The sequence below is a fragment of the Xiphias gladius genome, chromosome 3 (assembly GCF_016859285.1).
Source record: "Xiphias gladius isolate SHS-SW01 ecotype Sanya breed wild chromosome 3, ASM1685928v1, whole genome shotgun sequence".
NCBI classification, from domain to species: Eukaryota; Metazoa; Chordata; class Actinopteri; order Istiophoriformes; family Xiphiidae; genus Xiphias; species Xiphias gladius.
Window position 1 is genome coordinate 17,746,061 of NC_053402.1, and position 72,089 is coordinate 17,818,149.

General features: G+C 40.3%; 2 protein-coding genes across 2 annotated transcripts in view; one reads left to right on the forward strand and one right to left on the reverse strand.

Moving 5' to 3' along the window:
• Nucleotides 1-18,746: 18,746 nt before the first annotated feature.
• Nucleotides 18,747-55,993, reverse strand: baiap3 (BAI1 associated protein 3). The gene is made up of 34 exons (XM_040123333.1): nt 55,825-55,993; nt 43,555-43,697; nt 35,466-35,553; nt 34,450-34,533; nt 34,148-34,255; nt 33,547-33,606; nt 32,256-32,322; nt 31,106-31,319; nt 30,790-30,834; nt 30,134-30,211; nt 29,500-29,605; nt 29,246-29,353; nt 29,066-29,158; nt 28,107-28,210; nt 27,898-28,015; nt 27,599-27,723; nt 25,589-25,679; nt 25,087-25,143; nt 24,865-24,962; nt 24,679-24,730; nt 24,405-24,556; nt 24,126-24,249; nt 23,732-23,872; nt 23,444-23,539; nt 22,952-23,167; nt 21,779-21,847; nt 21,592-21,671; nt 20,688-20,796; nt 20,143-20,214; nt 19,936-20,019; nt 19,547-19,667; nt 19,335-19,458; nt 19,043-19,248; nt 18,747-18,850 (listed from the first exon to the last, which is right to left on the reverse strand). Exons 2-34 carry the CDS (start codon nt 43,686-43,688, stop codon nt 18,747-18,749), a joined length of 3,528 nt encoding a protein of 1,175 aa, XP_039979267.1. The 5' UTR covers nt 43,689-43,697; nt 55,825-55,993.
• Nucleotides 55,994-62,468: 6,475 nt separating this feature from the next.
• The window catches only part of usp31 (ubiquitin specific peptidase 31), a 13,062-nt gene continuing 3,441 nt past the window's right edge, over nt 62,469-72,089 (forward strand). Inside the window, exons 1-15 of the mRNA XM_040155474.1 lie at nt 62,469-63,689; nt 64,286-64,420; nt 64,759-64,853; nt 64,946-65,038; nt 65,673-65,808; nt 66,199-66,346; nt 66,448-66,628; nt 66,854-66,965; nt 67,252-67,346; nt 68,362-68,439; nt 69,875-70,004; nt 70,402-70,521; nt 70,835-71,060; nt 71,161-71,319; nt 71,761-71,913. Of these exons, the coding sequence (XP_040011408.1) occupies nt 63,165-63,689; nt 64,286-64,420; nt 64,759-64,853; nt 64,946-65,038; nt 65,673-65,808; nt 66,199-66,346; nt 66,448-66,628; nt 66,854-66,965; nt 67,252-67,346; nt 68,362-68,439; nt 69,875-70,004; nt 70,402-70,521; nt 70,835-71,060; nt 71,161-71,319; nt 71,761-71,913 (2,386 nt within the window). The 5' untranslated portion in view covers nt 62,469-63,164. The remainder of the gene's footprint in view (nt 63,690-64,285; nt 64,421-64,758; nt 64,854-64,945; nt 65,039-65,672; nt 65,809-66,198; nt 66,347-66,447; nt 66,629-66,853; nt 66,966-67,251; nt 67,347-68,361; nt 68,440-69,874; nt 70,005-70,401; nt 70,522-70,834; nt 71,061-71,160; nt 71,320-71,760; nt 71,914-72,089) is intronic.

The window sequence follows — 72,089 nt, forward strand, 5'->3', positions numbered from 1 at the left end:
ACTGTGGGCCTTTCAGCTACCCCTCTCTGGGCCCCCTTCCTCTCCGCAGCCGTCCTACTCTCTATTGTTCTTGTGCTTGGTGCTTTGTTTGAGGCCTTCTCTTATCAGCTGTGCGGGCTCCAACTCTCCTATTTATAAACATCTAAAATGTCTCCCTCTCTGCCTTTCTCGGAATATCAAATATCGAATGTGACATTAAACAGAACTAAGTGGCTGACAAGTCTACCGGCCATGTCTGTCTTATTCCATCACATAGCACCATCCTCTCTCTACTCCCTGAACACTCCCCACTCTTTGCCCGCTAGCAGCCCGGTTTATTGGCCTTTTTTAATGCATTGTGGGAGGTTTGTGTGGAGGTAGAGTTGAGGTGGCCGCCCTTGTCTGGAAGGCTTGTTTTATGGGAGGTCTACATTCACCGCACAGGATTTTCTAGAGACACGCAGACTTTAGATGACGAAAGAGTGTTGGACATGCCCGCCTCCCTCTCCCACACACAGCACACAGAGCAGGAATCAAGACATTGTTGGAGCATAATCCATTGTCCTTATGTCCTCATGTGCACATTATTTATATATTTAAGGTGGTAGTGGGATGAGTTGTGTGAGCATAGTGAGGCCATGTAAAGGTGGGACTCTATATGAGGGACCTTGAGTAGGATCAGAGACCCAAAAAGGTGTCACTACACAGTTTTTCTTACATCAGCCACATATCTTTCACACTCAAAGAACACATGACTGTTGTGCAAACAGAGAGCATGCCCCTGCTCTGTCCAGTAACACAAAGACAGACTGACAGCTAGAAAACCCTCACCACAAAGTTCTGCTGGGATTGTCTTGGTGACATCTTGAACTCGAGTCACTCTGCAGCAGCTGTGCAGGAGAACCAGACTTCAGGCTTAACCAGCCTGTATAATCGAGCCTGAATAAAAACATGCGCCTCCCTGTGCTTTCAGTCAGATAAGAGTAAGTCCAGGGAGCAGGCATTGACTTCCCTCAGCATTCCTCTGCCGCTGCACACAAGGCAGCTTTTATTTGTCCTTCATATCTGTGGCCAGTGAAAGTGCAGGATGCATGTTGTTTATTAGATGTAGAAGCCTTTAGTAACTTGTACCCAACTGGATCACACAGAAATGTCATGCCATCAGAGCCTACATTTACTGTACATAATAGGCCACCCAGCTAGCTTAAATGGCATGGAGATAGCAGAGTCAGTCACTGCCTCTGCATATTGAAGGAAAATACCCAAAGTTTTATTTTTTTCTGCTATGGTCATATAGTACATTTTTTCTGCTTTTTTAATGCTCTCCACTGGGATACGCAGGAAGAAAAGTTATCATCATATTTAAAACGCTCTGGCAGCATTCCTGAATTTCTACACCCAGATACATTAATTCAAAGCAAGTAAAAACACTGACGGAGAAAAAGATTTACATTGTTGTATAAGTAGATATAAAGTCATCACTGGTACCTCATAGCAGTTTATGAATGTGGAGGACAATAGATTTTTTTTAGACTTGATATGTGCCTCTCAATCATAAACAAAAAGAAAAAATATGAGCTGGATCATATCATCGTAGGTAGTTGATCACATTCTGAGTAAGCCAAACATTTCAACAAAACTTTATTTTATATTCAAATAGAGATGCCAAAGATATTGAAAATGTCAGGCTAAATTTAGGGGAAATGTGTATAAAATAATGTACAAGTCATCTGGAATAGTTCCATTTGGCAGAATGGTGCAGCTATAAAAAGATGCAAGTCGTGGGTTTAAAATATTTCAGTCAATGTAAACATCATATAGCTTCAATGAAGACTAGGAAGAAGCCGGTACAGAATAGATATGTAATACTTTGAGATAGTGGAGACAGTGTAAATAAGATTTTAACTGCATACATACTTGTAAATAAATAAAATAAGCAATTACTGTAATCTCAAGTGAATGTCTATATGTAACTACCTGCGGACACAAAGTGCTCTTGGCTCCTTCATTTGATTCTTATCTGCTAATTTCCATATGTTGGACCCAAATTTGCAAACCTTTGCTCTACTTTTCAAACTAAAAGTCACACATTTGATGTTGACCGTCTTTAATCACAAATGGCTTAAAACTTTTTTCTTTTTGTGTTGTTGCACTTCTGGGGTTTGGCTGATGGATTAAATAGTCTTAAAAATGTTTCCATCCCATTAATATCTGATGTCATTATGTTGGCATTTCTATTTTTCCAGAATTAGACCTACCATAAATAATACTTCATTATGTCTAATGGCTTGTTTACTGGTTTTGGCTCGATGCAGAGTTTGATGTATGGCTCTTTTAACTGTGTACACTACACTGTAAATCAGCCCTTGCACCACATGGGCGGAGATTTATTGTACAGATTTATAATACAGATTATGTTATTAATAAACCCTGCATCAAGCCAACACCAGTAAACAAGCCATTGATATTAAATTATTTAATAAATAATCTGTGATGCATTTACAAAAGCAAAAAAACTGGTTTACCCTTGCAGAAGGCTGTTTTTATAGACATGGTTTTACAGCAGGGGTTCCTCCCCAGATACAAGGAACCCATCACTCCTCACTTCAAACAGAGCAATGCATTCTGGGGCAAACTGCAGGATTTTGCTGTTGTGTAACAACCGAGGGGTGTTTCTATGTGTTGGCTAAAGGGAGGCTGTGTGCTTATGTATGGGCTGGATGGGCTGATGTGTGTTGGTGGGTGAATGCACTTGATCTGATAAAGTACAGTCTGTCTGCTCATACACTGATTATCTGCGTCTGGGTGAAATGCATGCATAACCTCATTATACATTACACGTTTCATTGTCTGTTAACACTGGAGCAAAGTGGAGCGATGGATGCGATCTTTATCTTCTTTACCTTCTATGTGAGTTTCAGTAGAATCTAGAAGTTGTGAAAGTTAAAATTCAAAATGCTGAAGCATGATTAAACTAATTGAAGTTTATCTAAAGGTAGAGCATAGGCCTGTCATTATGTTTTGAAAGTGCAGTATTTGAAAGACAAATTAGTGAGATATCGCTTTTGAACATTGGCCTGCTTTCCCACAACTCAGTGTCTTTGCGGAGCCAACTTGAATCATGTCGCGGCTTTTGTTGGATTTCTCAGATTTTGGAAAGGCTGTCAGATCATTTCAATGAACTTCTACCTAACCCAAGATGACAGACTGCTCTGCTGCCATGACGAGAATCAGCCATGTTGTTAGTGGAAGCCGGTCAGGAGTATATGATGAGACAGTGCTGGTGTTGCCAAATAGCAGTCATCTGGATTGAGTTTCACCCCTACTCGGCCTGTATCCTTAGCAGATGGTGCTCGCCAAATGAGAAACACAACACTTATTAGAACCAGGGGGGCGGTCCTCGCAATTACTGTATGTGCACTCATTTCATGCATACTTGTCATATGGCCAGTTTTAATAACATGTACCTCGGGGAGACCGTTCTATGGTCGGAGCGTGCAAAGCTTCATTTACTGTAAAAGCGAGTGATGATTGATCAGCAGTGTTTCTTTCTGTTTCTGTTAACTTCATTGAGAAACTGCAAATCCTTAGTAAAGCTTAATATTTAATTTAGGTTTTAATAAATTACATTTGGGGCAGCATTTTTGCTCAGAACAGAGGCGACCAATTTGTTTGCATGTTAGCAAATGGAATCTGGGGCAGACGGTGTTGTGTAAACAGTTCCATGGAACCAGGTTTGCAGCAAAACATCTTCATCAAGCTTGCCATTGAGAACAAACAAGTACAAGTTGACATAAGAGTGAGACGTCACCTCGCTGCAAGCTGGCACACTACCTCACAATATGCCCTTCTTTTCATCCAGACTGAGTGTACCCTCGTGTTACCAGGCATTAGCTCCTGGACCCTTTGCAAAGGGGGGTGGGGGCACACTGAGCTACTGTTCGGCTGGAATACAGGATGGCAGGTTCTTTTGAAAAGCTCACCACATGATGTCCACATGATACAAAAACACACTGCAGCACTAACCCACAATGGCCCCAGAGTTAACTAGTTGTGTGGGAGCTGATGAGAGGAGATTGTGAGTGTTGGCAGCTGCCATGGTGGTCCTTGGGACTATATGATGACATCCATCAGGCTTTGAGCAGACTAAAGAGGGTGAATGTGGGATTTTGGCTAATGCCTAGCTAAATGTGGTGGTTTTTGGCATGTTGAGGGCGGTATGGTCGGCTTTGTAGTAAAATGTCACCTTCCATTGGTTTGTCTGTCCCTGCAGTGGCATCTTTGTTCTTCTGACACACTCGCACTTGGGTACAACAACATTAAATGCAAGGTCCACCACTGTGGAGACATTTACAATACTGAAAATGGAGTTTGCACCTATTTATATCACTACTATATTCAAGTGGCCATATATGTTTAGCTGAGGATGTTTATTTATACACATATGGCATAACTAAAGAAATGTGCTGGAAACAACAGGACTATTCGAAGGACTATGGCTCATGTGGAATCATTTTTATATTTCAAAACAAGTAAGAAAAGTTAGAGTTAGTGGCCATTACAATGAAAAAAGAACAAGAAGAATTTTAAAAAGAAAAACAGGGGTTGGTCAACGCTTGAATGTACTTCACCTTTACTTGCTGGAATATGTTCATATACAAGTATATGTAAAGTATATTACAGGCTTCTTGTGTCCCAAGCTCAGCAAGATCTAAATAGGTTGTCAGTGGTGAGGAAGCGTTGTATGCAGAGACTCAGTTCACACCCGCTCTGATAATGTGTCATGTTCCGTTCTGAAAGGGTAAATGGGCTCTCAAAGTTAGAGTCAAGATCACAGGCGACAGTGAAACAAAACATGGGACAGCTGAGCCAGTTGTGAAACACTGTGTGTTTGGACAGAATGGTAGGATAACATTTTAACAGCTGCTCCTGTCCTGAAAAAACACAACTTGAAAGTGCCAATACCCCATCACCAACCCCCCGCATCCCACACTTCCAGTGTGCGTATTGAGGCTTTCTCAGGTTGGTAATATGACATATGTGAGGGTCTGGGGGCATGAGAGAGAGGCTGACATTATATACTGCTCCTTGGACTCACATACTGTACCCACAGGCCCTGTGACCATAGAGGCTCTCTTTAGACTTGTGCTTCTCACTCTTATTCCCTTTTGGGAGGATTCCTTCAGTTCATTCCCACAGCCTCCATGTGAGGGTCCAGCTAGGAGACAAACAGAGAGCACTTCGTACAGCTGTACCTCCCACCCAGTGAACTATGACTGGGGAGACTTTATAGCGTTTTCAACTTTTGGTCCCTTTCAAACACCACTTATCCAGTATACATGAAAAAAGCCCCGCCAAAAGAAAGAAAACAGTTCTGTTTTCATTAAGTCCCAAAATGAACATCCTTCTCTGACATGAAACTATGGTGTGGGTTAGCCTCCATTTTATGCTCTTGTCGTTTTCTTTTCATGCTCTGTTTCTGCAGTACCATCCTCTTTGCGATGCCATTCGTCTACCAGCAAGAGATTAAATGCACAAAGAAGAAGTCCTCTTGAAGAGCTAATAATGACGAAATGATCAATGGTTGCAAAAAGAATCAAAGAACCTCTTCTGGGCTGTTGTTGGACATAAGAATATTACGGAAATCAGATGGTGTTCATGTGATAACCTCATAAGTCCATAAAGCACTTACTATTCTTTATTTGCTTGGGCATTGCATGTTTTGCTGTACATAATCTATTTTGTTCGACTGTCATAACTAATGATATGGTGCTCTTCACAGCTCACAGCACATTTACCACGCAGACACCCTGAAGACATTTGAACAAGGGCATGAACACAAAGATCTAGTGAAGGCTTGGAGTCAAACTTTGCAAGTGCACCAGCAGGGGAGGTGTCTGCTTGATTAGTTTGTTCATGACACTGGCTCCAACTGTCACTCTCTTCGAGAAGAAGGGGGGAAATGTGAAATTATCGCAGTGTCCTGGAGCCATTTTATGTGACACAAAGAGAAATAGTAAGAGGAGATTACTCTTTACAGCACTCGTATACATAGTAAGAAATATTTGCAGCCAGTATAAACACATAGAATAAGCAAGAGAGGAAGAACATTGTGTTCAAGTGTGTTTCAGTGGCCAATGTTTTCTGTCTGAATCACAACAGGGAGTTGCTGTAGTGGTCTGTTATAGAATGTGCCTCTTGTCAAACAAAGTTTTGGAATTGTGGAAAGTTTGTTGACCTTGAAATGAACCAGGGAGATTTTTATCAGCAGCAACTGGTCACATTCTCCCTCTTTCACCACTGGTGGCCATGGATACTGTCGTCTTTGTTAGTTAGTGGCCATCAAAGACTTCAAAGACAGAGCTGTGAACACATTGGCTTTGCGACTGACCACTTGACCCTCGGACGCCCCACTTGTGGAGAGCTGTAATAGGAAATGAACTAAAGATTACTCTGACCACAATCAGTCAGGGGATAAAAAAGGGCTTCACACCAGAGGATATTAGCCTTTGTAGCACGAAGAGAGAAGAATACACGGGCCATTCAGAGATAAATGCTAGGGTGGTGGTCCTTCAGATTCAATTAATACCGACATTGGGTGGCATGACTGCTACTATGAAGAAATTAGACTTTGGTTGTGTTATTTCTTGCCTTTGAAAAGGGCAGCGCTGACGGAATAAATAACAAGACGACTAAACAGATCTGGTCAAAATGTCATCTTTAATGTCACTCCGGTCATTGATGCAATGGTGAGCATGCTTTGAATAGAAGTGGATACGACCTCCAGACATTCATACCCTGGGTGTGATTAAAGATTACACAGTTTGTGTATTTCTTCCAGGGAGAGAAAAAAGTTTTGCAGTCAACAGGTGCCAAAAACAGAGAAGGTTTATGTTCACTTGTGTAATGGTAGTAAAAGTAAAACTGTGTCACAGTATATGACTAATGTGATGAAAAAATAGACACAGTGCCGAAAGCAAATTATTTTGTTTGAAGTGTTTTATGAAGCCCAGATTACTGGCATGATCCCTAAATACAGTTTTCCTCAAAGTCTGCCATTTTGCTCTCACAGTGCCAAAGCACAAAGTGTGCATAAACGTATAGGAATACAACACAGCAGATTTAGTAATGCTCAGATTTTACAATGTTGAAATAGTCACTGCTCTATTTTAATAGATTGTACTGACCGGGTTCAGTGGTAAGTGTCCAAGACTTTAAGTGTCTCAAAAAACAAATGGAATACTCTCTCAGGTGCAGTTATATTTGCCCAGGCAAGTATAAAGTCATTATTTTGTTCTGAGCAGTATTATTTCACCCGACTATTTTCAGTTTAAAGTAAAAACAAAAGTCATCCTGATGAGATATATTCTTTCATGCATTCACAACTTTAAATAATCTTGTATTTGAAGGTGACATTATAATCACACGCATTCCAATCAAATTACTATTTACAGTAGTTTTTTTTCTTGCAGTGTCATATTTCACATTGAAATTTGTTGTATACTGTAGTGCATGCATGTGCAGAGTTATGCACATTCTCATGCTAAGTTCTTCTTTCTTAATGTCAAACTTTCATGGAAAGCTATTTAGATTTTCACATCATCTATATAGAACAAGTGTTGCTCGCTGCACATTAAATGTAAGTAACAACCCCCTTTTTGCTCATGGAAATCTGCACCTTCAGAAGACAGTCTTGCATGTACTGTAGACTCTCACCATGTGGCAACTAAACTGGGTTGATCCCATGTTTTTTGGCTAGACCGCAACAGCGGGGCCAGCCCTATAAACGCGAATGTCCATGACTGACTGAGTGCACGATAAAGTTACACCATGGGTCAGCCGAATACCGCTTGATTGAGTGCTGACGCTATACCGTTGGTCAGCCGGGTGAGTGTTGGAGTTTCCCCATTGGCTGTTGCTCTTTCAAAATGAATTAGTTCAAATGGTTTCTATTGCGTCATCAGGGGGGTGTTTACAGGCAGTGTTACCAACTTAGCACCTCTGTTGCTAAATTTACCAACTTTTTAAGCCTCTTTAGCAACTTTTAGAAAAGCACCTACCGACAAATCTAGCAACTCTTTGGACAAACCTTAGCTACTTTCTGTAGAAGAGAGTTGCCAGTATTATAATTCGATTTAATTCATTTAAATCAATTCAATTTAATTGAATTATTTAATTTTATTAATTTAACTCAATTTGATGTAATTTAGTAGATTTAATGTAATTTAGTTGAGTACAGTCAATTTCTAAATTATTTTTTATGGTTTGATTTGAGTAAATTTAAATTAATAAATTTAATTTGATTATATTATTATATTCACTAATATAATTTAATTTTCTTAATTTAACTGCATTGTATTTAACTGAGTAAATTTAATGTATTTTAGTTGAGTAAGTTTTTTTTTTTATAGTTTGATTTGATAGGGACAATGAAGAGAGTGACATGAAGCAAATGGTCCAGCTTGCCGAGAGTCGCAACAGGGACTTGCTGGTCAGGGCTTTTACTCCATGTGGTATACGCCAAAACCAATCGGCCATCAACCGCCCCAAACCTATTTTATGGCTTTAACTCCCCTTTAATTTATTTGAATATATTTCATTGAGTTAAATTAACTGAATTTAATTGAATTCAGTAAATTTATTGCAACTGTTCTAGGCCCCTCCCACGCTGTGTGGGCTAAATCTGAGGTTGGCATTTGGGAACAATTTGGGTTCACATTTGGGAACGCTGACCACCCCATTCAAAAGTTTGCCAAATGTCAAAATTTAAGGAAATGACCTTTATATTTTGACATTTAGCTAGCTTTGAATGAGGTGGTCAGCATTCCCAAATGTCAACCAAAATGGCAAACATGTTCCCAAATGACAGGGTGGGACTTCAGCACACTAGAGGCAAGCATGGAGAGAATCAAGGTAGTGTAGAACAAAGCCCCCTTTGGGTCTTGCAATCTGTCTTTGACCCTACTGGGGTTGTGAGGTTTTTGAATCTGAACTTTGGCCCTTTTTATTGCTTTTTAAACCCAAGTTTCCCTGATTTCCCTCGAATCTCTTGCTGGTTGATGGATTTTTGCTTGAGATTTAGCAGTGTTATTAAAATTTAGCAGTGTTATGAAAATATGCTAATATTTTTTTTCATATCGAGGAAGACAAATAAAAGTGTAATTTGTAATTTTATCATATTTATTCAGCTCTGACTTCTTGTTCATTTAAAGGTTAATCTAGTAAAAATGAATGTACCAATTTTTCATCTCGAAACATTATCATGGCAAATGGAATTTACTGTCACAAATGGCTCCATTTGCGACGTGAGGCTTTGTTTATGACATTGTTGTTTTATTTGCATGAAAAAAAATGAAGTTGTATTTATGATGTGTTTCAGTGCGTTCTACCTTTAAGTTTAGTATTTAAGTTGTCAACAGACTTGTTTCTTCAGTTTCTTCTACAGTTTATAGATAACTTAATTAGCATGATCAGTTTGTGACTAATTTTCATTTGCACACAGGGCCATACTTACCAATGAAGACACCAGGGACACGTCCTTGGTAATATTTCTTGGGAACATTTTAGAGGAGTATAAATTCATTGATTATATACATATATTACACATGTGTCTTTTCAAGGCAGACTTTGATATTTTTTAAAAATATCTTAAAAATTACAGTTTTATCGCAAATAAATAAACAAATGAATAAATAAAATTAAAGTGGAAGGGATTTAGTATTCTTCACCAGAGTTGCATACCTGGCACTTGAGAAGAAGTTTTGAAATAAAATAAAATAAAACATTTTTTCTCTGATTCTTCTTTAATACCTCGAAAATTTTGCTGGGTTTGCTTGGTGGCTATTTATATTTCCTAGGTCAGTAGGGTATGTTTGGGGAAATTTAGACTCATGGCTTATGTACTACTAAAATGTTAACGTTTGTAGTGTTAATACTAATGTTACTGTCCTTTAGTACAAAGAGTCAACATGTCCACAACTAAGAAAAATATGAAAAATATATTACCAAACATCTGTATGAATTGTTATAGCCACCTATCCCATTGTATGCATTACAAGACAGATAGCTAGATAATTGATGGTTAGATAATATAAATATTACTAATTTATAATACTACCATACATAAATTTACACACACATTTGAATCAATTATTTACTTATTTAGAAGTGAGGTTTGAGCGAAAATATGAGAAGATCTGCCTCTTGACAGTATTACCGTATATCACAAAATAACCGGAACCTGGTTCAACCTAACCACGCAAACTTGCTGTCGTTTGAAAGGCTTTGTTAAGAAAAAGGTTCCTTCAAAATTTTGTGCCCCTGGCTGCTTCCTAGATGGAGCAGTTACACGGACAGACACACACACACACAAACCACTCTCCAGTTATAGTAGTAGGATGTAAAAGGTTCACCATCAGCCAAGTTAGGAACAGCTAGTTTCCCCTTTAAACACATTAAACCAACTGCCAAGACAAACTAAATCTGAAGGTGCAAACACACTTTCCGTAGCCAAAGAGGAATACAGGGAAAGCTGATGAATGACTCCTAATGTCCTCTGCGAATCCTGTAATCACTGTCAACACTTGCATACAAAGATACATTCAAATGTACGCCCTTGCCTTTTTTGTCATTGGGATTTGTTAGTGAGCTTTGAGTGAGTACATACAGCTAATGAAGTATATAAGGGGTTTGTGCTGTTGCAGAAATAGCCGGGGCTGGATGTGCGTGTATGGACCAACCAAGGGGACCAAAGTTGGTGTGCTTTGCTGAACTGAGTGGATAAATAGAGGACTCATGTGGACATGCCCTGACACAATTAGGATTTCTTCACAGAGCTGTCTGTGAGGAAAGAAAACGGTTCTGTTTTCATTTAAGTCTCAAAATGAACATCCTTCTGCGACATCAAACTATGGTGCTGTTGTCTCTTCTTTTCACACTCTGTTTATGTAGTACCATCCTCTCTGTGATGACTCAGCCATTTGTCTACCAGCATGAGCAGCAAATTTATGAACAAGAAGTCCTCTTGGAGAGCTAACAATGATGAAATGATCAATGGTTGCAAAAGGAATCAAAGAACCTCTTCTGGGCTGTTGTTGGACATAAAGATAGGAAGGAAATCAGATGGTGTTCATGTGATAACCTCTGTGGTTGTAAGTCCATAAAGCACTTACTATTCTTTATTTGCTGGGGCATTGCATGTTTTGCTGTACATAATCTATTTTGTTCGACTGTCATAACTAATTATAGAGAGCTCTTCACAGCTCACAGCACAATTGCTGCGCAGACACCCTGAAGACATTTGAACAAGGGCATGAACAGAAAGATGTAGTGAAGGCTTGCAAGTGCACCAGCAGGGGAGGTGTCTGCTTGATTAGTTTGTTCATGACACTGGCTCCAACTGTCACTCTCTTCAAGGAAGAAAGGGGAAATTGTGAAATTATTGAGGCGTCCAGGAGCCACTTTATGTGATACAACTGTGTACGAAGAATAAGACAACATCAAAAGAGAAATAGTAAGAGGAGAGAAGAATTGTGTTTGGTGAATTCCATTTTTATGTGCAACAATGCCCAATGGATTGAGCTGCAACTAGTACCATTGCCAAACTTGACATAATGTATGTACATTGGGAAGCAGCAGCCTTGTGTAAACCAAGTGACCCATGTTACATTATATTATAGTCATTCAATCCATTGTTAACGTAAAAATATTGGTTAGAGCAGCTTTCATACTAATTTCTCTTGGTGCCAGGATCTCAGGGTCGTTTGAAGAACTGCACATTTATGCAGAAAACAAAAACCTAAAACTTAAACATAAACCTTATATATTGGCTCTTTGCCCTATGCAGTGAACCCTCACAGACTTTAACTGCTGCCACGTGCTAGCGCAACATACAAGCATGAGAAGAAGAGCTCAAAATACTATACTGTACAGTACAAGGCAAAGGAAAGCACTTTGTAGTAATGGAAGCAAAGGCATTACTGTGGTCAGTAAAGTGAGGCTCATATTTTATAAGTAGTTAAATATGTATGGTTGTTATTTAAACTAAGTATATTAACAAAATTGTGTTGTTGGCTCAGATCATATGGAAATTATTATCGGAGGAACAAATGTGTGCAATGATTGCTGCTGAGCAATGTACATTCAGGTCTAAACTTGTTCTTCCCAAATCTTTTCATCGGGGGTCTCAGTTTCCCCTATCATTCCATTTAATAATCTAACCATGCTACGAATTGTGGGTAAAGTCTGCGCAGGGTCTGCGGGAGCTCAAAAAGTCTGCAAGAAGGCATTGAAGCACATACTGATTTTACAGTGTGGCAGACCTTTGCCTTGGTGGACTAATCCGAAAATGCGTGGAAGTCTGCGAGTCCGTGATGGTAGACACTGGGATGGGACCACTCACTCAGTCACTCACTTACTGTATAGAGATCAGTTGACACGGCTGTGACTCCGAGGGGATGATTCTGTGATGGCTTCTGTTAAAAGGCTCAGCGGAGTCGCTGGCTTTGGCCCAAGCACATTTGCATTCCTCAGGGGCAAGCTGTCCAGTATTATCTCCAACCGGGGCCCCTGAAACCACAAAGGACTTGCTGTGTCGGCCTCTCCTCACCCTGGCCCCATCATATTTGCTGGGGAGGAGAGGCCTACTTCAGAAGTGCCCAATTATGCTGACGCCAGAGGTAAGGATGCACCTGCGGACAACAGGTGTTTATCTCCTTAGCCTGTGAGGAACATTGCATTATTCTGAAAGGAAATGTCTCAGGCCTAGGCAGTAACAGACATTTATGAGCTACATCTGATTGAATCATAATTCACTTTAAGCCATAAAGCCATTTCTCTGGAAGTGCCTCAGAAGTATTCATTCCTTCCATTCCTTTAACGTCTCCAAAGACACATAAAATAACTTAATGCATACAAGCAAGCACTGGCATGCACATGCATGCGATAGCTTGGTTGGAATGAATTAATGATCTCCCCCTGCTTCCTTGGACGACGTGTCACTTGACGATATATCAAGTGAAGTGTAATGCATAAACCTGTGGTGTCAGTCTTCACTGGAGAGCCATACAGTGCCACGTCAGGGAATCTGCAGGTGTGTAATCTAAAATCTTAGACAGAGAAAAAAAAAAAAAAAGATGAAGGAGTGTCTGCGTGGGGGCTACTACAGTGGGAGGGGGTGGGCTCTGCAGTGTAACATTTCTGTGTGGAGGATTAGGGTTGTTTGAGGGGAGATAAGACACCGTGGGATCACAGCACTGTTAAATGCATCTGCCAGAGCCAGCAGAGGAGCAGCAACAATGCAGAGACTCTGCCAACATTCCTGGGGATCAATACCAGGTGAAGGCCTCCACCTCTCTCCCCGGCTGCCAAAACTTGAAAGAATACCTGATAAGGAAAGCTCACTGTAGCCTCTTACACTACTAAACCATCTAAAATGTGATACTTTCTATTATACTCACTACTGTACTTATGTATAAAATCGAGGAACTTGCCCTTTCCTTAGGTATTTCCATTTTATGCACTTTTACAGTATTCTTCTACTTCACCACAATTCAGATAGAAATATTGTACTTTTTTACTCCACTACATTTTTACTCCACTATACTTATGTATTTACATACAGCATATATTTTGCCATTTATTAAAGGCTTGGGAATGCCCTGCGGTAATTGATATGTCTATTAGTCATTGGAGCACCATGTCAGCACTGTTAGGCAACGCAATCTGACCATCTGACTACTTCAGAACATCTGAAATCACAAACGTCACCCCTGTAATGGATTAGGAGGACGACTATGGGTCTTAAGAGGCTATCTGCGGAGAGAGTCTTGTTCTACTGCTCTGTGCTGCCAGGAGTAAGAGGCAATCAGAGGAGTACACGCACAGGCCTACCAGCATGTCTCAAGAAAGCTTAAAAGAAGATTTGTAAAATTACGAGGACATCTAGTGGTTAAAATAGGAAATCCCAATTGAAAACTGCCTGTTGATCCTCTCTCTCACACACATGCATTTTATCTGACATGCAGTGAATGCTCCTTTTTATTTACCGTCCAGAATAGATGAGAGGGAATTAGTGAGAGCATTATTAACTCATATATGAGACTCCCAGCTGCACAGAGATGAAGTATAGTGAGCTGTCAGGTGCACCCATTGATGTATTGTGTGCAGGCACTGACTAGAGGGCACGATGTCTGCATTAGATGACAAGGTCCTCTCCACACCTGAGCCAGTGAGCAATTCTATACCCTTCAGTCATCACTGGGCTTGTAATTTAAAATGTATTGAGTGGCATTCTGTAGAGTACAAGCACGCACAGTCATGTCCCCCAGCCATGAGAAATCCTTGTCTAATCTACTATAGTAGCAGCTATTCGAGAAACGTGGGCAGTAGAGCGATTTTTGTCGAGGTGAGTCCTCCGATCTAACACGGGACCAAATGAACGCTCCCCTTTCACAGCGTTTGTGTATGGTTTTTCTCCACCCACTGTGGTGTTACAGGATGTTTTTGATCGCCAGGTAGCTGCCGCAGAGGGTAGGTAACATATTAAAGGTCGAGGACAGACGGAAAGACAGCACTGGGGGGAGGAACACGGGAGATTGATCGGAAGGATGATGACACTGTGGGGAAGACAAACAGGTCAGTGTCAGCCTGCGCTATTTCTTCACACTACATATCGCTGCTGAGGTACCAAGTTCAAATTTACATACAATCTTTATTCAAGGTCATAGACATCCCTCAAATGTATAATCCAATAAACAGCAACACAGGCATTTACAACTCAAGGACAAATAATTCACTTTTACAATAACAAATTGAAGGTGTTTTGCCTGTTGAAGATACGTTTCACCAGCTGTTACCTTTAAATTTGGCAGGCAGACCACAAACCAAATACTCAGTTAACAATACTTGTATATTAATACCTCAAATGAAACAAGTCCATGTAAGCACTGAAAGTCATGAAAGTAAGTTTTGATGATATTCTGTGAATTCACAGTCTGATGGGTTTTTTGCCACGTTTTCCAAACTAGATAATGACACCTTAGACCTTTACCTCTTTTTTCATGTCGGCCATTTTATGAAATATACTTTGTAGGACATGTATACTATGGTAATACTATGAATTCACAGAACATTTGATGACTAAAATACTTTCTTTGATTTTGAAAATCAAATAAATAAATGAATATACTCAGCTAACTGACCAGATTGCCTGTCTGTGGGCAACATAAGGAGATCTACACTACTGTGACTGAACACACACATTTGTCTTTGCTTTCCTCAAATAAAGAATCTGGAAAAAGATTGTTCCTGTTCAGTATTATTTAACTTGTCACGCTGTTAGAAAGATGTAAATTACTTCTCTATTGCAATGTATTATAGATTCTGTTATGTAATATAAGTTTTATTTAACTATATAATGGTTGTTTGCGCTCAGAGTGAGGTTGCATTTTTCTTTGTAAACATCTGGCCAGAACACCTGGTTTTAAAGTAATGTATATATCCATGTTATGCTGCCAACAAACAGTCCAAAAGTCTGACACCACAAAGTGTTGGACCCCACTGTATATAATACAGAAGTCCTGTCTTTGTTTATGATAAATGGTTTAACGTTGTTACAGTAAGAGATGGGGAGTGATTTTTCAGTAATAACACTAACAAAGAAATTCTGCCTACAATATCTTAAAAACAATACTAAACATAAAGGCAAGTGCTGTTCAGATGGACTGAAAGGATTCCTCGCTCCTGTTAGGCAAGGCAGGCTTCCTGAACACCTGAACAATCCGTGTAATGCAGCAAACTCTCCAGGCGTAGGCATGTGGTTTTTGCGTGCGCCATCCACACAACTCCACAGGGTCAACAACAAAGCACTACACAAGCAGCTACTGTGAAGATACATCACTATCAAAACGCTGTCGGTGTGAAGATCTTGATGCTAAGTTCTCAGTACGTGCTACAATGTTTATCAGCGTTTTTTTCTCTACACATCTATTACTACTTTGTGATCCTGTTGTTTTGTCTGTAAGGTGTCTTTCTAAATCTTAAACTGCCATTTTTACTGGCAACATCCATTAACAGCTCCCTAAATCCTGATTGTGTATTTTTCTTTTTTGTGAATGCGAGCAGAAACTCAAAGTTTTTCCAACCTAGAACTCTCTTGTCTGACTGCATGTTTACCAGTTGTTAACTTTAAGCTACATTTGTGACAGTAAGGGCCAGTCTCCTAGACAGGACTTAAGCCTATAGCCAAGACTTAAAATGGCATTTTAAACCAGATTAACGGCTTTCACATACATGGTTTGGAATAATCCTGCATTTGCCTCAATAATCGTTAAGTGAACCAATTCCCTGACGGAAGATTGAAGTTCCTCCAGGACTAAAGGGACTAAGAGTTAAATTGAGCCTCTAGTTTGAAAGGTCAGGTTAATGGTCAGGCAATGCCGATACAAACACCGTGGGGGATTTTAGCGCGCTAACGAGGAAGACACAGGTGTTGGATATTAACCTCGTTAGTGAGAGCCCCCCGTGCACGCTCACCGGAGGGCCAACACAGGTGATTGAAATTCAGCTCGTTAGTCCAGAACTTTGTTTTCCAAAAGTCAAATTTAAGACATTTCAAATAGTCTTGTTTTGAAAACAGGTAACGATTCTAGATGCAAAGCCTTCTCCTGGTTTAATTCAAACTCTCACTAGGAAACAAGCCCTACGATAATATTAGCCTCCTATGAGAGCTATTAGCTAGTAGCTATGCTACTATGAGAGTAATATTTGGGGTACTCCATTATTAAGCTAGAATTTTATTTATTTTTAATTGAGTTGTTAATGTTTCAATTGCATAACAACTTCATGTTCTCCACAAGATGACAGTTAGATTCCGGGTTGTGTTTTTCTGCATTAATATTAAAATCCTAACCTTTCAGTCACAGAGAGATAGCTTCAGAGGACTGGTGAGAGCTGGTGTTGAATTATGCCTGCCAGGCCAATGAGAGCTGCTGCAGGCTGGCAGATCTTGCCTTACCCCTTAAGTATAATTATGCCACTGCACAGGTTCATTATGCTTTTCCTTTCTCTTTACCTCAAGAGATTATGCCCCACACTAAGACACAAACTTGAGTGCTGGCCTGTGATGAGCCTGCATCGATTTAAAGTTAAATTGACAAAGGCTTTGCCGCGTTTGACGGCTGTTTCCAGAACTTTCTGAATGTTACATGAGCTCATTAGCTGCAATTAGCTGGGTTTCTCCTAGAAAATGTTTTTGAAGCTCTACCATCTGAGCATAAGGCCACAGTGCTACACACTGCATTGTCCTTAGGGATGTCATGGTGTATATTGTCTCTTTTAATGATCAGGCATCAGGGTCTCCTAGTGTATCCCCATAACCATGAAAATATGAAGGATTCTGAATATAGTTCCTGTTACCAGAAGAGTAGAAACAAGGAACAAAAGTGATTAGTCATTTCACAAATTAAATGTTAATTTGAAAAATAGTCAAATCTGTTCAGCTTCTCTAGTTGGGATGTTCTTTGCACGAGTCAATATGCATGTTGACAAAATGAAGACAGTAGTTTTTTTGAGTAATATTAGTTGAAGGGATTTTTTAAGAGTCTTTTTATTCAAAATGAAGCTGAAAAACAAATTAAAACTGAAATATGAAATATTAAATGAAATATTAAATAAAGTAAAACTATCACGAATAATTTCAAATTAGTTCGCAATAAACAACAATTTAAAGTTAACACTTGAATTTTTAGCTATCTGTGATCATTCTTTTCATAGAGTGACTCCCCCATAAGTTCAATATTTTATGGATCATTATTATTTTTACTATTTCAGTTGCTAACTCTTTAACTGTTGAGTCGACAGCATCAATTAAGGCTGAATTAAAGGAGTACAGACGCGAGTTCTGCAGAGATGTTGACTCAGTGGTGTCACACAGAAAGAACTGAGTTAAAAGAATTGGTCTTCCCAGCACTAAGGCAGGACTGTTTTTGGCCTCTTCAATGACCCATCATGAGCTTTGTGAAGGGCAATCTGAAAAGCTGAATGAAGCCGAGCTGTGGAGTGTGCCGCAGGGGAGTGTTAGGCCTCCCTGATGCTGATCTGTCTTACTGGCATTAAAACACCAAATCTCAGGAAGTGCAATTCCCCATAGCTATGTGTTTGTTCTTCGTGATTTCCTTGACATAGTTTCCTGTAGCTGTTTGTTGGTAAGCGGCTATATCATTTGGAAAATCCACGTGATTTCATGCTTTTACATCATAAATAGGCTTTCATGCATTTTTTTTCTCCACCATGTCTGTGAAGAACATGAAAAGTCTCACTACCTTTTAAACTTCCCTGTAACTAATGAGCATATCTGAGGTATAGATTTAGACTTTGACTGAACACTATTGGATATGTACGCTACTTCCACAAAATAGTTCTGAAATGTTAAATCTATCATATCAAAGATCATACAACAAAGATAACATTACCTCATTACAAAAAATATAGACTAGTAACATTTAGGATCAACTATCCATTAAATTCTAAAATATATTTTAACTGAGACAGCATAGGGTTGCACAGTGACAGGATGTTCATTTCCCACTTAGAAAACAGCGAGAAGCTTCACTGTTTTCCTTTTTTTTCTTTTCATTTTGGTATAATTACTGAACAATCAATAACATTGGAAAAAAAAAAAATCAAATATTGTAAACATTATACCAGTACAAAAGCACATGTTGCAAGACGTGGTCAGAAAACACCAATACACGCAGCGCTGACAGCTTTTACTCCTCCTCCATTGACTTCTCAATCTCCTTCAGCCTGCGGACAAACTCCTGAGCCTCCCTGTCTCCGATGCGAGCGTCCAGCATCCTCATGATTGGCTTCTCTGGAAGAAAGAGCAAACAGATGAGAGCAGTCCTTACACCTGACACAAATATCTCTAGACTGAATGGCTTTTCATGTTGTATTAGAGAAGTAATTCGAAACTCAGACCCACACCTTCTGGTCTCGAAAGAAGTCAATATAATGTTTGTGGAAAAAGAAAAAAAAAACTGAGACAGCCTGGAGCTATATGTACCACTGGGTTTACTGCGAGACAGGTGCAGAATGACCGGTTGGACACTCTTGCCGGCTGCTGAGGCGTTCGGTCTCCCTGGCCAGCAGAAGTCGCTGAGAGGGGCCACGGCTTCACCGGCGAAGTCGTTGGTGGAAAGCCAGTCGTAGTCCATCACAGTGAAGGTCAAACATGCAAACCTGTGTCTGTACTGTTCGGGACTGACGTGGCTGGAAGACACAGGAACCCAACGAATCAGGCTTAGATTACGCACATACTATTAACAGGAAGAGGGAGAGAGGGAAATCGCACTCACAAGTAAAAGAGTTCGTCAAATACTGGGTGCAGTGTCTTAAGCTTCACTTGCGTACGTTGACTCTTGGCCATAGGGAAGAGGTGGTGAGGACAGAGCTCTACTATGACAAATGGGTCACTCAGACCTGAGGAAGACCAGTAAAGTGAGAGAAAACTCAACTTCAAAACCTGTATTCGAAGCTGTATTTCATTCATACTTTTTCACAGTTTTACCATTGGCATCCAGTGCAATGATATCTGCAGCATGCAGGATCTCCACTGTCAGTCTCTGCTCTGGAGCATCGTAGTAGCACTTCACACTGATCCGACCGTAACGGGTATGTTTGAGTGTTTTCTGCAACATTAAGTTCATGTTATAACACTTTCTTTCCCAACAGAAACACCCTCAAATCATGAAGGAATTATTTTAATCACTCCTATGACAAACACATACTGTATGCATATACTGTATCTATCTAAATGTTGCAGCACTTGACAGCATCCTGTTTTTCAACTGTCCAGGAATAGGCAGATTTTCAATCAGAGGTAAAACAACGGAAGGCAGCCCTGTGCTGTCCAATCAATACGTCTTTGTCTTGTCTGCCTGGCAAGTTAAAACGCACCTGGTGGGAAATCTTCTCCAGATAGTACTGTTCAATCAGCTCAAAGGAGGAACATTTATTCAGCCTGAGCTCCTCATCCAGGACCTAAAGCAGCGTGAGGACGGTTAAAAGGGAAAGAGATAAAAGACACGGTGGGTAGAAGGACATGAATCTGACCTCGCACCCACACGTAAAGATTTTTGGTTGATAGATTGCACTAAGTTCTACCTTGTAGTCTCCACTCTTCATGTCTTCAAGGCAAAGACCCTCTCCCTTAGCATGGAAGAACTGCAACACAGTCTAAAGAATTCAAATAAAACAATTGGTGTCAATATTTTGATAGCATAGTAGAGAGATTTGTTGTTCACACAAACAGCATGAAACCTGCGGTAGGAGGCAAACACGATGTGTGTCTGCCAAACTCCAAACTCAGCCCATGACTTCTCATGCAAATCTGTCATGTCCTCTGCCAGCTGGTTAAATTGGCATTAGAATATACAGCAGCTCCCCCCATTGTCATTCATGGGGGAACTCACTTTGGCACTGAACTGCTACCTTGTGGCTTTATAAATATCTGATATATGCTAATGATTACATGACAGCAAGCATACAGAGTTAATTAAAGGATGATGATTACAGTAGTGATGATAAGCTTTACAGAATTGACACATGTCTTTTTAAGCAGACTAGTCCTCTCTGTTGGCACACTGTCAGAGCTAAGCTGGAAGCGGATACGAAAGAGCACTGTGAGATGAAATTCACTGAGCACTGACCTCCACTGTGTACCGGAAGCGGTTGTAAAACTCCACCTGAACTCCTCTGTTTTCTGTGATCGTGTCCAGGATCATCCGCAGGAGCAGCTCCCACATGCTTTGGAGAACTCTACGAGACAGCAGACACAATGAGACGCCCACAAGATTGTGTTTACCAGCCCGTCCAATTACACCACTGTACCCTCACTCAGCGTCGTGTATGTTTTCACAGATAGTAGCTGAGTAATGACAACTTCTCACACAACACGTCTCAGGGGTATCAACAAAGTTTATCTTCACACACAATTACATCATCTTATTTGCTGAGCTGTCACATTTTTGACCTGATACTTTCAAATGGATGATATCTTATTTAGAGAACGGGAGACAATGAGTAGGATTATGTAACTTGGCTGGAGGATATGTCTCTTTTGGAGCTGGTGTCAAACAAAAGTCAATTTTGGGTCTGCTGCCGTTCTTCCAGGTTTTATCAGTCAAATCTATGCTGATAATGCAGTTTTTTATGTGCATACAAAACACCGCACTTCAAACTTGCTGATCAAATCATTTAAATCTTAAAGTTAAAAAAAAGTTGTTGTTTTTTTTTCTACCATCAGGGACAGCCGGTCAGAAATGTTCAAATTCTACACATTGTGGATTTAATGGTTTGATTGCAATATGTAATGTGTGTGCAACTGCTCTATGTGCTCTTTTGTTTGGTTTATGATTTAATGATTTGGTACTAAATGTTTCCTTAAACTATCATCATAAGCTGCTCGGGAAAACCAGGTGGAAATGAGCAGTTAGTCAGAACGTGTCACAATTATAACCACAAACAGTTATGTTAATTAATCCGTATTGTCCCTGTTGAACAACAATAAATGGTCATATTTATAGTGAGGAGAGATGAGAAAAGAGTTATTACCTGGTCAGGTTCTCCTTTACGAGGTTTGCAGTGAGGATGACCATAGTGTCTTGTAAGTACTTCATGAGAGGGGACACAGCCTGGAAGAATGTCACATTAAAAGACATTACATGTACTGCAAGAACTGGAGCTGCAAACGGCGCTGTTAAATGAATAAATGCTGTAGAAAACCACTAGTATGCCTTACGTCGTCGTTGTTGATGGAGTCTGGAGAAAGGCTGATGTGCTGGATGTACCTCCGCAGCTCAGGCAGCATCTGCACGGAAATAATCTCTCACACATGTGGATGCAAGTGCATATGTACAGTTGAACTGGGTAGGTTGAAGTCATTAAAGCTCATTTTTAAGATTTCACATTAGCAAACTATAGTTTTGGCAGGTTAGGACACCTGCATTGTGGATAACACAAGTAATTTGTCCAACAAGTGTTTCGCTACATCACAATTCCGGTGGGTCAGAAGTTTACATGCCCTAAATTGACCGTGCCTTTAAACAGCTTGGAAAATTCCTCAAAATTTTGAGTCAATTGCAGGTGTGCCTGTGCTGTGGACGTATTTTAAGGCCCACCTTAAAACTACTGCCTCTTTGCTTGACATCATGGGGAAAATCAAAGGAAATCAGTCAAGACCTCAGAAAAAAAACGCGGACCTCCACAAGTCTGGTTGATCCTTGGGAGCAGTTTCCAAATGCCTGAAGGTACCACATTCGTCTGTACAAACAATGTAAAGTAAACTTCTGACCCACTGGAAATGTGATCAATGTAATAAAAAGCTGAAACAAATCATTCTCTCTACTATTATTCTGACATTTCACATTCTTAAAATAAAGTAGTGATCCTGACTGACCTAAGACGGGGAGTGTTTGCTGGGATTAAATGTCAGAAATTGTGAACCTGAGTTCAAATGAATTTTGCTAAGGTGTAAGCTCCAGACAAATTTGTGTAATACAGAAAACAGATACAGAAAGTATCATAATATGCAGCGATGGATCACAAAAAAGGACTGATACTGTAGGATTGGTTCTTAATGCAGTGTGAAATATTTCTTTTTCCACATTGACGGGAAGATCAAATATATAGCTCTCAGGGGGTGAAAAAAACTCATATCTTCCAAAACAGTCTTGCATTTAGTGATGGCCATGCATTTTTTTCTTCTAATTTGTACAATGTTTTTATACACATTTCATACAGTCCTGCTTATAGAAATCTCACACCGTCAAGGTGAATCCTTTTTCTTTGAGGCAAAAAAATGAAGAACAGTGGGGTTATAATGTTTTTATATGACAGTGACAAATTGCTTATATTTTACAACAGTCCCTGCAGGTTTCATGTGCTCGGGTGTGTCTCTACCGCAGGTGTTCACCTTGTCAGTGAGCAGTGTGATGAGCCGTTTGGCTTCTCTCTGCAGGTCCAGGTCCATGTTGAACAGCTGCCCATTGAGAGCCTTGTAAACCTGCTCCTTCCCCTCCGCCCCACAGGACTCCTCCATGGCCCGCTCCACACCTTGCCAGTCCAGGTCACGGGGTAGGTGACCCAGGAAAACGCGCACGTGCTCTGTGTTGTTCAGGGCGATGCAGAGCTAGCAGAAGGCGAGGAGGAGCCGAAGAGGAGAAAAACAGAGGGTGGAGGTGGAGAAACAAAGAAGGAAAAGAAGCAGGGCTACAGAGAAGTGGAGGGATTGGGTGTGAGTGTAAATGATTGTCCACAAGAGGCAACTGCCTTTTTTTTTTTTTTGAGTGTAAACATCTCTGTTCGCCTGCTGAGCCCTTTGTGTTGCCAGGGAGAGCACTTGCTGACATTTACCTCCCACGTCATTGTAAGCCCTCCCCCAGTTCTGTCTTGCTACAGGCGTTACCTGCACTGTGAAGCTCTTGTGGTCTCGGCCCAGCTGGTTCCTCTCAATCTTGCGTGTTATCATCTCTGAGTAGCACACAGCTTCACTGCAGAAATTCTTTGACAGAAAAAAAAATCACAGTCCTGTTATAACAGGGGGATTCCTGGTTTCCTTTTTGATTTTGGATCTATTACCAGTAAAATCTTTCATTAACCCATATTATGTGTGTGTGTGTCGCCTCGACGTCGTGTTTGCGTGTATGCGGGGATGTGAGTGCACGAGGGTGGCAACACTGCAAGTGGCACTCACGTCTGTCAGACGGGTGACAAAGATGAAGGCCCCGGCAGAGTCTGGCCAAGCCAGCTGGAGCCAGATCTCGCGCACCTGGCTGAAGCACGTTGTCACTTCCACTGCAGAGGAGCTGTGTCTGGCCTGCTGCACGGGCTCGAGCTGCTCCCAAAACACATGCAACATGCATGGTGGATGAAGCAAACAGGAAACATGTTGTAATTTACTTTTTTAAAGTTTCATGATACTTGATTTCAGCACCCTATTTAGCATTTATAAGGTGTACATAAGATACATTTATATTAAAAAAAGTATATCTGGATACCAAAAAACTAATTATAACCTGCCTACAAAATATCTGACCTACATTATTTTCACTTCCAATTGCATCATTTCAAGGGCAGACGCCTCTCACCTTGTCTGTTTCCACTGCTTTACGGATCCTGTCACAGGATCTTTCATGAACAATCTGCAGCCACTTATGAATTGAAGACTTGAACCAGTTATGAAAGCCCATCAAGGCCAACATTTTAGCATCCCTGTTAGAGAAGAACACATATCTTTTAAGATAAATTCAAAGCTGAAGAAAAGGTTGAATTCTCATCTTCTTGCTGTTTTTCAAACAAATAACCATCAGTCAGAGCCTTTTTACGCTGCTATGTGAATAGTCATTGGGGTTGAACTGATAACCAACTTGAGTGGAAGAAACTCCCGAAAGCCTTTGAGGAATTTCAAGGACATGAAGAGCTCAAAGATGGTCTCTCCCATTGTTTGAGTCAGTCTGGAGCTCTCCTGCTCCAGAGTCCCACACACCCGCTCCATGGCTACATTTACATCATCAGCTACCTGAAGGATGAAAGAATTTGACTGTGTTCAAGTACAGACTGTCAAACTTAGCGGAAACAATATGATACGGCTCGAAAGCCTTTGTAATACATTTGCGACTTTTCACATTTTCAATGACATACCTGTTTCTCCAACTGCCTGTATGATATGCTGAAGAAATCTACTTTAACAGCACTGTGAGAACAAAAATAAAGATGTAATGGCATCAGTCCAACAGTGCAAATCTGTATTTCTGTGGCAGGTAGAAGAAAAGCTCTACATTTATTTTTCTTAATATTTCTTCTAAGATGTACAGTATTGATACTCACCTGTAGAAGAGTTTGTTGTAGATGTTCTGGGCTCTCTGTATGTCTGCACACACAGCATCCACCACCTGAACCAGCTTCTTCAGCTGCTCTTCCAGAGTCTATATTGTCAATACACAATGAAAATCCTGGATATCAATTCCTTAGGCACAGCAATTACAAGATCCATTATAAGATGTCGTGATTTCTATCATTAGAACTTAATCTTAATCAGTATAAACTTACCCCGTCCTCTGGCTTATATCGTGCAATTAAGCACTCATACCACTCTGCTGTTCCTTTCTGTTACAAATAATTACACAAATTAAGGAGAATAACAGGGTTAATTATGTATGCATGTATCCTCAAAGCCTACAAATGTGTTGAATACATTTTACTAATATGGAAAAAGCTTTATTCACAACTGGTCTTCTTTTCCTCTTTTCTTGGTACTTTGCTGCTTTAACACAAACACAATACCAACAGTTATAGAGTACATTACTGCATTCTGTGACTAGAACAGATATATCACATATATGTCACGTCACTCCAGGGTTTCATGATGTACATGTGTGTACATGTTTGCGTACGCTGCATTCGTGCAATACAAGCTATATGGGGATCTGCTTACCAGGACATTCATCTACAGTGAAACATCTCCTGTAGTTCAAAACTCAACAGGGTGGCTTTAAGTGAACTTACTGTAAAACAAAAGCTTTTGTTTTTATCATTGCACCGACATTGTTACCTTCACAGCAGTAGTGATGTCCAAATGCAGTTCGTTTCGAAGAGGACATACAGTCTTAAACGCCCGCATGTTTTGCATGTAGCCAATCCCCCTGGCATACAGAGACAGGAAAAAAGCTAGTTACAATACAAAACTGCTTTCAGGTCATGTAAATGCTGGGTTCACATCATCAGCTAACATTGTTTGTAGAATTGAATAAGCACACAAAAGCTTTAATTGTATGCATGATCCTGCATTATCTCAGCAGGAGAGGAGTGAAGCAACTTTAACTGTTAGGTGAGTCACTCTGTGTATGTTTGTGTGTTTGTTTGTGTGTGTGTGTACGTGTGTGTGTGTGTGTGTGTGTGTGTGTGTGTGTGTGTGTGTGTGTGTATGCGTGTTTGTGTGTGTGTGTGTGTGTGTGTGTGTGTGTTGAACACTGGGCAGAGCTGGATTTTTTACGGAGAAAATTTCTTTAAAAAAAACATTCTCCTCCAAATTAGTCTGACACATCAACATGAACTTCAGTAATTAGCAGATTTTACTGGCTGGAATTGACACAGAAAAGGAACAACATTAAAACCAGTTCCCGGTTATAATGTTGTGGCTGAATTGTGTATATATACAGTAAATATATATATAGATTTATATATATATATATATATCTAAAAATTAATGCACGGATTTCTATGAAATTCACTGTGGATATTCATGTTCCCCCGGGGATGAATGCTTATGATTTTGGTGATTTCCTCGGGCTAAAAGTTCAACATGTACGAAAGCAAATTACAGTCAGACCGGAAGTATTTGGAGAGTTACATAATTTTTCTTCTTCTGGCTCTGTGCTTCAGCACATTCAATTTGAAATAAAATAATGCGTACTACATTAAAGTGCCAGGTCTTAGCTTCCTATGGAACCACTGGCCTTTATTGATGATTTTACTGCTAATGGAAGCAGCAGGATGCATGTAGAGGTATACAGGAGCGTTCTGTGTGCTCAGATTCATTAAAATGCATCGAAACTCATTCGACGACATTTCATCATTCAGCCAGACAGTGAGCCTAAACATACAGCCAAAGCAACCAAAGAGCTTCTGGGGTGAAGAGTTGGAATAACCTTAACTGGACGGGTCAGTCACCTGATCTCAATCTGTTTGAGCTGCATTCTGCTTGGTGAAGACCAGACTAAAGGCAGAGAGACCCTACAACAAGCAAGAGCTGGAGGTGGTTGCAGTGAAGGCCTGGAAGAGCGTTACCAGAGGAGACATAAAGCGTTTGCTGATGTCTGTGGGTCAAAGACTTCAGGCAGTTACGGACTGCAAAGGATTTTCCACAAAATATTCAATATGATGATTTTGTTTGATCTACCCAATTACATTTGAACCCCTAAACTTTGGGCACTATGTGTTTAAAGGGCTATATCTCCCACACAGTTCTTTCTATATTGCTGCAAACCTACTCAAATTAAAGCAGCGACTTTGCACTTTAATGTAGTATCCATTATTTTATTTCAAATTGAATGTGCTGCTCAGCTCAGAGAACAAAATATGTGTAACTGTCCAAATGCTTTCGGTCTTGACTGCAGCTCTATATCTAAATTTATCATCTTCAATTTGATGCACTGAAACAGCTGTAATCTTCAGCGTCTATGACAGGATTTGGTCACTGATTTTACTGATGGAATGGAAGCATAATATGAGATACAGAATAATACATGCTACACAAGGAAAAATATGTACGTCGTTGCTTATGGCCACAATATGTTGGCGCCGATAACCTGTGTGTTTTAGCTTTTATAAAACAAAATGTGTGGCCAGAAACAAATGTTTAATATGTCTTTTGATATGAGTAATGAGAAATGATTAAGATATTGCTGTTTGAGTAAGGAGCCAGACACTGCTTCCTCCACAGAGTGGGGCTGTCTGGCTGTGGTCTCTCTGTGTCTGTTGGGGTGAACGGTTGATTGAGCGTGTTCCTGGTATGGCAGCACGGGCGAGTGCGTGACGTGATGTGATGGCAGTGCGACTTTACCTCAGCATGAGCTCGTAGCGTGTAATGGCAGCGGCGCTGGTGCAGGGGAAAACCTGACGCATGTTCTTCATCAGGCACAGGCAGTGCTCTGTGTACAGCCTGAAGCTGTCTGACAGCTGCCTCTCCTGGACACAGGAAGGGCCCTCAGTTATAGCTTCAAGTACACTGGCTGTGAGACATTTTTGGCTGAACCAAAAATCTTGATGAATGTCAGTGAAGAGCTGAGCTAATGAGGGTGACTGTTTCCAGATGATGAAAGCCTTTTTTTCATACTGGGAGGCCAGTGGCAGAGAACCTACCAGGTCTCCCCTCACGGCGGGAGGCTCCCACTCTGCATCGATGGTCCTCAGGAGGCGCAGCAGCAGGGAGTAGCACACCCTCTGGGTCCGATGGTGGCTGCTGTAGCACTGCCAGCGACTGTGTTACAAATCAAAACATGTACCTTTTCCCCTGATGCCAAAGCTTTCATTTTTGATTTGATCAATTTTATTCCTCCATTAATACTCACATGATGGCCTGTTGGAGAGGCGAGAGATCGGTTTGCACAGCGTGGTGAGTTAGCACAGTCCACGCCGGGGGACAAACCTGCCCATTCCAGTTGTAAGGCTCTCTCTAGAATTATATGTGGAAGATTACCGTCTCATTTCAATCATACTTTGTGTAAGAAGAATCTGTTTTCTACTCTTTAGTACAAACAGAAACTTTAGTTTGTTTTACCAAATGGCAGACAATCAGCGAATACTGCAAAATATAAACATTGCTATAAACTAATGAACTATTAATAAACTAAGTAAACTTAACTAAATTTACAGTGTGTTAAAATTATCAGCGAAAATCTTTTTTTTCTTTCTTTTTTTTCAAATCCAGACTGGAATCAGATCAGAACACGATTTTACCCACATGAACTGGGGTCTCTGGATGGCAGCTGAAATACTGAAATGTTCTTGCTGTCCTTTCAAAACACTTAAGTCATATCCAGGGTGTAGCTACGACCACCTCAGCGGCAACTCCTGTCTGGTGCGACAAACGTGCACATACAAGAAAGTATGTGCTCTGACGTCCACTCTCCGATCCCACAATTTACTATTTAGTTTTTGCACTGGAAAAACTCAACTCCACTTCCCACACACAAAATTTATCTCCCTGCAGTGAGAACAGAGCCTAATAATTTTAAATCCCATTCAGTAGCCCCTAGAGGCCACGCTGTTTATAGTGTGTCCCGACTGACAGGCCAATCAAGCACCTAATCAGCTAAAGCCATCCTCAAAGATCTGCACTTTTACGAGGGAGGTAAACACAGCAACACGAAAATAACACATTAAAGATATTAAATGCTTAAAAGCAGACAATAAAGGATTCAAAAGTCATTTAAATAAAAGCTGGTGCATTAGAGCACGTCAATGCCAAAAATCACAAACAGATTTATTATAAAGATTGTTTTGACTAAATAATCGTGAGGAGATTCACCTTAATATGAGCGTGCTCGTACTCCAGAATCTGACTCAGCAGTTTCTTGTGAATGGAGACATTTGTTTCCTTCTTGGACAAAGCTGTGTCTCTCTGGTGGAAAGATCAACATAAGAAGTTGCAATTCTTCATAATCTACACTAAAGAAGACATAGTGAATCACTGTACGTACGTACATACCTGGCTGGTGAAGAGCTTCAGCATCAGGTGACATTCTCCCTGAACTTTAGAGGCGCTTGATCGAGGCTCCAGCTTAAACCAGGTGTCATAGCCGACAACAGGAATCTCCTGCGGGAGGGAAAACCAGCCTAATTATTGGCACTGACATACTTCTATGAAAATCCTTCATGCTGTATCCTTCAATCTACTTGTGGTTGTGTTTGATTTGTCACAGTAGAGAGTTTGTTTTGAACTTTTCCCCTCTGAACACTCACATTCAGAGGGATGTTGATGCATCCGAGGAAGTCATCGGCGTTCTCCTCGGAGCCTGAGGATGCAGATCCGTTGGCACGCACTGACTTCGCTATCTGCTTGAAATACCTGAAAGGAGAGAGCCACGCGCGAGGAAAAATCGATAGAGTCTTTCTTGCCTGTCACAGGTTGAATTCGTGTTTAATCATACTGTGAGAGCTATAATCTAACAGCTTTCATTTTCAGGCATTTAGCTAATGCATTTATCTGTGACTTGGAATTAGAGCAAAAGGAGAACGAGATTCACTTCCTGATGAAAGATGGCTACTTTTTGGCTGTTTTTTTTGTTAAAATTGAAACTGCACAATTTCCACCACAGGATTGGGATCCATTTGTCCCTTGGCTACCATTGGCGTTCTCAGGTTTTCACTAAACATGTCAGATATTTATTGGTCTCTCCATGACCCGACTGAACTCTCTGTGTTCCCTGTGTGCACAGCTTTATTGGCACTGGTGATTCATTTTTTTCACAGCCACAATGCCAACTGGATGAACGAATTAATTTACCAACTTGTATGTATATATCTAAGACAGTTTCATCATTACACCTCATTACATTAATAGTAGTTCTGGATTACTTGATGTAGTTTCTTCTACCTGCCCATTCCTCGAAGTCCACTGACTTCATTGAGCTTTTTGCAGGCTTCAGCAACAGACACATCATCGTCATGATCCCTGAAGGAGAGAGGATAAGTCAGAGGTTATTACTGCCTCTCATTTCCTGGGAGAACATGTTTCATTATCTTTGCACAAGAAACAGAACTGAGAAGTGAAGACTGACAATCAAGACCCATTGTAACTCAAGAGAGCATTAGCCTGCTCAACTTCTACCGGAGTCAAGAGTTAGCTCTCAACGGAGCTTTTATCAGAGGCGGGAAAAAGTTTCTCAGTAATGGCTCTCCAACCTGATGCAACATGGCTCAGAGTTTTCAAATCTGTCACAAATCCAAAAGGGAAAATTTTACAGCTTAGAGCTGAGACATCAAGGTCAAAAGGTGACCTAACGTATAGTGTTAATATTCACACTAAAGGGCATGTTGGATAAAATTGTCAACTACAACCACGATCAGAACCAATATTTTTTTGTCATTCAACTTAAAAGACCTTTCCGCTTTTCCTCTTAATGCAGGTAAAAGTATAAAAAATAAAGCAAATTACCTAATATATTTACCAATAACCCAATCTAATCCAAAACATTAGAAAAAAACCCAAACTTTTTTTTGTCCCCCTGGCATGTTGACCTTTAATCTTACCATATGTCCAGATGTAAAAGGTCATTGTGGACATCATCTATTTCACTGTGGAAAAAAAAACAACCAAAAAACAGGAAAATCATTAATTAAACCATCCCCATGAGTAAAAACTAACAATAAACACCTAAATCGTTTGATTCTACTAAAAGGGCTAGGGGCTACTAGTGCTCCTACCACAGAGACAATAATGTGCTGCACTGGTCACATAACTAACAGCGCCAGGTGTTAGTTTAAAACAAATGAAACTGTGAATCCTTCGCGTCGCACGTATCACCTTGTCCAGTTCTTTGCATAAGGTTAAAAGTGCTGCACTCACAACACAAAGTGCTCGTCCCACACTGGGTTGAGAGTCTCCGGTTTGACCTCGGTCACCTGGATACACCTGGCAGGTAACACCTCCTTGGTGCTGGAGCGTTTCTCCAGCTTCTCCCTCCTCTTCCTGAAGCTGAATTTTCTCTCTTTCTTCTCCTCCATTTCCCGGGGGCTCTGGCCCACCAGGATTCCCAGCATGCAGTAGGGGTCGCTGTACCCTGGCAGGCCGCAGGGTGACACAGAGAAGAGGTTAGCGCACACGTGAAACTGTTTATGTCACCCTGATTATGCCATAACAGCAGCAAGAAGAGGGAAGCCATTACACTCACAATCAGTGTCGTGTTTTGGTAAAGGGCTCGTCGGCGTAATCAGTGCGGCTGGTCGTCAGTGGGCTTGTTTGAAATTCATTTCAACTCGCATGGAAAGTGGACATGAGTGGTAGAAACAATACGTCCAATATGTCCAATATTATATTACTAAAATTTATCAGCTCTTTATTAAGGCATCGGTTATTGTTGTGTCATTGATGTGGTTAATGTGTGGTAGGCCACATATATAGAGTATATATATATATATATATAATAGAGAGATATAATATGGAGAGCACATGCAGACTTAAAACATCCTCAGTTTCTATTTTAAAATGTTTCAAAAACGTGCTTCACTATTGTTTCACTTAATCTTGCTGCAAAAGCAATTAAATTTCTCTCGTACATATTGAACATGTGTCTGAAATAAAACACTTCACTGTAATTTATTCAGCTTATGAGGGGTGATGCACAATGGTTTTATTAAATGAATTAACTTTCATGGCAGAGGGTTAAGGCAACTCTAACATCTGACTCTAAAAGCCAGTTTTGTGAAATTATACTATAGTTTTTTCCAATAGTTTTTCATCATGACACCACAAAAAGCCATGAGCACTTTGTAGTTTTACCCATCATGCATTGTATTATCACTGCACAGGCCTCACTTGTTTTGAACAATTCTATTGCCATGAGGTGCTGAAAACTATACAGTGTTAAATGACAGGAGGCCCTTCAAAATTTTTCAATTCCATAATTTTGTTGGATAAGGCATATTTCTCAAAAAAAAATTTGTTTTCCATTAGAAAATGGTTATTTAATGCTTGAGAGATATAAGATATATCTCACCATTTGCATCCTTGGCCATCAGATTCTTTGCTTTCATAACAGAAACTCTCAAGGAAAAATTGGCTCGCTGTGGAAAAAGGAATTTACAGTCCGTTCAGTAAGAAACTATAAATGCAATAAATCAAGGTCATGCACTGAGTTTATTACAATGCATTTCCATAATTTGATTCTCTTGTGACTCAATTTAAGAAAATATCAGCACGCATTGTAGAATAAGAATGTAAAAATCTATTCCTATATGCTTCATCGTGTATCTGACAGTATGTACTGGCTTTGGGACTCGCAAGGCAGAAAAACTCAGAGTATCACCAACGGCAGCATAACTGTAGAGAATATTTTCATGGCCAAATATTTTCACCCTGGTCACTACATTTCCAGCAGTCTAACAGAAGGGCGAACAGTTCTTAGAAGAGATATTTCAAATGTCAAGTCAAACACATAAAATCATAAAAAAAATGGGGCTTTCGGGTGCTACAGGCCTTACATCTGAAAACTCTTCAAGGGCATCAGTGGCCCTCCAGTCCATGCTTTCACCTTAATACTACTGCACTGTTCAAACTATCGGCTTGAGAAAAATATCAGAAAATGTGCTGAAACACCACCTGTGGCTGCACAACTAAGGGGTTAGTGATGTTTCTAAATCTGCACTTTAGTAACTCAAGCTGATAATAACTGAAAGGACCATAACTGTGGTTTTGCCTGTTTTAGCACATTTACCATAAGTCACATGCCGTGTTCTTTAGATCACAGCTAACTACAGAATTATGTAAATATTATGTTGTATTTCAGAAATTTGAATGTATTTTTTTATTGTTCCAGGCACCACTTGGTTTCCGTTCATTTCTCTATAGCAGCATATTACAATCTGTTCGAAGACTCTTTGCTTTGTGTTGCTTGGGAAAGGTTGCTTGAGGTCTGTGATCCATCAAAGTCTGTATTAACTTCTGTCACAGTTAAATTTTTATTTATTATTGAATTTATTTCAAATTCAAAGATTAACAGAAACTAACGGGTACTTGATGTTTTTAAAAAACTTAAGTAAACTCTACATTTTTATTAACTATTTTATGCACATTTTCTAAAAACATGTTGTAGTTCTCAAGAGATTCAGAGCATACACCACACTATTTTTTAACTGAGCAGCACAACACTTCATTTGTTCCGCAAAATGCCATCACTCACTTAAACCGTTTAATGTATGTGTCCAAAGTAAATAAATTCATCAACGAGTGCATCCCTTCCACCAAAATGATATTTCCCTTTATCACTGTCATGTCTAACAGTGTCTCACCTTGGATTCTTGGACTTTTTGGAGAATGATGTCATGTTCCTCTTCGCCCATATCAAACACCTTGGAGAGAGCGCCAGAAATCCAAAATAAAAAAATAAAAAAAGGAAACTTTTTATTCAACAACACGCTGGATTAACATCACAGAAACACTCTGCTTTCTTGATACAATTTAAACCAAAAAGATAAAAAATGTAATTCCCTAAAAAAAAATCCACTAAAAGATCAGTGAAATTCCTTTAACAAATCTTCAGTTCAGTCAGAGCCACTGCCAGCACCTGACCTTCTGAGAACACACACCTGCGCAGCTTGAAAAAGGAAGCTCACATAAAAGAGGCTAAAATTCTTCGCATTGCATCATCTGAACGAATGTAATATCACAGCTGAATATCCGCACACAGTGGGACTGGGCTCTGATGTTTAATCAAGGTTGAGCCGAGCGCAGCAGCTCAGGTTTTTACAGCCTGCTCACAACAAATAACCCTCTCTGTGAGGCTTGCATCAGTGTTACTCATGGAGATTTAATGAAGCTGAGGAAATAGTTTTCCTGATGTATGCATGATCAATAAAACATAGATAGATAGATAGATAGATAGATCGATACCTTCAGCAGGTAGGCAAACAGCTCTTCGTCACTTTTCACTTGTTCTGGTGAAGGCACTCCGACCCTGTTGACCACCGTGTACACAGCTTCCTCATAAAGCAGGTCCAGCTACATGAAAACACACTCCACTTAATAACAACCCTTCAAAAAATAAAAGCTCATGTTCCTTTGACTCCATGCTTTCTGCTCTGCTGCACATCGAAGGCAGGGATAGAAAGCCACGACTGCGTTCTCTTATTGTGACTTTTAAAATTGAATCCCTTCGGAAATACGATGAAAGCAGAAAAGCTGAGCTGACGCACCTCCGTCCTGCTAATTCTGTCGCCGATAAAGGCCTGGTCCACATGCTCTTGGGGCGGCGGCACTGTGCAGGCCCCTCTTTGGCACTGTGAGGGGGACAAAACCAGTTTAGCCAAAACAAGACCTGCGTTTCTTAAGGGCGTGTTGAGCAAGAGCTGAGGGGGGAGACGCTGAGGTCAAGGTAAGGTACAGTATTACAGTTGACCCTCAATCATCACTTGGAAGGAGCAAACCCCCCCCCCACAATGATTTCCTTTAGTCTGCCCACCATAAGAAAAAGAAGAAGTATTCAGATCTTTTACTACAGTAGCAGTTCAACGATATAAAAATACTTCATTATGAGAAAAAGTACTAATATTGGATATTTTTTATTATTATTTAAATGAAACCACTAGGTTTAGAGGAACTGCTAATAACTCACAGACATCTAAAATGTGACAACTAAACACTGCTTTTTTGTAAGGAGTCACGTACCAAAAAGAAAAGCACTGTTTTTCAGCCTTTATGATGCAGAGTATATCTAAGCTTATCATATGTTTTTATTTAGAGTCTTTATCTGATGCACCAACTGAAAAACACAAGACTCATTCCAAATTTAGACATCCACAAATAGGAAAACAGATCAAAGTTGAAGTTCTAAGAAGATAACAAAATGTACTGCCAAATATGACGTGATGTGGATGTTCCTTATGTTTTGATGAACAACACTTTGCTTCTTACTCTGCTGACATGCCGCAATCTGGCAACGAATTCATCAAGCTCTCTCAGCAAACGTGTTAATAAAGCATCGTTGCCTTGCTAGCCCTGGCAGCAGGAGCAGCCGAACATGGCCATTGACAGCAGCTTGTCACAGCTGAGCTTCCAGTTTTCTGAGCACCCAGCTCAACCCGGCCCGTCTGTCTGCAGACGTCACACTGGCCACGGTGGCGGGCTGAATGACAGCGCTGAGGCCTCCTCGCTGCATGTTTGTGCTTCAAATGTGTAACAGACGGAAAGGTAGAAACTGGTTGGGGGTTACCTCAGCCTGGGCAGCCCGCAGCATGTTCTCCTGTTTCTGGAGGATGGCATTCATACGCTCAAAGAACTCCGCGCTCTCCTCGGAAATCCTGCCAAGAAGAGGGAGCTGATTGACAATTCACCTCTACAAAGAGAAAGGAAACACTTGGGAAATATGTTAATTTACAAGAAAAAGTGAGGTGAAATGCATGTTGTACTCATCAGCGTAACATCAGAATATTTCCGGATGGTAATTAAAAACACCGTGGGATTCAGTGACATCTGTTGGATCACACTGCGCCCTGTTTGCAGATACTTTGGAGGAGCGTTTGTCAATAAAGATGATCTGTTTCCTCTTTATGATGAACTACTGGACTCCATCGCCTGCAGTTCAGCTCTGTACTATCTACCAAACACTGTCTTATCTCATGCACTAACGAAAGCGAAGCTGGTCTGGACAAAAGAGCTCAGTGACCCAACATGTCTGCACTTTGCATGATGAGAAGCAGAGATGTGTGCGAAATGCAAATGATGCCTTCTGTTTCCTCCAGGTATGAGCGAATCCCTGGACTCCCGCTGGCCCCAGTTGTCATGGTGATACAGGCACATTCAGGGAGGGAGTAGCTGGCTCAACACCTTGGGAATCCCCCCCACCAACTTCACCCCCCCCTTCCCAAATCTCTCACCGGGCATCTTCCTCCCAGCCGGTAGGGAGATGACTGGGGCAGACAGCAGCTTTGATGTGAACTCTTGCGGAACCGTCGGGTTCAGCCATGCCGTCTGCGTATAACTCCTCACCCCCACCGTCCCCACCCTCCCAGCTTCTGTCTCCTCCCTCGTCTCCCCGCCATCCCCGCAACATTATGCAGAAGCGCCGTCCAGCAGGGCCCTGTCAGGCTCCTTTATTAGCGTCACTGCATCGCAGCAGGCGTGTGGCAGCCCAACCCAGCACCCGCTGACTCACGCCATGGTGGGGGAGCGGATGGCAAACCCCTGAGGTATTGATGAAGAATAATGGCAGCCATGCTGGGAGCGCTGGTCAGGTTTCAAACTGGTGTCACACCCAGTAAAACTTGAAAGATGGATATATTCCACTAAAACTGCTGAAATCATTTGCGTGCCAGACTCACTATAGAATACAACATTTTTTTTAAAAAAACTACCTCTTTTGAGTTAAAATTACACATCACCGAAGTTTTCTGATTTATCAAGTAGTGCTTGGTGGTAGGTCTGCAACTAATGGTTATTTTCATTAACCATTAATCTGTGGATTATTCATGACTAATTGATTACTTGCTCGGTTTAATTCAGTTAAATGTCATAGAAGACCAGAAAACCAGCAATATTCATATTTAAGAAGCTCAAACCAGTGACTTTTGGGCATTTTAGCTTAAAAAAGACTTGAGTGATATTTCAATAATCAAAATAGTTGCTGATTAATTTTCACACAATCAAATATACTAATTGTTTAAAAAGCATCAAAATTATTTTGCAATAAAGACAAGCATTTTCTTTTCAATCTCTCTGGTGTGTTTGTTGATTTAGCTAAATACAAAAAACCAAAAAAAAACTGATCGGTTATTCTTATCTGAAACACCTCAGTCAGTGTTTGAAAGCTTGAAACCACAAAAACCGAGTCTAAAGTCTGTGAATGACACGACAAAAAAAGCCTGCTCCACTGAAAAAGTGACTGGAGGCTTTGTTTTTTGGAGGTTTGCACTTTTTCATTTGCATATATAGTACAAATAAGCTTAATTTGATTGTAATACTTATGTTATGAGACACTCAATTCTCTCCGCATCCATCTTCATTCGTCTAGGGCATGATTCCGTCCAGAAATCTGTCCCATCTTCTCTCAGTCAAACAGCTTGAGGATTTGTCCAGACAGTCTGGGATCTTTTGTTTTGAGCTTTGGGATGACATATTTATGAGCAGAAATAAAACCCAAATGATGCAAATCCTTGCAGCTTTCAACCGTTGTCTGACTCTCACATACACACACACGCCAACCACACACACACACACACACACACACACACACACACACACGCACACACACACACGCGCACACGCGCACACGCACACACACACGCCACCAGAATAACAAACTGATTTGATGTTGCTAGGAAACAGGTCCTTTTTTTTTCTCTTTTTTTTTTTTACTGTCATTTTATCCTAATTCATTTTCAGAATTCATTCACACTTGAATCATGTTTTCCTGTCTGGAGAGTAAATCAGAAGGAAAACATTAATAAAAACATGAACATTGTGAACTTCCTCTGTCTGAGAGAATATGTGTTTGACTGGGAGTGTGAAGGTGACGGCAGCCCCTCACCTCAGACTTCAATATAATATGGCAGTGCATACATAGTAATTAATAGTGCAGACATCAATGTCGTGTGCAGCATGGAAGACAATGTGACATCTGTATGCATTCCAATAAAATAAGATGATTTTTTTAAAAATCTGATTCATCACGGTTGTCAGTGCACAATATCAGCCTGCAGCTCCTATCATAAGTGATGGTGTCCATGACAAGAATCCTCCCTCAATACTACACACAAGACAGTTTGTTTTACTCTAATTACACATTTGATTAAGCAACAAAACACTACAGGTGAAAAGGCTTCAGCGTGGAGATATGATCACAACAGCTATGACAGAATCTCTCTGTTCAATAACTTGTGAAAGAAGCCGCAGTCTTTCAGTTAGAAGCGCTGACAGAGTGAATAGTCGCCTGGTGTGAAATTATTTTCCAACTTGGGTTCACTTCGGTGCTTCACAATTGTGTTTTGGAGTCCACACTCCTTCACTGTGTGGGTCAATGGCTGACTGAGGATGTAGCCCTTTTTAAAACAGGCATAGGGCGATTCTAACCTGAATCTCTTACACAATTCTTCGAGATAGAAAATGAACGGGCAAAGAAAATAACTCCTGTAATAGGTCATATAGTGAAAGTTAAGGATAAAGCTGTTGATTTTCTTTATTTTCCTTACTGTCAGCAAATCCCTACCAAATCCAAATCTAATATCCCACAATTAATTGATCCTACCAACAAGTATTGTCTATACATCCAAAGCCGGATAGATGTTCAAATTTCCATCACTCTGTGCCCTTCAAGAACTTTTTGTCCATGTTGGCTTAAAAGGCAGAAAACTCACCAACCTTCACTTAGGTAAAAGTAGCAATTGTAGACTGTAGTCTATAGTAACCATAAAACTGCGTAAAATATATTCTATACAGTTAAAAGTTGCTGAGTAAAAACTCTTTTACTACTACTTATATCAGCAAAATATATTCGAGGTTCCAAAAGTAAAACTATTGTTGTGGATAATATATATTTATTACTATATATTATCAATGTGTGTGTGGTATTTTTTATAGCTGGCTGGGGTGGAGATTCTGATCTTTTTCTTGCTGGCTGCTGGGCAGCATGGCTGCCATTAGATACACCGTTCTGGTGTCCTCAATACTTACTAAAGCGCCAAACATAAATATATCCAACACTGAAAATAGTTCTCAACAAATGCACAATTTACTCCAGTTTGAGTAAAGTTTGCTAAAAACTACAGTTTCCAGCTGTTCTAGGAAATTACTGGGCCTGTTTTAAAAATGACACCGTATATATTTGTGACCCATTTTTTAAAGATTTACGTCTTCAGTGGGAATGAGTGGGCTTGGGGCCGAGAGCAACAGACAGGGTGGCTAGATCAGGAAAAAATACTGAGAGCTGGACAAACACATTGTTGGTTCTGGTCTTTTCATTGGATTTGTTGCCAGTAGGAAAAATATAGAACAACGCCAGCCTTATCCTGTAAATGCATAGTATTTCTGCCATTAATTACCAATTTTGTGTGCATTTGGGGTTTCCATTTAATGTCAGTGTTAATTGATTGTGGTTTTCTGCATTAATTACAAAATGAGAGCTTCACTGCAGTGACACCGTGGAGTCAAATCCATTAACGACACTGCAGCTCATGATTCAAAACCCAGTGAAGTCAAGTGTGAAATATGAAGTCCACTGTTGTTGACAAAGATGGAAGTGAAATCAGCAAAGAATAATAAACCAAAATATAAATTTGAATATAAATCCCTGTGGGTTTTATGCAGTACAACACCTGGCCAAGCTCAACTCTGACATTTCCACAGACTTAACAACCGGCTCGCATATCAGTAAAAACATAATTTGCTCAACTGAATTAAAAAAGTTCACCTCCAAGGTGCCAGTCTCTGCTCAGAGAGCTCAGCTCTGACAGCCGACTCTTATACTGGGTCAGCAACTGTGGATGGAGCAGCACAAATCTATGCGGCCTCATTTGCAAATTCTCAATTAAAGTGAGAGTGCAGGCAGGTCGTGAGCAGTCTGAATGGATAACAAAGATCAACAGCCTGCCTCTAATGATGAGTGCTCAGGGTATGTGCACGGCTGAGGTTCAACTTGGAGGCTGTAGCACCAGGGAGCTGGCATGGGAAATGAGGAAAAGGTGAGATACTGAACCCCTCTTTAATGAAGCAGACAAATAGGGTCCTAGCGGAGCAGATTTTATATCAATCTGCGTTAAGAAATATAATTAAAAATGATAGATCAATAAATCCTACTGAGGCACCATTAATAATATGCATTAAACACAAAATATACATGAAAAATGTCCCCAAAGGTTCACTGCAGGTCTAAAATTGGTCTTTAAAATCCAAAACTGATCAGCATCTGAGGTTACCTTCCACATTTAAAAATAGACACGGTCGTCACTACAGGTATAAGTTCACATTGTGGCAGTGGGCTACGTTAGGGTTGCTATAGAAACCTCAGGTTCATACTATTACTTTTGGCTTCAGATGAACCATCAAAACAAGATTGAAAAAAAAAAAAAAACCAAAACAAAAATACAGAAGATTGATTTTACCTCTGCCAGGCAGGCAAGAACCCCCCCCAAAAGAAAAAGAGCAGAAAAAACAAACAAACAAAAAAAAAAACTTGAAAAAAATCTAAAATCTTGGGAAAGATCAGACAAGATCCAGACCAGGGTACAAAATCCACTTCAGTCCTGTTTATTCTCCCATGCTCTCAAGAACACAGTGCTATCAAGCTAACGGTGACACATGACATTATTCAAGACATTACTACTAATAACATACAGTACATAGAGCATACTATACACATATACACAATACATATCTACAATACATATACACACAGACATGTGTAAATACAAACATACATATATACAAGCCATATAGCGTATGCACATTAATAAAAACACAAATACATACAGGCATATATACAGTATGTATACTGTATATGCACAAGAATTTAGATAAACACATAATAATGTAAAACAAATCAACACATAACACATCAGTCGATTGTGGCAAAAGAGGTGAACAATTTGTTTATGAAATATAGTCTTACTGTGGTATTTTCTAATATTTAAAACATCAACATTCATCTGTCAATGTAAGCGATGTCTGCTGAAAGTAACATCTGGAGTAAACCAGAATATTTATGAACATTCATTTTTTTTACAAATTCAGTCTAAAGAATCATGTTTTATACAGTTTATTTAAGAAGAGCACATCTTTATATGCATTGCTGAGATCTATTTTGCCATCTGAAGGGCATGTCTGGAAGAAGAAAAGTAGGTTTATCAAGTGTAAGTAACGATTATTGTCATTATTGATTAATCTCTCATTTATTTTCTTGATCAACTGATTAATTGTTTGACCCATGAGATGTCAGAAATTATTTCCTATAAAAGGAACCCCATAGGTTGTCTGTGAAAGCACCTGATTACCAGTTACATTTTATTGTTAGGCGACCTCTAGTGGTTGAAGTAATTTTGACGGGAGCAATGGAGAAACTCAGGTGACGTTACACAAGGGGCGACAAAGGAGGATGGGGCGGGTGGATGGGTCCACGAGACCGGGGACTTTGACACAGGAGACCACGGTTTGTTTCCGCTGGAAATCGATGTCGTCACTGTCGTTTCTTTTATCCATCACCGTTCCACAACCTTGACTGTGTGTTTTTTAGGGTAACCATGACAACGAAGGTCCCCCAACCTTAAGGAAGTGCTCTTTTTTAACCCAAACCACGCTCTTTCCCTAAAACCTAACCAAGCTGTTAACCAGACTGTGATCGTTCTGTAAGCGTTCGATCTTTTGAGGTTACAACCATCAAATTCCGGCATTTTTGCATTAAAAATGACTAAAACGATGAATCAATTCATTTTCTTTCAACTGACTAATCGTTTCAGCTCTAGTTCAGTGTGCCATCTCAATCATATCGAAAAATACCCTAAATTGTACTTGGGGAAGCCTTATTTTTGGCTTTTATCGGAACAGTAGTTGGTGGTTTCTTTGCTTCTTCCTGCTGTACATCTTGTCTATGGAAACATAATGTTATAATTTCTTTCTGCTTTTCTTATGAGTTACTGGAAGGTGTCTTGCTGTATTTTTGATGCGTGACATACACACAATAAATGCATCTACACATATACATACATACGCACGCTCATCTAAACTGCTGTACACGTCACTTTCATGTATGTTTCCATTCGCACACGGAAACACATACATACATAAACATGTATAAGATGATTTGCTCCTCTGATGTGTGATGCAGGAAGACGTCTTTATTATTCAAGTACAAACAGCGGTGTGCTGTACTACGGTACACTCGTATGTTGAGGGAGACAAATTGACATGAAAACCATGTGGTTTAAACTGATATACAAGAAAGCAGCATTTGTGAACCCCATCAGAGCCTGACTTTGCATGTAATAGTGAGGTTGATGTCTCCTTGGGGGAGAGGCAGCCTGTGCACGGCCTCGTTACAGCAAGTCACAAGTGTGGAATAAATGCCAACCACATTAAAACAGTATGTTGACAAGAAATGAGGACCTGCGGCTTCGGCAGGATGGCCAGTGGAAAATAAATGAATAACAGTCAAGAATTATTGCTCATGAGTTTGCGTAGCCTTTTTCAAAAGGCTTTCATTATTTAATCCGAGCTACAATGACTGCAATTTTATTTCCTAAAAAAAGATGCTCAATCTAATACTTGTCCTAAACGGCAACACTCAAGTAAATATTAACTGTAGGTAGAAACTATGTTTCTAGAAACAGTAATATATTAATAAACAGCCTGCCTACTGCTTCGTGTTCGAACTCAAGGAAGGCTTAATTTGTGTCTGACAGTATTTCAGTAGTTAATCGACAAATAAAAGCAGGAAGTAAATCGCAACCCTAGCTCTGATGTCATAAGACACAAAGTTCAGGCTACACATTTCTGCCACCAAAGTGTGCCTGGGATTTTTTAAATTTTAAGCATCGTTTGCATTTTCATCGGGTAAACAGTGTATGTAAAAAGTATTTACAGACATGAAACCTCAGTAAATGTAATAGTAATAGGTCAAACCAAACAGCGCCAGGCACCAAATGTCCACAGTATTCCATGAAAACCACATCCATGAACTAGAGACCATCTTGTGATGGGCTCACACCAGCTGCAACGCCTGTCAACATGTTGATGTTCCAACTCATGAGTACACAGTGGTCATTAGTACATTGTTGATAGGTGTCGTGGCTGGTGTGGTCCCACGGCAAGATGGTCTGTAGTTTTATTAATGTCTCGGAGTGGACAGGAATGACTGAAACTGGGATACAGTGATCCGTGACATAAAACGATTGTGGGCCAGGGGCGTAAAGTGGGGGGCCAATGGCCCCTTCCCTGTTTCCAACCCCTCTACTTCCAGCGCCCTTGCTCCAAACCACACCCATCTTTGAACTCGGCCTTAATTTTGATCTCGACTACACACCTGTAAAGTTTCGTGACTGCATCTTGCACGGCTGTGACGCTATCGCGGTGACAAAATCCCAAAAGAGAGACAGACAGACAGAGAAACACCTACCAAAGTATTCAAAACCACCTCTGTGGTAGTTTGTGCCACAGTAGGTGTCTCCAGGACCACATTTGCGTTGAAACAGACGCACAAGGTAAAAACAATACCAGCCATACTGTCATGGCTGGTAAAAATCTCAATAATAACCGAAAACCAGTTACTGTACTTTAAGTCATGTGTAAGTGTGAATGTGCTCACACCAGTGACTCACCTGCGAGGTAAGGGGTCAGGACAGTGTGCGAGGGGGCTGCTGGCGGTGGGCGGTGGCTCCCTCCGGCTCCTCAACGACTGGCTCCTCTGTACCTGCCGCAGCACACTACTCTTCAGGTCCAGCAGCGTCGTCATGATGTTTCACTGCCAGAGCGGACACAGAGAGCAGACATCAAGATACGGTCAATCCGCTGCAAGACCCTGAGTGGCAGTGTATGTGTGAAGGAGTAATTCACAAGCTCTAGTCTAGGAAAGGGAGTCAAAATACAATTAATTTCAGATGTGGGAGTATATTCATATAACCGGTTGTTTCTAGAAATATGGTTGGTTTGGGAGATTCTTCTGGATTAGCTGCCTAATCACCCCCCTCTTTCTTTTAACATAATTATACTGTTTCTCAGCAGAAAGTGTGTTCTATTTCCGTCTGAGTCTGACTGATGCCGCGGGGCGTGCAATTCATCTTCCACCTTTTAGTCTGGTCAGGTCATAGCAACTCGACCTTTATTTTTGTGACCACGCTTTGTACAAAAAACGCCCATCAAGAGGCCTTGCCTGAGCTGAGAGCCATAGCAGCTGCATTAATAGCAATGTCACAAATATGTTTGTAGAGAGCGGCAGCTTGGTCCTTGTTGTCGACACGGTGACCCACCATCCTGCTATCTGTACTCTCTGATATGGGCATCTCAGGCAAAGCGCTTTCTTGGTTTGAATCCTTTCTCACTGGGCGTTCGTTCAATGTGTCATGTTAAGGGCATACGTCATTACCCCATCCCCTCATGGGAGCTGCTATCAGGGGATCAGCTCCACTGAAAAAGTTGGGGGTTTTTACATGCTCTGCTCAGTGACACATCAAAAGCAAGTGTTAAAGCTGCTAAAGGGCATTTCCAGTCTTTGTGCTAAGCTAAGTTAGCCGGCTGTTGGCTATAGATTCGTAATAACGGTTATGTCAGTGTTATAAATCTTGTCATCTAATTCTCAGCAAGAAAGTAAATAAATGTATTTCTGAAAATCTCTTACAATTCCTCCCAATAAAACCAATGAACATCTCCCGTGCCCTTTGACCAGCCAATTGTATTTTGTAGATGAACAATTTATCATAAAAAACCCGTATAAAATCCATTTCACTTTCCAAGAATGATAAGTTTTTCCAGATGTTTTTTTTACTAAGTCACCTGTGCCTAAAACAGTAATTAATAAACGTGTTAAATAATAAATTATCAATTTTCAATAATATTAACCAGAAATATTATAACAGAAAGCAATTTAGGAAGATATTGGAATATGGGTATTATATTTAACAAATATGACATAAAATCATTACTTTTTTGCAAATTTTAACATATGGCAGCTTTTCATTTTGATAAGGTTTAACAGAGTGTTATCTAAACATTTTCAGAAGAAGATATACTTTGATTATTGTGACTGTGAAATATGAATTTAGAAAAATGAGCCTATCTGGCGACCTTAGAGAGATTGGCACTGTGTTGCTAAGCAATTCACTGAGACCGAGTAGGTCTTTCTCGGAGCCACTTGCCATGAAGTGAACTCTCATTTTGGCTTCATGGTGTCTTTAAAGTATAACTGAATTATAAGACCTCATAACAATATTGTGCTCTCTCAGTGCTCCTCACAGAAGAAGAGCCAAAGCAAAAAACAAGATTAAGAATAATAAGATATTTGATGAAACTGTGCATGCCGGCATTTTCCCAGAGGATAAAGAAAAAATGTAAAAGAAAATGTAAAGCAAGCAAACTTTACAATCTCTTTGAAATAGCATCATCAATCATCAGACTCTGCAGTCTGAGTCTCTGGCCGCAGGAAGCCAAACTATAAACTGTCTTTCTGTCTTGCGTAACAAAAAAGGTTTAATGAGAATATACTGTATTCCATGTGACTAACCTAAGAGCCACATAATTGGCTTGGATATTATTTTTAAGTGCAATTCCCCTTTATGACTTTTTTTTTTTTCAAAAGTCAGGCACTGAACTTCATTGTGTATCTACATACCCTTTATTAGGAGTTAATCCTTTTAATCTCGACATAAGGTTGGGCGTCTATAAATACCTGTGGCTCAATATTGAAGTCAGTCACTAAACCCTCACAGGAACAGAATACATTTATTAGCTGCCACATTTTTCATGTGCAACAAAACACTTCAAGCCACTGTGGCAGCAATAGTGTTTACAGTGCAAGCTAAGCTTCATTTCACTATACATTTCAAGTTAAAAAAAAAAAAAAATTGATGCAAGGTGATTAATCGCATAAATGACAGTCATTTCTACGCCAAAACACTCAAAGATGCTCACACATCTGCCTAGCAACTCAGGAAGAGAATCAATTCAAAGAGTCTCCTTAACAACAGCTAATCACTTTTCCCCCTGCTTGTCCAGCTAACTGCATTTTAACTGTGATGTGAAGTTCTAATATAGTTAATGGGACTGCGATGCTGGCTCCACCTGCATGACCGAGAGTCTTTTGTGAGCCTCCAACAGTCAGTGTGCCGACAGAACAGCAGTGAAGGAAGAAGAGACAGAGCGCTCCAAAAAAAAAGAAAAAGAAAAAAGGGGGCTGACAAGGACACAAGAGGGAGGGTTTGATTGATGGAGAAGTTGTTTCAGAGGACGGCCAGACAGACTCATACAGTCAGACACTCTTTTCAATAGTTGACAGCCAGTGTCTGTACATCTATGTGAAAAAGAAGCGATGAACCGTGGGCTGAGAGCTTGTTCTGACTTTTCAACCAGTAAAAGACACAATAGTCACTGTTATTAACAATCTGTAATAGAGGACAATTAGCCTGGCGTGCTTGTGGAAAGAGATTCTGAGCCGCTGCCCATTTTAGAGGCAATGTTGATTTATGTTTTTATTTTTTAGATGACACTGTTGAACGTTGCCTGTTTTGAATTACAGTGCTTACACCGAATGGATCCAGAAAATGAAACATATTGGCTCGAATGACTGCTGTTATTCGGTGCTCCAAGCCATTTGCACGGAAAGCAGCACACAGTGGGCTTTATAGCTCGGAGTAAGCCAAAAATACACGGTGCAAGTTGAGACACTGGGTGAGCCAAAGGACAGTATGCCATTGATCCAGGAGGCTGACATCTGTTATCTACTTGGAGTATCCACACTTTACTCCATTAGACTGAAGTGTCGATACTCCTTTCCTGTCAGATATTATCAAAGTGTCATTTCCAATAAGCCCCAGCGACGAATTGTTTGAATTTCTTCTCTTTCTACTTCACACGGCTATTTCCTATATTTCCCAAAATGACAGAGATAAGGTTTCACCTTACTAATTTAAATTAAAAGGTGGTGGAAGTGCATATATATATTCAGCTATAGCCAAATGGTTGTTTCATAGGTTTTGATCCAATCAATACAGATTTCTTAAAATATTAGTGTACAAGGTTTAACTCAAGTCTCACTTGGATTGATCGATTGACTGTGTTAACAAGCTGCTGTTATAGGCTTCCTAATTCAGACATGTTGCATTTTGATACATCTGTGAGTTTTTCAATATTATATAGATGAAAGAAAATATATATTTTCTGATGGGAGACTCGAATATCGAGTGGTATTCCAAAAGCACGCCAGTTCTGAAAAAACTCAGTTCTGCGGCAGATGCCTCTAATGTGATCAAGATCGTGACGCTACCTAATAAATCGAATTAATAGCACTGCAATGGGCCTTCATACATCCACATGTTTTGATCATTTAATCACTAATATCCCTGACCTATGCTCCAAAGCCACCTCCTTACCCTTAGAATGAAGTGACCATAATCTTGTGGCTTCACAAAAGGAATTCAAAGATGCCTCAATCAAAAGAAAATTACTGGAGATAAGCAGTGTTCTTTTGAGTTTAAGTAGGTCAATAAGATTAAAGTGGAGAAATTGCTTTCATCTTTCTTTGAAGAGTAATTTCCTGGACTGGCCCATTTAGATGCTAAGTTACTGAATGCTGCAGCAACATACAGTATATAACTCCTCCGGTAACTCACATTTTCAATAGATGTCTGATAACTGGCATATTGCCTTGTCAGTGGAAGAAATTTAAAGTCATTCCTATTCCAAAAAAACAGAAAAAAAAAGCTCTAATGGGCTGTTCACCACTACTAACTTCAACACTGGTACCACAAAACAACAGGACTCAAAAGCACAACTCAGGACAAAGTTCAGGGCTTCACAAAAATCAACGTCTCTACCACAGAACAGGTTGGCACGCAGGAAGGCAGATAGAACAGGCAAACGATTCCAGAAGGAGTGGGGAAAAGACGTGGTCGAGACTAGGCGAACTAGCAAAAGGCAGGAACACTAACACAAGGAAATTGCTTGAGCACTTGTCACAAGGAAAAAAGATGACCTGGCACAAAGGGAAGGGAACACAGGGACTAAAAAGGGAGACATTTGGACACACATTAGGGCGGGGCAGAAAATCACAAAGGCGGGAAACACAGGAGGGCTGGAAGTGTGAATCTGAAATGAGAGAGATAGTTAATGACATCAAATTAAAACAGGAAATAGGACACAAGGGAAAAACTGAAGGGAAAAAAAACGTGACCTAATTGGCAGAACGAGACACAATGACACTAGAATCACTTTTGACCAGATCTATGACTATTTTGTAAATAACCAATTGATCACTTGCTCTCAACATGCTTACAGACCTGGTTACTCCACCACCACCAATGCTCTGGTCCAGATGACTGACCACTGGCTTAACGACCTTAAGAAAAGTAAAAATTAGTAGGGACGGTATTTCTCGATTTCAGTTCAGCTTTGATTCAATTGACCATTTAGTGTTATGTACCAAGTTTAGAATGGTTTTTCAACATCTGCACTCTCTTGGATAAAAGTTATTTATTACATAGGACTCAAAGAGTTTATTACAATAGCTGTTTTTTCCGACTCTGCAATTGTTTCGTGTGGGTTGCCACAAGGGAGCTGCCACTGTCTTTTTACAAACCACCTTCCATTTATCTTGGATCAAGGCACCATGGTTATGCACTCTGATGATTGCAGATTATACTACTCTGCTGGCTGGTGATGGTCGTTTTGAAGCTAGGCTCCGAAGCTCATTTCATTTGCATGAAGCCCACTGGTTCCAACCAGTGTGCCAACGGTCGTATCAAATTGCCTTTGCCACGTGACGCTTGACGTTCGAAGACTTCACGCATCACCGAACCACCAGGGTGGGCAGGAACAGCTTGAACATTTGCCGTTATCCTATAATCCACAAGATAAAAGGGACACAAAGGAAGCAGTTGAGTATTTGGTGGAAAGAGAAGATCAAGAGTATGGGAACATTTTCCACCTGCTATCCCCCAATAAGGTAAATAAAACTGTGTTCGTCTGAGGTGGACAGTTTTAGCCATCTTTTATCCCGCATTGTCATTTAATAAAAACGCCGAAGCTCTTAATCCTGATCAGGAACATATTTCACTACTGTCAATATACAATTGTTTTTATTGTAAGGTTCGGTGTTTGCTGTGCACTCATGAGGTGGCATATAATAATAACAACTCATCAATGTTGAGGCACCTTTGTGCCAACTAGGAACATTCAGCAACACTAGTCAAGATTATGCTGGAAGTCGTCCTTTCAGCAAGTGTTATTCTTATAATGTTTTTCCTATTCTATTTTTTTGATAGATGTCTCATTTATTCTTATTTTTATCTACCCATGTAAATATCCACAAAAGCACTATCACTATGTCATTAATGCCATAGGGTGAAATATTCATACAATGCTCTACATTACAGTGTCGAGACAACAACAGCTGGATGAAGCCGTACTGGAAATGATTGTCAAGAAACCCATTAAAGCCCAGCACCGGAGCAAATTCTATCTTTAAATAAAAAACCTTCTGTGAAAACATAAATACACTTCCGCAACCACAAAATGCGCCACATTCACAAGCACATCCCCCAAATCCTCTTGTGTGTCTGATTCTAGAGCTCACTGCCATATTGTTTCCATTTATTGCAGCAAATTATAACTGAACCCATTTACGAGTCGAGTATGTTTAGATGATATCGAACATCTGTATACTTAGGAATGCTCACATTTAGAGTAGAAAATGAATTAACGATTATTATCAGAACATCCAAACCAACATCCTCGATTTAACGTTACATTCACTGTAAGGCTTTTATAATGCATACAGAAAGCGAATAAACAAATTATATGCTTGCAGCACTCTCCGTAATGGCTGCTATTATTTCTGCAGATCACTAGATGTCATTGTGCTTTCTTTCATCAAAGCTTCAAGCTTCGTCTCTTTTTCGGACAAAATCAGGAAGAAGCCTCAGAAGCTTCATGAGGCTTCGTCCGCCCATCCCTACCGCTGGCACCACTGATGATATTACCGAAGACTTAAAAAAGGAGCCGGAAAAGGTGGATGGATTGGCTATGTAAAAATAAACTTAGTGCTGAAGTAATCCAAATTCAAATCTATGCTTTTTCGGATCCAGAGCAAGACTAGTCTGAAATCCACAATTAAAGTTATCCCAATGAAAAACAGGCTCAACAGGTATCACACAGAGATAGATGGATAATTTGTTCGGGTAAAAAAATATTTTTATTAACTTGATTACTTTAAAACATTCAGCGACAACTATTTACATGAAAACATGTTGTAAATTATTCTTAGGGTTTCTCGGATGTTCAGTACAGAATTCCACCCAATCCAGTGAAATATAAGCAGCTGGTGAGGCTTAGAATACATATTACATATTAACAGGTTAATATGAAGAATATAAAGATCGAACATCTATCTCTTTTTGGTTGTTTATTAGTTACAGCCATATTCTACACTGACTATGTTATTCATATTTTTAATTTTTTTTAAATTTTTTAAATTTTATATTCCTCTTGTAATCTTTAATAACTGTTAATGTATAGATCTTGTCCTGTGTGTATTTGTGTACTGACGGACCCCAGGAAGACTAGCAACTGCCTCAGCAGAAGCTAACGGGAATCCTCTTAAAAATAAACAAAGAAAAATAAACATAACATGTCTTGTGGTATTGTATTTGCATCTCTTGAGGCTACTGTGAGTAACTGCCTCTTGTGTGATGGATTTATTCTGGTATGCTTTTTGACTCTGTCACTGTTGAAACACTCGAGTCTTGAGAGACCTTTTGCTCTTTGAGTCTGACTGAGTCTCAGGGTTGTTGATGCTTTTGCCGTTGGAGCTGCACTGGAAATATGTCAAAAAACACGAAGGGATAATGGCTAAGTTTAGATACTTATATTTATCCACAGGAATAAAAGGCAGCAGGGTAAACTGCAAAGAGGGACTGTTTTCCTCCAAAACTAAAAGACGGGGTTAGAGCTGTACTTCTACTCTGTCAGACGGTAAGTTTACTGATTTGCAAAAGATCTAAAAATTATGAAGGGATCATCGCAGACTTGTTAACCCTAATTGTCTTTAACAGCAAAAAAATACACTTAACACTTTTTATAAGTTTCATACACCAAGCCTTTTTCTGATTTTATGACAATTGCTAATTGACATGTTCAGAAGTCGACTAAAGTCTGCTACAGATTTAATGCCACCAAGTTTTACAGGTGGAGTCCCAGAGAACCCACTTGTAAAACCAACAAGTCCTCCAACCTAAACAACCACATAGGTCGTTTGTCCCTAAGGAGTGTCGTCATGGTAACAATGACATTCACAGGGTCAACGGTTGGGGATCGTGGTTTGGTTAGTTTCAGGCACAAAACAGTCTCGTTAGGTTTTAGGAAAAGACCGTGTTTGGGGTTAACCAAAGTACTTCCTTAAGGTGAGAGGACCTTCGTTGTCATGGCTACGATAATAAATACGGAGTTAAGGTTGAGGAACATTCATAGATAAAAGAAACAGCGTTGTTTACCAGTTTCACACAGGAAACAAAAAGCGATCTCCGGTGTGGAGGGCTGCCCCCTAAGAGTCGCACAAGAGTCTCGATCACCCAAGTTTTGATTAGTTGGTTGGTCGCAGGAGAAAAAAAAAAAAAAAAAAATCAAACTCCACAGGAAGTGGCAACACTCAGTCAGTCACCTGTCAGACATCATTTACATGACAGATCTCTTTGGTTAATAGACAGTAATTACATATATCAGGCAGGATGGGATAATTTCGAGACGGTAACGGACGACCCCATGAAGGTGACATGCAAACTCTGCAGGAAAACATTCATCCATCATTCCTGGATACCAAACATGGCTTATGAATTGAAACATGTAAGTAGCCCAACGTTAGCCACTTACCAATGCTGCTCGCTGTAACGTTAAATATTAAATAGCCTAAATAAATATGCGCTATTAGGCTTATCCAAGTGTTTGTGGGGCGTGGGGAAGCTGAATTACCTCGCTTACTGCATATTTAACTTAATATGCCTTTTCTCTCTTTAGGCGTATGTTAGCAAATTTTCAGACAGTCTTCTTGCTGGCTGTTCCAACACATTCAGAATCATCAACTGCCTGTGCACTTTTAAAATGTATATTTTAAAGGCTCATTGTTACGGTTTTGTACTTCTCTGTAATGTAGCACAGTGTCAACCATGTGGAGTTAGATATTTTCACCATTAGATAGTTTTATTTTGGTTCCATTCTATAGATTTTATGCAGTGCTTTCCAGTACTGGAAAGTCCAAACTCCCAGGTTTCCAGGTCGTTGTTCACTGTGAATGCTCCACAGGGTAACTTCTGTTTAACAGCGTTATGATCACTTCATGACATCTTTAAAAGGTCCAGCAACTGAAATACATGAGGCATGTTTGCTTGCTGAGGTAAACAGGGAATATGTTTCCAACTTCAAACTATGTTGACACACACAAAACCCCCCTCCCCGAAAAAAACGCATCACATCACATCATATCCACTCCATGCAGGCTGGTAAGCGCGGACTGTTGACAGCTAACAGGCACCACAGAGGAGCTGTCTCCCAGGTGAACTGATTTCAATTACAGGAGTGGATCTCTCCCAACTGAATTTCACTCTGTCTCAACTGTCAACCCATAGTGACAAAACGAGTCGACGTGCCACCCTTGGTGGGGTGCCGGCTGCCGAGGAAACACTGTCAAAGCCAAGTAAATGCCTTTTTTTGCAACACTGATGCCGGAGTCGTGCCAGGGAAACACTTGCTCACCAGCGTCTCTCTCCTGTGAGAGCCAATGAGCCCGGCAGCCAAAGGCACCGTGCTGATAGGGATGGAGTGTCTCTATGGTAACAGCAGAGGAAAAGGAGCTGGTAAATACAGGTAAATGGAATTCTACACAGGCTGACGAAAAAAGAGCCTGGATGTTATAATGTGTTCGCCTGGACGCAGCAAAACACGGAGAGTATTATATATGTACAGCTCGTGCTGACAAGTATCATCACAGGAGGCCACTTCATACACAAACGAATCTGTAAGAGAGACAATCTGTAGTAGTATCTGAATCTACCAATGTATGTCACTGTCTCACTCAACAGTGTCAGTCAGTTAAGAGTCATGGATAATTTTTTAACGTGACTCATGAGCTTATACATCTTCACTGTTGTTCCTACTTCTCATTCCTCTCCAGCAGATCAATAAAGTAAAAAGGTTTACAATGTGTTCCGCAGCAGTCGGTCATAAGCAGCTTCAAACAGACCCAAGATTAGTCTTTGTGCGGTTTTCAGTAACGCACCTTTCTAAGTCATTAGTCTTTTGGTGTTGAGCACTTCTCCAAGCTTCATCCTTTGGCGTGTTGTTGAGTCTTTCAAAGGGGTTGGGACAGAGAGAGAGGGAGAGAGAGAGAGAGAGAGAGAGAGAGAGAGGGAGAGACTTTCCACATTTCTTTGTCTTACAATCAATGGAATTAGGAGCATGCATTTAATTAATGAGTCTCCGAAATGAAAGGGAACCGTCCCCTTTTAATGATAAATTTGACGGTTTATGTCATTGAATCAAATGCACATTTCCACATCGGCTTGAGGAAACATACATTCAAATTGTAACTCAAAATAAGTTATTGTGCAGTGTCGCCGACGATAAAAAACCAAGACTATCACATCCTTTAGGATGGAACCAAAAGCCTCATCAGTGGCCATCAATGTGTTTATGTGACTGGCCCTTAGGGACATATGGGCTAAATGGATCAAACTGCCAACTCTGTGTCAAATCTTTAACAAGCTTTCCAAAGAACTGGACGTGACAAGGTGTAGACATCACCGTGACCTATATTGTAGGCACCTGTAGATAACACATAATCTATGATCCAGCAAAAGGAAAACAGTGCATTTAGTCGTCTACTCCCAAAGGCTCCTAGAGTCTGTGTTGTCAAGGCACATGACAGGCACTTTGGCTTGGAAATTGATTGCCAGAGAAAATCCCAGGAACCGACGGTTCTGAGCTTTTGTAGAGGGCGTCTGCACCACAGCCAAGCAGCAGAAATCCCGGACAGCCACGCACAAAATATAAAACTTAAACAATGGCACAAATCCCTGCTCATTATACCACAGATAATACATCCTTTGTCACCCCGAAAACACTCACTCCAGCAGTAACACCAGGGTTAAAAATAGCAGCCACTGAGTCTTTATGCAGACGCAATAATGGCACCTTCGTTGTTTACGCAAAAACATCAATGTGAATTTGCAACTCGCTCTGCTACAATACAAGTGCTGCTCTGAAGTCACACAACTGCTCTCACATGCTATAATTAATGGCATACTTCCGAACAACTCAACACTATATTTGTAAATCCTTACCATAACCTTTCAGGACGTCTCTTTGACTGTATGGCAAGAGGAAAACACTGGGTAAGCTGCTTTTGTACGGACAGGTTTTTCTGAGTAATGACCACTGCCCCACTGTATAATAATAAGAGGTAATGATTAATTAATAACTGGTGGGCTCAAAAAAGATTAGTCTAAAGTGGAGTTATGACCCCCACCTGGCAGCTTCTTGAGAAAAGAGGAGAAAGCCACACGGAGTCATATAATTTAAACCATGAACAAAACAGGCAAAGATGGTTTCTGTGAATCTGACATTCACAATGATATTTTTGTTCTGCGAATGCCAGCCCGAGCTTCTTTTCTATTAGACTGCAGTTTCAATGCAATTGATGAATAATGAAACGCAGTCCCTTTTATTACCCTTTTAATCTGCTGCACACTTAATCATAGTCAATATTAAAAGCACAGGTAAATTACAGTCTTTGAATTGCTGTCACGGGGGGGGGGATAGTTCTAGCTGAGATGTCTCCATTCCTGTGTGTACGTATGTGTGTGTGTGTGTGTGTGTGTGTGAGTGTGAGTGTGTGTATGTGTGTGAGAGAGAGAGAGAGAGAGAGAGAGAGGGCTCTATAGGCACCTCCAAAGCACGAGATTGATTTATACACAGTATGAAGCTCAGCATGTAATGTGTGTCAGCTGCCAAAGGGGTTAAAATCACATCTAAACCTTCCTTTATTTTCATGAGAAATACGACTTATATTAGGAAACCTGTAGAGCACTGCTTTTAATTCATTCAAGAGTTCATTCAAGATGTTTGTCACCATGCTCAAGAATAAAATAGCACGTATTCAACGCCAACTCCAGGCTTTATCTTCATCTGATGTGATGCTGCTGTGTTGCACCTTTGCGTGTGTGTTTTGATTCTTGATGGGCGTGGGGTGCTGCTGGCTATTGAAATATGCAGCCTAGTTGGCTACATAACAAGAGAGCATCACCCAAAACACACACGTGTGGCCAAACAACAGGTCAACTGGTTCAGAAAAACCATGCCACCTTGTCCACCTGGACTCGGAGTCTTAGTAAAAGCCCACATGCGTGCAACATTCCACCGACATGGATTTCCAGGATGCGCGGCAGCCCCGTCTGCCTAAATCCAGCTTCCAGCTACAGGTCAGGTTTCCAGCATCGTGTCTAAGATGCTTCTCACGACCAGAAGGGGAACTTTTGGTCATAATGCAGGCAGATAGTGGGCTACAGCATCTATGATATGTCTTCTCCCAAAAAGTGGAACAGGTCTGATTCCTCGGTTTTTTTTGAACCCTCACAAGATTCATCATTTGTCCGTCGTGTACCCATTCATACGTTGGCATCACCTGGGTACCGACAGAACTTTAAAACTCTGTCAAAAAGGCTAAATTCAAATTGATTTGTAACTACTGTGAATTCGGATCAACAGGTGCCAATTAACCAACCCCGGCAGTGACAGGTATGAGTCAGTGGAGCCGGTGCGAGTTTTCGCCTTAAATATTCTGTGCCACAGATGTCATTTTTCTGGATGTCAAAAGCTGAAAAAGCCCGGCTCACCTGTGTCTCCTGACAGTTTCCCCGGTGCGAAGTGTTTTCTGCGTGGTCAGAGTTCCCGTGAATCGGAGCTTCTGTCGCTGCGGCAGGACGCCGCTGTCCTCCGGCAAACGTGGCGCGAGCAAACTTACGTGAAAAAAAACGTTTGGATGTTTTTTCTTGCGATAGACGAGAGACAAAAGCTCATTTTGGTCCCTTTCGAAACGCTTTCTCCACGCTCCGCCGATGCTCGCCCAAATATGGCCATAGGAAGTGCACCGGTACTTCACGTCCCTCGACTACCGTGGGGAAATTTCGCAATTACGAGTTGAGCGCACGACCCACGTAGGGTGTATTGCATTGGCCAAATGCAAAAAAAAAAAAAAAAAAAAAATGTGATTTTTATAAGTAAAAGCTCTGTCGTGAAGAAGCTGAGCCGTGTGGACAACTGATAATTAATGCCATATGTTGAAGTGTTGCGTGAGTGTTGTTTACTTGCGTGTTGCCCCCGTTTATACACTCGTGATTATAAAATCCCAATTATTCTATTTATACAGAGAGACTTGAATTGGCCTGATGTTTTGATTATTCTGATCACTCGCTATAGTTTGTTATTCAGTGTAAACAACGGCTATTTAAATGTGACTATTAAATCTTAAAAAAAGGGAAAATAAAAACAATGCAAATGGACGATGCCATAATTGAAATGAGCTAAACAAGATCAGTATAGCCTATACTACAGTCTATAGCCTATATACATATATGAATACACACACATATATTTACTTTGACATACAAATTGCAATAGCTAATATATAAGAAACATGACTTTTTGGTACTGTAAATGTTTAGATGTTAGTGGCTTTTCTTTTACTTTTGTGAAGTGAGGCGAATTTTCAAAATTTGAAGCCGCATTTCCTGTAAAGTACAGGGCCATGCAAGAGAAGGCGAGAGCAGTCAGTGGCTTTACTTTTTATTTTCCAGTGTTAATATCTAGAGAGTCTTGCTCACATCATATGTGCCTTTGTCTTATCAGAATTCAGTTATAAAGATAGATGTCATCTTCAAATCAAAAACAAAAAACGTTACTATGTAGTGAAATGAACCACATAGTAATGACATTTAATTTAACTGGTATTTCATCAAAATTACGCTGTAGGTATTTCTCTGGGTTACTTCCGACCGAAGGCGCTCGAAAGAAATGCAAACTAGAAGTTTACGGTGTGCCCCTGAAGGCATCATTTGACTGTTGCTGAGGGATGTCACCGAGAAAAATCCTCTCAGCGACGGAAGGGAGCAGGTCCAGCTGTCAGTCAGACCGAGATTCATGCACTTTGACTTTGCTCTGCTTAATGAGCTCAATCAGTGTCGTTACTTCTAAACAACAGTTCAGTGGGATCTAAATACAATATGGTAATGGGCTACTCGGGAGACCAGAAGTCATAGGCTCTACATACAGTAACTACTGTATATCCTGAACAACAACAACAACTCTAAGGCTTCACATCTTTCACAATGTGGCACTATGTAAATCTTACATTTAGTGTTGGCCAATGAAATATAACTTCCTCACTTCCTCCTGTCCTGTCTTGTTAACAGTAACTGAAAGCACGAGTAAACATTGGCTTCCATTTTTTCGTTTTACTTTGCTTGTTAATCTTCATTGATTGTATGTGTGTGTGTGTATATATATATATATATTTATATATATAACATTAAAAATGATACCCAAATGTCTTCTGTTGCACTACACAGCTGGCACATGTAGATGTTTATTGTCAGTAAAATCATTGTAATACCTTTGGATGTGGGGTTCCATTAGAAATAGATTCCAATAGGAATAGACCAGATGGACAAATATGTGACTTGACTCAAAAATCTCTTCGTAATTACATTGGCCAGTGGAGATCTGCAATATTTACTCTAACCCATGATTTCCTACTGATTAATAGAGGATTGAACATGGGATTAATATGGAAATAAAATACATTTTCCTTTATATTACTTGTTCTAAATCGACTCCCGGCTCTGGAAGTCTGAGCGGCACTGATACCTGTTTTGATAATATGTTCTGTGTCAGTGCTTTTGTGGAATGACACTCCTACAGTAATATTTACAGCACATGCAAATAAGGTCGAGCAGATGATACACAGCACTTTGAAGCCCTCGTATTATAGGACACGTCAGGCACTTTCTCACTCGTCCGTTTGCACAGGAACATTAATTAAATGCTTGCAGGGGGAGAGGTGTCTCTCTCTGAGCTCAGAAATTATTTCACACGTGGCCATTATAACAGGAGCTGCATCCATCTCACAGCGTAAGATTGATAATTCATGAATGGAACCCTTCATCAGCATCAACGCAGTCAAAGCTTGTCGGCATCCCGTGATTAGGGAGTTTCCTTATCACTGTTTACCTACAATAATCTACATAAGAGCCAACTCGGAGGCATTATGCGATGTGGAACAATGTAAATCGATTACGAAGAGTGAAATTTGTTCATAATGTCCAGGTATGAACTTAAAATCGAATCTGATCTGTTTGTGGAAATAATGTAGCGTGGTAGGGCAAATCTCTGCTGCAAACACCAGATTGCTCAGTAGGTTGAAAAGCCATTTTGGTGCCTCTTTGCATACCTGTGAAGGTCAAAACTAACAGCACAGGCCTTCAGCTGTGGGTAAACACATAGGCATTCAAGATGATAATAGCTGTGGTCCATTATTCAAAAATCATCCCACAGCCACTGTTCAGTTCAAAGCCAATGCTAATTAATACTTTATCCTTAGGTGGGCCACGATTGGATAATTGCCAATGTTAAGAGCCGTAGCTGTTTATTTTTGGACTCTGGTTGGTGTTTTCTCACCAATGCATGTTGAGAGAGGGAATTTTCTCTCATGACTGATTGAGGGTGCCTCCGGAGCTGCGAATGAGGGGCAAATAACACAAAAACAATCTAACAAGGAGTCTAAAGCTGGAGTCTGGAGAATTACATCAGAAGCCTTAACTAATGCACTAATGAGGAAAAACAAAAAAAGTAGGCCTCTCTTATTTGGATATGTTTTGACACCATTTTAAAATCTCAGCAAAATCAAGCAGAAGGCTTTTCCTATGTTGAGTGATAAAACACATGTAACCCTTTGCCTTGTTTCCATGGACACGTCATTAGAGAACTTCTCCAGCTGGCTCTAACTGCTTAAAGCGTCTACGGCGGATGACAAGTGAAGGATTTGGTTATTACAAAGACCAAAGAAAAACCAACTTTCAAGTCCAACACTCAGTCTGATTAAAGTCCTATAGTTCTGACATAATGCAGCAACTGCAGTGGATGTACTGCAAATGACAAATTTTCAATAATGTGTTAACATACTAAAGTTGATTTTCTTTTTTTTTTGGATTATTTCTTCAGTTGTTTTACTAATTTATACAAATTATACAATTAATCAAATTAATATTTGATGGATTCCAATCCCACGAAGAACGCAGCGCCAATCAATGCCAAGTCACTGCACTTTCTTACCTCTAAATCACGCTCAAGTCTAATTTTCTGAGTCATTCAAAGGTTATTGGGTCACTTAATGTAATCATTTGTCTTACTGCTGCAGCTTCCAGAGATGCAAGTCAGTCTTCTATTCCTTTCCTCACATCTCTCAAGTGGGGATATGAGATGTTTGACAGCAGGGAAGAGACGAGAGGTGTGTGTCATACAAAATCTTGTAGGTGTTTCCATGTGGCTAGATGGGTTTTTCAGTGCACTAGATAGTTATTTTGTGTGGACCGCATTACCCTGCAAATCAAGATGGCAGACAGAATTTTCTGAATGCTTTCAAATGCCATCTTCATCAGCATGCTCACCGGAAAGCTGCACAAAACTTGAGGACAGCACAAAGAGGGACTCAACTGGCTTTCAATGGATATCACCGTGTAAACTGGATTTGGAGAAATGCTGAGAGGCTAAAAAAAAAATGCACCCACTCAGATTTGACCCACTTTGTTCTGCTTGTGAGGAGCTGCAAAAAGCTGTTCCCGAGGCCTCAATAAGGGCGGATGACTGAATGTAGAAGTTTGAAATGCACGTACAGTGACTCAGTGGTGAGTAGTCCGTCGCCTCAGTGTTTTGCCACAGCACACATCATCACTAATGTCTACACTTTACATTAAGTGCAGCTCATAGCCGCGCACAACATATGTGTCAGGGTGTGTTCTGGGGCGCACAAATCACTGCCAGGCGTGCGGTGTCATTGCTTACAATGATGCCGGGCACTAACTGCAAAACACACCTGAGTAACTTGTGACCAATTTTTAGCCTCGTCTGACTGAGCCACAGTTAAAGTGCACCTCGTCTGAAGTCCTGTGCTAGACAGTATTTTACTTCATCAATAAAGCTTTCCTCTACTTTTATGGATCTGTGGCATTGGCAAGCCTGAGGGGAGCGCCACCACAGTGACATCTGACAGAGTTGTATTTCTACATGATGAGCTGTACGGTATAAAGCCCCCTATCAGAGAGAACAAGCGGCCCCTCTAACCAGCAGCTGACAACGCCCAACAACTGTCACTCAAAAAATCAAAACTTATCTCCAGAAAATTTGCTGTATAGTTAGTGACGTGACAAACTTAACAATGACTCTTTGTTTTTTCTTAACACACTCATACGCCCTTCAATTGAGCAATAACATAGTGATGAAACTTACATTTTTTACATTTTGGACACCCTCTCTTTATCTCAGTTTCTTGTGATTTTTTATTTACATGCTGATTCCCAGGTTCCCAGAGTTTTGGCTGTGACATTAGAAAAGTTGATCATAGTTCAGTTCCCAATGAATTAGACCCCATAAACTGCAAAACCAATATTTTGAGCTGGATACAGGATCACTCGAAAGAATGTAATAATTTAGACATCTGAACTCCCAGTAGCCTGTGAGTTGGATTATCACTTACTTGATCATTTGTTTTCTATTTTCTAAATCCAGTCCAGCTATTCTGTAATTACAACGCGATGAATAAAACTGATGTTAGTCACCTCATATAATATCTCAGTGTTACAATGTCAATATAATGTTCTACTTTGGCAAAATCAGTATTTTTTTTTTCAAATTAGCTCCATTTGGCATCATTAAAACCAACTCTCCTCGTGATATGTGTGGGTGTATTTCCTTCTCTCTACCATCTTTATCCGTCTTCTCCACACACTTAACTGAAAAAAGGAAACTTGTTATATTGTGTGTTTAGGAGGATGATTCATATTGATTCAAATGAACTCGCGCTCTCAGGTCCACTTTAGTTAATCGTACGTATCCTGCCATCAAGACAGCAGTATTCTGACTATTCTATTTCACACAGTCAGATGTGCAAGGATGTGGGACATACAGATAAAGTAGTGCATTTACGCTTCATCACTTTGTCACTTTCTTAAGACTCATAGAAATACATACGAACATACTGTACAGACACATCACTATAGCGTGACCATACTAAATCCACACACATACAAACATAGAGTACTTACACGTCCCTTTCTAATAGTTTATCAGTTACACAAATAATTAGACACGTTTTTCCACAGATGGACACATCCACTACCTCTGTCTCTTCTTCGTTTCCCATGCCTCTTCTGCCTCCCTGAGGCAGAAGAGTGAACTGACAAAGAGCAGCTGAACAGTGACTTTATTCTTAGTTTTTTTGTTTTGACACATTAACATTTTTTTAAAATTTTTTTATCATGGTCATCCTTGAGTAAATCTCGGATCTTAAATTTCTTAAGTAATTTCTTAAGTAAATTTCTTCTCCGGCCACCTTATTACCTCATTCAAAACGTGTGCTAAATTGTAAAATGAAATAATAAAAAAAACAAACAAAACAAAAGCTGGCTCAGGGTAGGTAGTAGCTGCTTCTGTCATAGACTATGAATGCAGAGCCTACAGATGAAAAGCAGCAACAAATGAACGAAAAAGTTGTATACTGAGCAAGAGCAGCCACTTTGTAGTGGTGCACTTAAATCATCAGTTTTTGCAATACAGTTTGGAACGGGAGTAATACCATTCGTCAGATTAATGTTTGTGTCCTGGGTTAAGTTTCAGTGGCACAACAGCTCACTTCCCACAAAAGCAAGTTTATAAGAACATTGAGAACATAATAAATCTATTTTAGATAATAGGTAATGCGAAGGCAGAAAACAGGCCTGCTCATTTTACAGTATAAAATAGTTATTAATCAACATCATCAATTTTGGTATCCTTGATGCCAATATAAAGTATATATCGTGGCTGAAAATAGGAATAGATATCTGAGTTCATATTTGCATGGACAAAAGTGTGAAGTTATATTGGTGAAGTTTTTTGGTTATTCATACTCACAGACTGTTCTGGTGCTGCAGATTTCCTTTCCTTAAATTTAAGCTTAAGCTGTTAAAAAGGGAACATTTGCTTGTTTATAAGTATGTACATCAGAATAATTGGAAATAAAAATGGCTGGCTGGTTCTATATTGTAAACTACTTAAAGGAAACCGGGTTAGAAAAAAAGAACAGTATTTTACGGTCAGGCTGCTGCTCCGCCTCCAGTCCGGTAGGAGGCGAGGATGTGACTGCAAACTCTCTGACCAGCTGCCAACAGAAAGAAGAAGAAGGAGGAGGAGGAGACCGAGGAGGAGGTGGAAAAGAAGAAGAAGAAGACGAAGAAGCAGAAGAAGTAAACCGATTCTGGTATTTGTTAGCTTAGCCTGAATGTGCCTCCAAATATGTGAGAAATGTGGGGTTTACCAGATTTCGGACACACTCTCCACTTTAACTGCCATTACCTGCATACCATGGGGGGACTATCCGTTTCTGTCGGATTTGGACATCTTGGCTGGAAGGGACTGTCGCTGTTTCTGTGGCTCTTGTTATTGTAGCTAGCGCTAACGTTAGCTAAATTAGCTAACACTGCTGTCTTTGCTCTCGGCATAACCGATGTTGATTCATTGCTGCGGGGCAGCAAGTTAAACAGAAAAAACAAGGTAACTGTGGATCAAGTTGCAGGCATAAAGAGCGGACCTGAGCAATGTTCAAGTTACCCTTTTTAACTCATTAGCTAACTGGCCAGTATTTTTGGCAGGGTTGTGGTGCACGTTATCCTAACGTTTTTTGACAAGTGAAATGAAACATCTGCCGCTGCATGCTGTAGAAGAAGAAACCTCAGTTAAAAATGTTCTTACAAGCAAAGGTTGGCCAACACATCTTACACTGCCAGCAGCGTAAGCTTTAACGTTAACTCGCTGGCGTTATTGCTGTCTACACATTTTGAGATGGAGCGGCGGATGGCAGCCAGTGAGATGGCTTTCGCTCTGCACAATACATCTGCCTGAGTTGTACACCTGTGAGAGGGAAATCATGTCTTGCAAAGCCGCAACCAAGGAAAAGAAGTCGAGCTTCAGCAAGAAGCTGTTCAGGCGAGGCTCTGTGCGCTCTGTGGGCAGTTTTATGAGCAGAGTCCTGAGGACGCTGACAGCCTTATCCCACTTTGGATCTGAAGTACAAACAGAGAACGACAAAGATGATGGAGGATTTTCCACTTTTAAATCTGGAAGTAAAGATGTGCCCATGGATGATGGGGACATGGGGGGTTTCCTGTCTGGAGAGAGAGTTCCTGGAGTGTCAGGTCTCAAAAACCACGGGAATACCTGCTTCATGAACGCAATTCTCCAGTGCCTCAGCAACACTGAACTCTTTGCTGAGTACCTCGTTCTGGAGCACTATAAAGGCGAGGAACTGGATGAGGACAAACCGAAGACCAATGGCGTATATCTGCAGAAGAAGGACCCTCTGGCCAAAGGAGAAGTTACGGAGCAACTGTCAGGACTTGTGCGGGCTTTATGGACGTTTGAGTATACCCCTCAGCACAGCAGAGACTTCAAGGTAAGAGTGACATAAATGATCATTACAGGAGGAAAGATACTGTCACAAGTGGACATTAAGGATGACTGTCATTGTTTTTTTGAAACCAATCAGAATTAATCGGGGAAGGAAACATGCACAACATAGAGCTGACCTGTAAAATAATTACAGAAAATATCTCAGTAATATGAAAAGACCCCACAGGTGTAAGTTTCAGTTCTGACGGAGTCCTGTAGGAATTATACAAGAACTTTTTTTGTAAATATTGTTGGTTCTACTTCAGATAAATCACTATTGTAGTAAAAACATTATCTAAAGGAGGTGTATAATCTTTAAAAGTGTGGTCGATTTTGTTGTGGGTTCCTTGACTGAGAAACAAAGTGTGGATATAGGGAGGAAGGCATAAGACATTATGTTGTAAATTCTTTATTAGTGTTCTTCCCACAGGTGCACTGTCTATGGGGAAAAAAATGCCTTTGTCAATGCATGTCGATAATACCATGTTTAGGATCTGCTGCTACTGAAACTTGATGGCCAACAAGGTCACTTAAGGATAAATAGTGCAGGGATTGTGACCAACATACATTGTAACCTTTGGGTCACGCTGTTTGTTGCAGAATGCTGTGTCAAAAAATGCCACGCAGTTTAAAGGGAACGCTCAGCATGATGCTCAAGAGTTTCTGCTGTGGCTGCTGGACAGAGTACACGAGGACCTCAACACAGTCAACCCCAACAGCAGGCCCGCTATAAAGGTGGATTTGGAAGACTTACTATTTGTTTTTGTTTATGTATGTGGTTGGAGTGATGATTGAATATTTTTCCCAAATTGCTCAGCCATATCGTAAAGTCGTTGGTCTCTGGAAAGCTGAAAATAGTCACTTAGTTTTTATTGCAGGGTTGTTTTTTTTATTACATTGCATTATATTTCACAGGTGTTTAAGTAATTTTGGTCACTCAGTGTGTATCTTACTAATGAGCTGCTTTCACAGTCCAGTTGAAATAGGCTTGCCTTGTGTTGTTTCCTCTTGATTGGGACTAGTCAATTATACCTTCTAAATCTGATTCATAAAAACTGTCTGTTTTTGCTCAGCCACCTATTGAAGAAGATGACCAAAGCATAGAGGGGCCCTCACCTCCCCTCTCTGCTGGGTCGTTCGTACAAGAACTGTTTCAGGCACAGTACAGGTAGGCTTTATGTCCAGTGAAAGTTCTGTGTTTTTTCCAGTATGTTCATATTATTTCTCTGCTATAGTAAGACATTTAATTTTTCCAAACAGGTCTTCTCTCACCTGCCCACATTGCCAAAAGCAGAGCAATACCTTTGATCCTTTCCTCTGCATCTCCTTACCCATCCCATTACCTCACACACGGTGAGTGCACAGCACAGGGTGTGATCAGTTAACAGTGCCCAGTTGACAAGTTTTTACATGTTCATGATTAATTATTACCGGTTTACTAGGTCTATATAGTAATTTGTCGTGCATAAAGTAAACATTTCTCACAAAATATGCAGTATTTTTGTTCTACCTCTTTTTCTAGTGTCTATGCAAGCACAGTGTGTATACACTATTTTTATAAATTCTTCAAAGGGGTGGCACCTTTCATAAATGTGTGTGTGTGTGTGTGTGCGAGTGTTGACAACTTTACAAGGACCTGAAGCAAATACCAGTGTGTCTGGTTACAGAGGGAGGAATGTAACCTGGTTTGGCAGGGGTGTGGGGGGGGTGGTTGAGGGTGTAGAAGGAGCAGCAAGGAAGCATGGGAGGAGTGTGCACTTTAGAGTTTAATGCCATAACAGTGTGTTCATTTTAGGGCGTTTCTGCGGTGCAAGGAACAAAGAGGAAGCAAACACCACAAAATCTTCTTTGTGTTGTCGTGTTCTAGAGCATATGTCAGGGTGTTCTTATTGTTACAGTATAATACAAGTATACCACACTTGTGTAATAAACTTAAACTATGAAAGCACTTAAGACTTTTTCATTTATGTTGCCTTCTTTTTGCCAGGCCCTTGTATGTGACAGTGGTCTACCAGGGGAAGTACTCTCACTGTATGAGGATTGGAGTTGCTGTTCCCCTCAACAGTACCGTTTACCGTCTCAGAGATGCTGTGTCACGTGAGACCAAGATCCCAATGGACCAGGTGCTATTCCTGTCACTTATCAGCTCAGGGTCTGCCACAGTGAGATTATATTACAGTCACACAATGTTAGCTCAGTGTTCTTAAAACAGGACGTACCTCTGAGCAGTAGTTTCTTATGAAGCCAGGTTTTTGCATAGAGTGAGCTCAATACACAGCTGGAGAGTAACAGATTTATGAACACAATTTTCCTTAGGGCTGCAACAACTGAGTGCTAACATTGATGAAAAATGGCAGTGTGAAAATGCCATGAGAGTAAATGTAAATGACAACTAAGGTGGTATAAGGAATGATATTGAGATGACTGTGTTTATTTTGGAATAACAATATGAAAACACTTAACCGTAATTGGTACATATCTTTTAAATTTACTGTCTTTTTTTCCTCTTTCAGTTTGTTTTGACTGAAATGTACTATGATGGTTTTCATCGTTCATTTTGTGATGATGACGACGATCTTGACATCATTCAAGAGAGTGATTCCATCTTTGCCTTTGAGACACCAGAGACCTTCAAACTGGAAAATATTCGCACAAAGAGAGGTAATGCTTTTTTTATATTTTGCAAATATTCTGCTTTTTCAAATTAAAATAATAGAACAGAATCTATCTACACTTGCTTTTTTATTTTTTATCCACCACAGGAAGTCTTCTTGCAAACCTGAATCATAACAACTTGAAGTATGGGACAGAAATCAGCAGGACTCCGTCTTTCATGCAGGGGGCCATGACTCCTGTAACTGCATCACCCAATAAAAACCTGGGACCGGAAAAAATTATCCTGTTAGTGTGTAACAGAGCTTGTACTGGCCACCAAGGAAAGAGGTACAACAATCGGAATACTTTCTGTTCTGTGATGATGCCACGTCTTCTGTATTTCTTGTGACTGGGTAACACACGTTCTTTTCTCATGTTGTCAATACCAAGGATTAGGGTATCATTATAACGCAAATGGTAGTTCCCATAAATAGTAATGGGTTAAAGGGCACTGTTATAAGCCTTACTGGAGAAATTTATAACCATTAACAGAAGTGCATTATGTTGTCTTAGGTTCGGCTTGCCTTTTGTGCTGTACATGGAGCGCACTGTGACCTGGGATGCTCTTCAAAAAGAGATCCTGGAGAAAATGCGTCATCTTTTGAGGCCTGGGGTCTACATTCAGGTAGGGAGAGGAACAAGCAGTCAGCCTTCTATACTGAGTGTACAGTGAATAATTTTGCTGCTGCACATGATAACGCATTTTAAAAATTGGACAGAAAGATGGATATGAATTTTTTTTTTTTATTCCAGATATGAGCCCTCAAAAAGTGACATCAGTGAAATTACTGTGAAATGTCTATTAGTGAAATTATCAATAGGCACCTCTGTTGTTTTTTTGACAACACCTTGTCAGTAAGATAGATGTACTGGTCTCACAGAAGTATTGAAAATGGTGTCTCTATGTATAGGTGGGACCTTTCAGTCTTCGGGTGGTTGGCGTTGTTGGTATAACCTACCTCCTTCCCCAAGATGAGCGACCACTGTGTCACCCAACTGTGGAAAGGTCAGTTCTGAAAGTTTATATAATATGTATTTACTGCTCAATCAGGGCTACGTGTATGACCAAAATTCATATTGCAGTTAATTTTGAGTGATAGGAAATTGTTTTGATTTTGAAGCAATCACACAAATGTACCTGTCTTACCTTAGCATGTACTATATATTTGCATAAAGTATTTGCTTTCATAAATCTCTGGCTATTTACAATATGGCTTTCACTGCCATTCATGTTGAAAAAGTGGAAAAAACAGTCAATGTGCAATGAATATTACTAGGCAAATATGCACAGACTTTTACTTCTGTGTTTTCCTTTTGAATCGAATGTTCAGAAGAGACGTTTCCATCTTTATCTTTATTTATCCCTGCTAAGCAAGTCTGGTCAGAGCCAGCCAGACAGTGGGATGCAGCTAAAAAAAGCAGTTTCTTACACGAAAGATATTTGACACCAATGCGTGAAATCAGATTGTTTATAGTATAGTAGCAAGGTAATTTCAGAAAACTATACATTATTTTACAAAAGGGTGAATTACCTATGCTTAGTTGTTTTAAACTCTTTATGTTTTCTCACAGCTTTCTTAGCAATAATGTCATTGAAAGGTGAAAATGAAGTAGGCTGAAATCAAAGTAAACCATATGTACATATGTACACAAAGGAAAAGACAGGCATAATCTCTTGGTAATAGGGTGAGGTCAAAATTATATCCATCTAGTCTTTAGATGACATGCCCTAACAGGATTTTGAGTGTTTGTTAAAATACCAGTTGAGCATGTTCTCATTTATAACCTACGAAGGTTCCCAATGATAAAGCAAGTCACAACATTGCTGGTCCATAAAAGTGCAGGAATGAAAGTGAAATCAGAGTTGTTTTGTTCATTACCTTAACTGCTTTCATGACAACTAAAATGTCTCTGGATATGTTATTGCCTATAAGGAACACAGTCCTGTAACCTCAAAATCACATAAAATCACATTTATAATTGAAAGATACCTAAATTACCTCATTTTGTTTCCATTACAGAGCATACAAGTCCTGTGGACAAGGGGGGCCACCACATGTGAAGATAGTGGTAGAGTGGGACAAAGAGACCAAGGACTAGTGAGTGAAAAAGATTAATATTTGCTGGACTTTTGTGGTCTGTTTTGTTTTATCTACAGTAAATTTGTTCTGCACAGAATGAAAGGAAGCCAGATTTTGATGTTTTTTTAGCCGTGATCTTCATTGGGAACAATATATTTTCAATTTCAAAAAGCTAGACTGTTTCTTGCAAAACTGTTTATTTTGGAGAGATGCATACACCAAATGACATTTGATTTAACAAAAGTGTTCATTTGGAAGAACCACTCATTTTAATAACTTGCCCTATAGACATGATATTGAATACGCAATTTACTGTAATTTTATAGAAGGGAATTCGTTAAGCAATTATGTTGAGAGCACAATTGAAATCACACAGCCAGCTTTAATGTTGACTAATTAACATTATGAAAGTATATGCCTGAACTTTGCAAAGGTATGTGTCAACCATGACAAAGACAAAATGTTGCCTAAGAAACACGATCAACAGTATGATGTATTGAACCAAAGTGTCGTCCCGAAGTGACAGCCAAAAATGTTGCAAAATTTTGATCCTTAATTGGTCATTCACGTCATCCAATCCTCACCCATGTTCCTAATGTAACTGCAACTTGCAACAGTCACAAAAAATAAGGTTGCCCACGCATCACCGCACCTTCACCTGTCAGTTAAGAAGTTTTGCAGTTAAAGATGTGCCAACATTTCAGTAAGATTGATGGTGACAATCGTGGCATTCTGCAGGATTTCTGAAGAGACTGTCACGTTCGGCAACACCTCAAAATTAACAAAGGCTGTTTTAATGGACTCAGCCTCTTTTCAGCCGTTGAATGTAGTTGCCTCCCACCATTTTCCCCTAACTGCTATCCTTCACACTATTTGCTTTTGAAAAATAAAATGTATTAATCTAAGAACAAACGTGCTTAATCTGAAACAGTTGCTGTTTTAACACATGCAAACACTAGAGTCTGTAGTTCCACCTACACAGTCCATGTCTGCTCTTATTTCCTCATTTTAAGATAATTACCATGTTGTGTGGTTTACACACATTCACGCCTTCGCTAGTCAAATGGAAGTCACATCTTCATCAGAAGTCATGGGTTCAGTTTTTCATGTTTGCACTTGGGAAAGATGTGCAGAAAATTTGTTGCAAGGCATTGAATGAATCCTCTCAAACGTTTATGTAGTTAATGATTATGCAAGTTTTGTTTGTGATGCTGTTCAAAGCCGTTGTTAGTGCTGCTGCACTGCTGGGCGAGAACCAGTATTGTGAGACAAACTTCACAGTTTCACAGTATTCACCGTCGTGTTAAACAATTGCACCAACTGTCTTAGTTTATTGAATACTTTACTTTGAAGTATGATACAGTTTGACTAAAATCTCAACAAGACAGATCGCTTGATCCTCACATGACTCAGCTGTTGAGTGAATGGATGACTGTGCTTCATGCTCCCACAGTCTGTTTGGACACACTGAGGAGGAGTACATTCCTGATGCTGAGAGTGTGTATCTGCACAGAGAGCAACATCATCAGCCGCAGGCCTGCACCCTTGCTCAGTGCTTTCAGCTCTACACTAAGGAGGAGCAGGTAACATTTTGACCAGGCATATAGCGAGTGCAGGCATACTAAGACACGCGCAATCGATTACTGCAGAGTCATTAGTTTGACATTGGAAAATAAATTGTTGATTTGCCTTGGCACATGTCAGTGGCTTATTATTCTTCTACAAAAGTTCAAAAAGCTTTTCTCTTGCTGTGGTTTTATTGTGTATTTGACTCCTAATGCTATATTTGGAATAAACTAGGAATTCTGTGCACAGAACCAGCATATACATTGTGGTTGAACTTGCCTGCGAATGTTGTGGAGGAGAATAGGGAGGAACGAGAGGAAAACTTTGGGCCTCATCCTGTGTGAGGTCTATTTTATAAGCAGTGTGGTTAGAGCTCGTCATTGATGGCTGGTGCCTGGGCTGTGTGTGTTTCAGCTGGCCCCAGATGATGCCTGGCGCTGTCCCCACTGCAAGCAGCTACAGCAAGGCCGCATTAAGCTCAGCCTGTGGACGCTGCCGGATGTCCTCATACTGCATCTCAAGAGGTTCAGACAGGTATTTCAGCTCATCTAGACACTGTGTAAATGAAAATGCAAACCAGAGGCACTCTCTCATTACAAGAGCAAGAGCAATTCTCATTATTTTTCACGATGTGGACTTTCTTTATCTGTGTTTGTGAGATTTGGACCTAATGTTGGAATTATGGACATCTGTTGTTAGGGATTGGCACTTGAGGTTAGGGCTGGGTATCGAACCTCATTACTTTTTTGGTAATAAACTGAAAAGCTGCTGCGTACCTCAAATAGCAGGAAAACAGGAATTGTTCCTTAAATGCTGATCTGTTCCTGTCTCTTGTGCATTCTTTCAGGAGGGGGACCGGAGGGTGAAGATGCAGAACATGGTGAGGTTCCCATTGATGGGCATGGACATGGCACCTCATGTGGTTAAGAGGAGTCAGAGCAGCTGGAGTTTACCTTCCCATTGGTCACCATGGAGAAGACCCTATGGCCTGGGAAGAAACCCTGATGACTACCTATATGACCTGTATGCTGTGTGCAACCACCATGGGAATATGCACGGAGGCCACTACACTGGTAATACAAAGAATTGAACTGGACTACAAAAATAATCAGGAAATCTTGGCTTCATTGTCCATTTTTAACCCATTTTTTTCTTTTTGCTTTGTGCTCATAGCTTACTGCAAGAACTCCATTGATGGTCAGTGGTACTGCTTTGATGACAGTGAGGTTTCACCAATAGCTGATGATGACGTGTGTCAGCAGACCGCCTATATACTCTTTTACCAGAGGAGGACTGCTATTCCCTCCTGGTCAGCCAACAGCTCTGTTGCCGGTCAGTGTTTATGTCACTCTGTCTGTGTATATCTGCTGTATTTCCTGTCATATTGTGATGAAGATTGCTGTGAATGTAAAGTGCAATTTTATTGCAATATATGCATGAACAAACCCACAAAGGTATAACACATTGTGACAAAGTGTTTGGAGAGAAACTAACATTGTAATGTACTGTAATTTGGAGGTGTCTTTAGCTATTAGCCAATGTGCTTTGAAGTATGGGAAGAAGTCTCGGGAAACCAAAGTAAACATCTTAATTAGAGTAAATAATTGTTCTGCTTCTTTCCAATTGTGATTTTACTGTGCATGCACCTACCACACAGTTCCACAGACCTTTGAGGGAATTTGTCATATAATTTGAAGAAAATGACGAGATGGTATGCCTCACCATGGCTCTAAAAGAAACTTTTTAGAACAGCTTTTATTGTCTTTTACACAGGTTCCACCAGTTCATCCCTGTGTGACCACTGGATCAACAGGCTGCCCGGTAGCAGGCCTGCTAGTTTGGCCTCTGGGGCCTCATCCAGACGCACCTCTCTGGCTTCACTGCCTGAGTCATTAGAGTTTCCAGGAGAACGCAGTGAGGATGATGGTGAGACAGATGCTGATATGTTTTCTTTAAATGTTTTTGATGTATAGGTGTCAGATTGCAGTTGTGTCGCTGCTTCATGTGCATTTTCATTACAGGCAAATATTTTAAACTTTAGAGTTCAGATTCATTATTCATATTAGAATAATGCCATTTGCAAGTTCTTCCACCCAGTAAAT

Bases quoted from the DNA above. Each gene is read 5' to 3' on its own strand.
- baiap3 (XM_040123333.1), bottom strand. From the start codon at position 43,688: ATGACGACGCTGCTGGACCTGAAGAGTAGTGTGCTGCGGCAGGTACAG. The intron at 29,159-29,245 runs GTATGTACGTAC...TCTTTCCACCAG, and splicing joins TGAAGCTCTTCACCAGCCAG to AGAGACACAGCTTTGTCCAA. The intron at 23,540-23,731 runs GTGAGTGCCACT...TTTCTGTCAAAG, and splicing joins TTGTCACCCGTCTGACAGAC to AATTTCTGCAGTGAAGCTGT.